At 40.1% G+C, this 72,089-nt stretch overlaps 1 protein-coding gene and 2 long non-coding RNA genes across 3 annotated transcripts in view; 1 reads left to right on the top strand and 2 right to left on the bottom strand.

Annotated features, from left to right (window-relative positions):
• Positions 1 to 517: 517 nt before the first annotated feature.
• Positions 518 to 34,095, bottom strand: LOC140560867 (poliovirus receptor homolog). Its single transcript, XM_072685489.1, has 8 exons — positions 33,990 to 34,095; positions 32,361 to 32,433; positions 30,704 to 30,773; positions 29,773 to 30,093; positions 25,654 to 25,983; positions 19,302 to 19,586; positions 14,175 to 14,276; positions 518 to 3,743 (listed from the first exon to the last, which is right to left on the bottom strand). The coding sequence occupies exons 3-8, from the start codon at positions 30,765 to 30,767 to the stop codon at positions 3,739 to 3,741; spliced, it is 1,107 nt and encodes a 368-aa protein (XP_072541590.1). The 5' UTR covers positions 30,768 to 30,773; positions 32,361 to 32,433; positions 33,990 to 34,095; the 3' UTR covers positions 518 to 3,738.
• Positions 34,096 to 42,323: 8,228 nt separating this feature from the next.
• On the bottom strand, positions 42,324 to 54,571 carry LOC140560535 (uncharacterized). The gene is made up of 5 exons (XR_011979974.1): positions 54,545 to 54,571; positions 46,618 to 46,923; positions 45,238 to 45,282; positions 44,045 to 44,167; positions 42,324 to 42,781 (listed from the first exon to the last, which is right to left on the bottom strand). It is a non-coding gene; the product is annotated as an uncharacterized lncRNA (long non-coding RNA).
• An 8,911-nt stretch (positions 54,572 to 63,482) lies between these two features.
• LOC140560536 (uncharacterized) overlaps positions 63,483 to 72,089 on the top strand; it is a 9,314-nt gene continuing 707 nt past the window's right edge. The window contains exons 1-2 of the long non-coding RNA XR_011979975.1: positions 63,483 to 63,952; positions 71,960 to 72,089. The exon at positions 71,960 to 72,089 is cut by the window's right edge and continues 707 nt beyond it. This is a non-coding gene — a long non-coding RNA (uncharacterized lncRNA). The remainder of the gene's footprint in view (positions 63,953 to 71,959) is intronic.

A 72,089-nucleotide genomic window follows, 5' to 3' on the forward strand; every position in this document is an offset into this window, starting at 1 on the left:
AGGGAGAATGGTGTCTCTGTCATTGCCACTCCAGGCTGCGGTGGAGCTGCAGGACACCTCTTGCCAGAATCACAGAAACGCTGTGTAACCCTCTAATATTACTGTACCACCTCAGTCCACATGCTTCTTTCATTTCTGATACTGGTACAGCTGTCCACAAGGAGGCATTCACAGTGTGATTTGTATTTACGACAGTGGTGGAAAAGTGAATTACACTCCCATCCTGTAGGGGGAGCCCAGGAGCAAACAAATAACCAATTCTCACATAATTCTGCTTCAAGGCAAGTTTTGTTTGACTAAACAATTAACCAACTAGCCAATTAGATTTTTGTAGGCCCATGTAGTGAGTGCTAGGAGTCTCTTATTGGTATGGCATGGTATGGTTGCCTAGCTGTAGAATCAAACCTTAGTGTGCAGTGGAGAAGGTGGCAATAAGCCTGTCACAGTAATAATATGATCAACTTATCATACAACATACGATCACACACTTGTACAGATTGGCACACAATCAATTCAATTCAATTCAATTCAATTTTATTTATATAGCTTTTTACAACAGATGTTGTCACAAAGCAGCTTTACAGAGATCCGGGTCCGAGCCTCTTTTAAGCAAGCTAGTGCCAAGAGTGGCAAGGAAAAACTCCCTCGGGTCGAGAGGAAGAAACCTTAAGAGGAACCAAAGGATTAAAAATGGAAACCCATCCTCCTTTGGTCATGTGAACCATGGATTAACTGCCAAAGTTTAACTGTAATAGTGTGGAATACAGCTTTACTACTGCTGTAGTCTTTCACACTGTTCAAGCCATACATCTTACATTTGTAACTCCTATTCCAACACAAGACAAATAGAGACTGCTTTCACCCTGTGACATGTGTTTGTTACATCCATTGTAAAACCAGCATCACTAAAGGGTTCCAGACCACCATGTGCACTGTGCCTGACCTCATGCGCAGTTGCAGAAACGCTGTGTTGGATTTCACTGTTTCAAAAGAAAACATGCTGTCTGTTTGTCAGTTTTGTACCATACCAGACTCAAACTCAGCCAAAGCTGCTGTAAGATATGTAAAACTAACGAGCCTCTGGCCTTACAATGACCTTGAAATGACAATATCATCATTTATTGAGACATAAAATAGTTCCTGTGAAAGGCCTAGGTGGCACATAAATCTCTCTCTTGCAATAATGACACAAAATGTGTTGTTTTGGCTTCCAGTCAGTACCATTTTCCAGAATACTGCAGAAACTGAGCCGTTCCGAGTGTAAAATGCATGTATATCAAACATTGACACACTGAAATAACTAAAGAAACATGATTTGAGTCACAGTCTGTTGATTTCAGTAGCAGTGCAAAACAACAGTTACAAAAGACCCCTTTAACCAAAGACACACTGAACTGCAGAGCCCAAGTTCAGATTTCCGGTAAAGAACAAAGCTTTATGTTTGCAGATCTACATTTGTTATACATAATTAAGGCACAAACACTGTAAATCAGGTGATAATATGATACTAATCATGATGATAACGATATACTAATATGCCACTGGGTATAACCCTTCGCCCAATGTTTCTGTACCATACAACACTGTTAACAATCCAATGACTTACAGATTAGAATAAAAGATTTCCCAATTTTTCATACTGAACACACACACCCATACACATAGACAGATAGACCCCCCCGCCCCCCCGACCCACCCACTGAGGCTAATGCATTCTGCACTGGAACACTTGGCACCATTACGGTCCTCTCCTGACGCCCACTGCTGCATCAGCTGATGCCATCGCCTGCACGCTGCTGCTCACACAGCAAGAGCACAAAGACCTGACCTGTCTACAAACACTATGCCTCACACACACACTTGACGCAATGACGCAAAAACAGAATCAGTGTTTCAACAGCTTCATAATCTCGCTAAGCTCCTTTCACACTCTTTCACTTTCACACACACTTAAAGGTGCTCTAAAAGGGAGACAAGTGTTTATCTTAGCAGAGCTGAATAATGAGAGTTCATTTACATGGAAGTGACAAACCGTGAACCTCCAACACTGCTGTCTCTTTCAGAAGCAAAACATAAGTAAGTAAAACAGAGCTGTAAAATGACCCAACTCCAAAACCTTCACATCAGTCCGGACTCTTTATATTTACAGCTCCAAAATGAACAAACACAGCCCACTAGAGAAAGCCTCTCGAGGCTAAATGCAAAAGTTACTTTGGGGGAATATGAAGGTGAGGCAAAAAAGGCTACAAATGCTAGCCGAGCAGGTGAAACACTGCTTGGAGAAAGAGCCAAAAACAAGACAAGATCCCAATGAGAGCCTAGGTGCTAGGCTAAAAGCTAGCCCTACCAGACCCTACTATAATCTTTTTAACTGGCTAACCGTACACAGTGCTGAGTGGACACCAAGAGGATCTAGAGAGGACAGCAACACTCTCCAGTAAGACTCTAAATAATTACAAAACAAAAATGGCATTAATTGCAATTCTTAATACAGGTCTAAAATAATGCTAGGTTAGACCAGGCTAGGCATCTACCATGAAATGTCACGGTGGCGTAAACCGGGCAGTAGAAGCAGAGCTTATCACTGTTTCATCAAATCCTCTGTAAAAGGAAAACCAGGATGTTTGTTTCAGCCTGAGGCAAAATAACAGGGTGGTAAATAGTCTTATAAAACTGAATCTGAGGATTTTTACCCAACCAAAGTCACATACTTACTACTTAAGCACCAAACAATGACTTAAACACTCATTAAATGTATTCTATGGCACAGTTAAGTTACATTTCTGATCAGCAAGGTTTAACATATTTGATTCTGAACATGACAACCGCAACAAGCCCTGTTTACGAGAGCCACAGCTCCATTTATTTGTGCATGCATCCTGTTTCATGTTGCAAGTGATGAAGAAAAGTTAGCAATTTACAACCATTTTTTACAGACAGCTGATGTTCCTATTTACAATGTTTGTGATACTACACTATTTATAAATCAGAATATATGGTTACAGGACAGATTTGCCACCAAAACAGCTATTTTATTTAGTCTTATACCAGCAACTTTCTGGAATAGCCCTGGGTCACGTATATAATGAACCCAGTAAAGGGAACTGTTTGGGGGAAAGAACGTGTGTGTTTAAGTGTGTGTGTGTGTGTGTGTGCGTGTTAAGTGCTATCATAAGTCAAATCTAAGTGAACACAAAGCCCTGGGTATACTATACAAAATACTACAAAAAATAGATTGCTTAATATTAAAATATTATATCTATTATATAAAATATGATTATTAGATAGATATCATCACTGTCATACAAGAACATTGTGTCTCCATTTTTGCAGGTTTTCATGTTTTGACAAAAAAGTGAGTCTGGCATTTGTTTGTTACATTGTGTCAAAGTTTCAAGATGAATGGATCAATAGACTTTTGTAATTTTGGAGATGCATGCATTTTTGTGTGACAGTAACAAAAGTATATATTAAACTTACAGATCCTATTAGTTTTTTGAAACTACAATTAAGCTCCACTATATAACAATATAGTGCAGAATGTTGTTTTTTGTCTCCGGACAGTGTGTGGTTTAGAAGACAAGCCAAATGAACTTGGCTGGTCATATTGAGGAGTATCACTGCTGAGTGCATGGCTCTGCAGGATGAGGCAGGGTCTCTGTGCTCTCAACATTCTCTCTGGTTTAGAGCTGAAGCTCATCGTTGTCTTCTTCAGGAACCTCATGTGGTTGGCGTGCTTCAGTCTGTAAATACATACACACAGAGAGGTTTCATCATTATTAAGGTCTTAATAACCTGTGTATCTTATACAAACATGGTCCTTAAAGGAGAACAAAAGGCCAACCATGGAACTAAATTGACTAGACTGAGGCAGGAACCAATAGAACATCTAACAATGAGCATTTATTTATATACATGAGGATGTATATATAACACATAAGACCTGACATTGACCGAATAAATCAAAAGGCTTCTTATACAGAAACAAACAGGCAACACCTGACAGGGATAAAAAGGGTGGCATAGGAAGAGAAAAGGTACACCCGCTCCCATGTCTGTGTTACCTTCTGGCTCTCTCCTTTTCATTAGGCTGTTATAGTCAGACCTGCTGGAGTCGTCAGACACACTCTGATACTGCTCAACATTCTCTGCTCTCTATAAAATCCTCACAGAACTAACTCTATTTACCTTCTCAGAGTAAATGGTCACCCAGCCCGACCTGCTGGAAGATTGCCTGCTGAGGTCCCCGCTACCTGCGTCAGACAATCTGCCTCCTACCAGTCCAACCAGCATGCCCCGTCCCCACCACCACCCATGTCAGACCAGTGGCACACCCTCCTACCACTGCTACCTGCCTAATGACCATGTTAAAACCTAAATGGACTCTATTTAAAAGAAATGGCCACTACTAATATTAGCACTATTAACTATCATTACTCTGGCCATCACTGCCATGACTACGTTTAAGTTCTACTACACCATGATTATTATATTATAATTCTGATCAGAGCAGTTAAACAGTATAGATGGTTTGTTAACCAAAACTCTGAGGGAGTTTTTCTTTGCCACTGTCGCCATTGGCTTGCTCACTGGGGGTCTTGGATCTTTCCTGTCTTATGTTATTTCTTTTTTCTGTATTTTCCTTATTACTCATTATGTTAAGCTGCTTTGTGACAACAACAGTTGTAAAAAGCGCTATACTAGTAAATTTAACTTTGACTTTGACTTTAAAAACTAAGCAAAAGGTGGGACAAAAGCGGAGAGACTAGGACAAATGGGCACATGGCTACGTAAACAAACAGACGAGAGCACACTGGTACCTACTCAACCACTTCCGGCTGTCTCTGGTGTTGACTTGGTGACCACATCTTGTGTTTATGCATGTTGTTGCCAGTACTGGCTGATGAGGACAGCACTAAGTACATGCATACAGGCAAAAACATTCATGAAATCCGATCTGGCCATTTACAATTATGTTGCGTGCGGAAATCTGGTGTGTTTCTCAAATTGCTCTGGATTTGACACGATTGCTGTCTGTCGCATTGCGATGTACAAATCTGTCGCATTGCATCTGTACAAATCTGATTCTAATGAGAATTCAAATCACTTTCAAATGGGGTTTGATTCCACTTTGCAAATATTTGGATTGCATGATTTCTTGGCTGTCTAGATCAAAAACTATCCAAATCAAGCCAAATATCAGATTTGGGCTGGGAGTCTGAATATAGCCAAAGTGACTTAAATCAGATTTGAAAAGCTCAGGTTTAACATGTCCATGCAGCCCTAAAAAAAATCAGATCTGTGTCACATTAAGGTAAAAAATCAGTTTTGAGTCACTTCAGCCTGGTGTAAAAGGTGTAAAGGGGTTCTGCAGTTAAATCGAGCAGAATTGCATCGAATTCCACTACTGTAATCAGTCCTGTTTGTTGGAACAAACACCTGCCATCAGATCAACCCTTTGCAAGTAAGACTGTGGTGGTTGGAAGGAGTCGATGAAAAGGATAAAAATAAAAGTAAATAAAAGCAGCCAGTGAGTGATTTCTTGTTTCACGCATTCACAAACCACACATGATAAGAAACTGGTTTGATCTACTCCGTGGGGGTGCATTTAGTGCAGGAGGTCTTACTATGTATAAACCACAACCTGTCTCTCCTCTCCGTAATTTCCTGTTTCAACAGCCCCCGCTGGACGCCCACCCCAGCACATACAAGAACCACATCCAGTACATTTAAACACAGGCCATGTTATCATCCAGAAACAACCCTTCCAGCTTTATTTGAACAGGAACAGCGAGAAAGTGCTGGAGTTTGTGTAATTAGTCTGTGGGTGTGTCAGAGCAGGCCTAGTACTACAGACTAGAAATACCATTCAGACAGGAAAAACACTTAGTTGGCAGAGACCACCAGGTGGAACAACGATCAGTGTTGGGGGTATTTGGGGCAAAGAGCATGGAGGCAACCACTTCCCTGATAAACCATGCCAAGAGCTTTGTGGTTAGATCAATTCTGCCTTTTCCTGTAAACTCACCACTTTGAAAATACATGTTCATTGGACAGCAACAATATATTAAACAATAGAGCAAGGGAACAGTCGGGTCTTGAAGGTGATGATGTTTTAAAAGCAGGAAAAATGGTCAAGCATAAGAATCTGAGCCACTTTGACAAGAACCAGGCTGTGATGGCTAGACAACTGAGTCAGAACACCTCCAAAACATCAGGCAGGTCTTTCCCAGTACACAATAATCGATACTTACCAAAAGTGGTCCAAGAAAGAACAACCAATGAACTGTCGAAGGAGTCATGGGCACCTTAGGCTCATTGATGTTATCTATGGAGGCCCCATCTCCCAAAATACAGGACTTAAAGCGTCTGCTGCTAACACTTTGGTGCCAGATACCACAGGACATCTTCAGAGGTCTTGTGGAGTCTGTGCTAATGTTATGGATAATGATTCTACTAAATTGGATTAGGACTGTAAGTAGATGTTCTTTTGTCATTTTTGTGTCCAGTGTATTTTTATAGACTGCAGCAAGTCATATTGTGTCCTAAACCACACTGGGAGGTCTGTGTGGCATTACTCAAGAGCTAGATGTGGTTAAGAGGGTAGGGAGAAGTGTGTAGGTAGAAAAGATAGCAAAGATTTTACTGAAGAAGTGTGGGTGGTTTTGAATTTCCAGATATCAAGTGGTGGCAGATTGTTTCCAAAGTAGTAAATGAAAGTACACTCAAGAGGATCATCTAGATGTTTCTTAGCGAATCAGAGACAAGCATTTCTATTTTTCTTGGTTAGCAGTGGTTTCCGCAGCTCTACTCTTCCATGGGTTTCATTTTTGCCCAGTATTTTTGTCATCGGTAAATCATTAGCTGAGACAAGAGAGGCTTGCAGTTCTTTAGATGTTGTTCTTTTGGTATTTGTCACTAAATGACTTGCTCCACAAGAGATTTTGGGAGGATGTCCATTCTTGGGAAGACTGTTGTTCCAAACTTTCTCAGTTTGGACAGTTTTGTAAAACTTTGGATTGTAGTTGTGAAACCCCTAAAGCCTTGGAAATGGCTCTGTAACCTTTTCAGTCTAATAAACATTCCCAGCCTTTCTTTCTGAGGTCTTCAGGAATCTCTGTTCTCTGTAATCATTTCTATTTAAAGTGGCATTTATTCAGTGTGGATTTACATTACTTTGTACATCACCTACTTGCAAAATCAAGGCTCACTAAACAGGTCTTGGTTGAATTAATAAATTTGTTTTCAAATCAGTCAGAACTCCTGAACACAGAACACCATAATACATCTAACCACACGTCCTCTGGTATCTGGCACCTCATGTGCCCATGACCTGGTTGCTGGTTCACAGGCAGTACCTTTCTTGGACTGCTTTTTGTAGTTACCGTCCACTGCATAACAGAAAAACCACACAAAACCCCCTCACTTCACCTGTTAGTGGTGGTGCTAATGTTATGCCTGATCAGTGTAATATATATATATATATATATATATATATATATATATATATATATATATATATATATATATATATATATATATATATAAGAAAGGTTTAGATGTTGCACTTTGAAGTGGGTCCTTCAGCATGCAGGGTAGCTGTGGTGGTGTCTTTGCTGAAGGGCTGTGTGGTCTCTGTGTGAACGTTCCCCTGCCCTATATTACATAGATTTCCCAGAAGCCCCTTTGGGTCAACTGTGACCTCTATGATGGAGGATTACATATACATTTGTGCACTGAAACACACACACACACACACACACACACACACACTTACAATTTTCAGTTTTGTCTCATAAAGCTGCATGAATAACAAAATGCCCATGTCATTAGTCATGTAAAGTGCATTGGGTCCTCACAAAGAGTTAAATACATGTGCACATATGTAACTACAGGAAAGGGAGATGGGGCGACCATAGATTACATTGGCAGGAAATGGCTGGAGAAAGCACTCACTCCCAGCCCTTAAGAGCCAATTGTGGAACTTCTCATCTCTGTGAGCTCTAAAAACACACCAGTTAACATATTAAAAGAAAACATTACCTAAAGTAGAGTCTCGCTGGATCTCTTGTGAAATTAAGAGGTTTGTCAATTTCAAAGGCTCTGAATGTTATCGCTGGCCTCAGAAACACCTTGGAAAGGCCTGTTAGATTAATAATGTTCTTACAATAGGAGAGCAGTGGAGGAATTTCTGCCCACTCTTAATAGACCTGCTTCAGCTCAATGTGCTTCAGTGTGTCTTCCTAGGCCTTTGAGCATTAAGTGTGTTTTTCAGGTCCTGCAATGACATTTAAATATATTTACACACAACTGGGTTTAAGGCCAGGATTTTACCAGGCCAATTAAAAAAATAATTAAATAAAATTTCTTGTTTTTTAACTATTGTGAGGTTGACTTGCTTGTGTGCTTTAGATCATTGTCTTGTTGCATGACCCAACTCCTGAAGAAATCTCTGACTCAGAGCAGAACATCACCATGTTTTACAGTAGGTATGAAATAACAGACATAACGGAGCCTGTGTTAGCCAAAAAGTTTAACTTAAGATTCATCAGTGCTTAATGCAGAGAATTCAGTGTTTCCTAACAAACCTCACTCAAGTATTTATATGCTTCTTGGTTAGCAATGGTTTTCAGTGCACTGCATGGATTCCAGTCTTGCCAAGTGTTTTCCGAAGGTTGAACACTGACCCAAGCAGAGACAAGACAGGCCTGCAGTTTTTGGCTCTTTGATATTGCACCCTGTTCTTCAAGAGATTTTTGGAGGGTGTCCATTCCTGGGAAGACTATATATACTTTACACAAATAATTACTAATCCGCAACTACATGCGAACTGGCAGAGCTGTTCCTAAGTTATGATAGTGGGGGAAGAATGCCAGGAACCTCTGGTGGTTCCGAGTAGTTTAAGGAGGTTAACTAAACATAATGTAAAATGGGCACAAATTGGGTACAAAAAAAAACATCCTACAGGGACATGGCTATTGTAACAGGTATCTTTGTCCTGCCCTTGTGTCCTTTTTCCTTTCTGGTCTTCGTCTCAATTTTGCCCTCTGTTTATATTTGTTTCTTGTCTCCGGCCTATAGCCCCACTTTGTCATTAGTGTTCCCACCTGTGCCTCCTCTGTGGCCCCACCCTCTTGTTGGTCTCAGGTGTTGCTTGTTGGTCTTTGTATAAGTAGTTCATTTGTTCCAGTGTTTGTTTACCTGTTCATGGCAGTTCACAGTTTGTTGGCATGGCCTGTCCGTCTGTCTCTCTGTCTGTCTAGTGGGTTGGTTCCTGTGTTTTTGCCTCTATGATTAGTTTCCCAGTGTTTGTTCAGGTCTCCACTTTCTTTTGTTTCAGTTTTCCTTGTTTTGTTTTGTGTTTATTAAAGTACCTGCATTTACGTCTGCCTCCACCTTCAAGCTCCATATCCATGACAGCTATGTGGTTTTAAGCACTGATTATTAAAAGTAGGGTGTTGACACCTGCTGCTTTGTCACTGAATGGGCGATCAAGATGAAAATAGAGGAGAAAAAAGTGCTGTTTATGAATGAGTAAGAGAATATCTGCAAAACTATAAAACCTGATGGCATTAGCCAGTGAACTGTGAGGAATTGCCACAGGGTTTGTTTGTGCATTATCTAAATTCTTTTCTTGAACTTTCTGGCACATTGTAATATTTTCCTGCATTACAGAAAAAGTGCCTTGGCTTGATCCTGCTCCCTGTCACACAAGCCCAGTCAAAAACACATCTGTGGTGGGAACCACAAACCACAGTGGCTGGCAGTTAGTCTGGCATTTATCAGTAATAGCAGTTTCAGTTTTTGCACGAACTATCTGTGGTATCTGTAGAATTTGCCAGAGCTGTTTTGCCAGGCTTTTACATTTTAAAGCCGCGATTATTCACAGTGAAAAAGTTTTTACACTATCTATCTGTGACCCACCCGTTACATTGTGTGAACACTTCCTGATAAAGGGACCAATAGAGATTATCTAAAGGTGCTTAAAATCAAATCTCACTGCACTGATGTTCATTAAAGACTCCCTTTCTCTATAAAACCAGCATTATGGGATAAGAGGTTTTTCATATCACAAGTTCATATCACACAGCTAAATCAAATAAGGCAACTCAAATTACCCTGGGCAAATGTTTCCCAGAAGCCTCTTATGGGTAAACCCATAAGTGGAAAAAGATGTTTCAGTGTGAAGTAATCATGGCTTTAATATTTTCAGGTCTACATTTGGCTTTATGGGATTTTACATCACTTTATTTACATAGACAATGTGAATAACCCCAGTGCTGGGTTTTACCCTACATAGTACCAGGGTTGAGAAAGCGTCTGTGAAGTCCAGTGTAGTTCCCCAGCTGAGACTGACAACTTCTAATCACTGTCCCACTGAAAGAGTACATGAAACTGCTCAAAACGTCAGAGCGTCTGAAATGAAAATCTGAGCGTCAGTCAAAAATGATGGGAACACTCCGACCATGGCTGGTGTGTTTTGGGAAAATGTGATGTGGCTGAGCTGGTGCTGCTCACCCACCTTCCTGCTTCTTTTACAGCAAAAACAGCAGCCATGTTTCCAACCGGGGGCAGAGCGCCACCCTCGTGCTGAAGCTTAGCCAGAAACTCCAACAGCTCAGCCACCCAGCAGTGACACGTGAGTTCAAACCAAACTGTGAGAACGTAGTTCTTCTGCTTTTCTCAGAAGTCTTAAAGGTGCTCTAGAATGAAAAACTGTATTGTCCTTGTTGGTAGATAGAAGTAACATAACTGTAGACCTTAAAGACTGTTGTTTCTCCTTCAAGAGCAAAAACCATGTCACTAAAACTGAACTATAAAACTGGCCAAAACTGTTGCATAAAATCCGAAAACTGTTGCATAACACTCTTGAATCATTAGGTTTATACCCCAAAAATTAACATATACCCAGCTAAGCCTTTTGAAGCTACATGCAACAGCTACTTCAGAAGAATATGGAGGCGAGGCTTAAAAGGCTAAAAGCTAATGCTAGACGAACTGAAGCAGACACTGATGCTGTTATCCAGCACTAGGGCACCCCTGGAACTGCTTAAAGCTAATATTAGCCGTCCAACGGAGACATCAATGCTGTTATCCAGACCAAGGGCAAGTCTGGAGCTGCTTAAAGCTAATATTAGCCATCTGAAGCAGACATTGATGCTTTTAACCAGGGCAGGGACACCTCTGGAGCCTATAAAGGCCTAAAACCAATACCAGGGCTCCTTTCAGGTAGCTAATAGCACACCATGCCGACTGGACACCAAGAGAACCCAGAAAAAGACAGCAACACTTTTGGGTATGACAGGGAAATCGGAAACAGTTAAAATATATTGATAATATATATATGATATAAAAAATATATTTATTGTATAATATTTAATTTTGTATAAACATATTTTATTTGGTCAAGTATAAGCTAAGCACAGTTAGGCTGTGGTGGTAGGTGTGACGATGGGCCTTCAAAAATAGCAATAAATTCCAGCATCTTTTTTTCAGTTTCTTTTCACATTTGGTCTTTCTGGGATTAAGTGATTAGACTACAATTAAACAACTGCAGCTCTAGTACAGTACTTCACCAGTTGCTGCTATGTTAATGTTTTAAGAATTGTGTCTTTTATTCATTTCAACCGACACACCTGAAGCATGTACATTCTAAAGATCATTATTTTTTTCAGTATAGATACTGGAAATCATATCAATGCCCTCTCTAGTAGTAAGGTTTTGTGAACAACTAACCAGCCATTGTGTTTGCGTTGCTTAGATTGCTTAGATTTTTCTCTCTCACACACACACACAGTTATTTAAGGAATAGCAGTAATGAGATTTGACTCCAGGCACATCTTCATCTTACTTCCCAAATCCACAGTGAAAATTACATTTCACAGAAGCATTACAGCAAACCGATGCCAAGCACACACACACACACACACACACACACACACACACACACACACACACACACACACAGACACACACACACACACACACACACAAGCTCTTACTGACCAGCATGAGGACATGAGGCCAGCTGTGTAGAATCTGTTAAATCTCAGTCTCTGGCCTACAGCATTACACTACATTCATCACACTGCAGTGATGGAGTTATTTACTAGTTTCCCAAAAGCCAATTTTCAGTCATACAGGCTTTAAGCATCCAGTGATGAATTTTTTTACAGTAAAAAATTAATGAACCCAATGGTGTTAACTCCTGCTTGAACAATCTTGGACCACTTGGACTAATGCAGACTTCAGTATATGGGATCTACCACATATATGCACACTGTCAGACTTTCATATATACACACATACATTTGTAATGTGTATTTCAAGAGATCTAAAAAACAGCAGCTGAGTAGCAGAGGTAAGATAAGTAAGAGATACAATGGAATAAAAACAGAAAGGGTTGAGTATAGGAATGTTAATAGGCAGCATCTCTTCATACATACCATCAGTGTTCACCAACCCACCCAACTCGACACGCACACCTCCTTGTTCTGGAGGTTGGCGGGTCTATTAGGGTGGGCAGGTGAACACTGATGGCGTTCTCTGCAGGTCTGATGATGCCTTGCATTTTGTGAATGTTGTGTTTGGTGGAAGAACTGCACCAGACTGTGATGAAGGCGGTGCTGATCAACTCAACAATGGCTGTGTAGATCTGAATCAGCAGTTCGTGAGTCTGTTTGAACTTCTTCAGCTGGGACATGAAGTGTATCCTCTGGTGGGCTTTCTATGTGACGGATTTAATGTTGATTTCCCACTACAGGTGACTGTAGTTGCCAGAAAGCTGAAGGATTTTACACCCTTCACAGTCTTGTCAAGGATGGGAGACATCTTCTAAAGTCTGAAGTCATCTCCAGTCTTTGGAACATGTTCAGCTCCATGTTGTTGTGACTGCTCTAGATGAACAGCTGTTCAGCCAACTGTCTGAAAGCAGACTTGTCAATATCTTGGATAAGGCCAATGACTGGTGTCTGCAAAGTAAGGATTTTGACAGAGGGGTCCATGGAGGTGTAGTTATTGGTGTACAGAGCGAACAGCAGTGGGGAGAGCACACATCCTTGTTGGGTGCCAGTACTGACTGTTCAAGTGCCACAAGCTTCTCTCTGCTTCTGAGGAAACTGGTGATCCACTGTTTTTTGTAGAGTAGTTCTGAAATGATGATGAATCAATAAGCTTAAATCATGGATTTTCAAAGGATTTTGCCATGTATCTTTGGCTAGTCGACTTGGTGAAAGATGGTAGGTGAAGTTCCATGTTCAGCACATCATCCACAGGCCTGCTAACCTGATACGGAAACTGCAAAGTCCAACATGGGCTTTTTGATGTCCTTTGACTGTGTCAGTGCCAGTCTCTCAAAAGAGAGACTGGCACTACAGAGGTCAGAGCGATGGGTCTGTAGTCATTTATTCTGGTGCTGGTTGTTTCTTGGAGATGAGCATTGCTGTTTGATGTCTGAGGAGGAGGGTACTGCACACAACTCCAGTAATCTGTTGAAAATCTATGTGAAGACAGGTGCAAGTTGCAGTGCAGAACTTCTGAAAGGATGGTGAAACACCACCTGGGCCTGGTGCCTTTCTCACTTTTTGTCTCTTGCAAAGTCGATGCATATCCTGTTCACAGATCTTCGCTGCAGGCTGGATGGTTGGCTGGGTCGCAGTCAGAGTTGAGAGGAGAGGTGCTGATGTTTGTGCTGAGGTGTGAATTGGAGTTGATGAAAGCCTTTCAGATTTTTTTTTAGCCATATGATGAGCGCCTATTATCTGTGACAGCCACAGCCACCAATAGGCATGGGTAGCCCAGGGCCTACTTTCATTGCCCTGCCAACGAAATGGGGAATGGGAGCTACCCTTTGTATTATGGCCAATCACAACCAATCCCGAATGTACATGTTCTATTCCAATCACCAATCTCAAGCTCTGTCCCCTAGTTTATTTGTCTACACTATCACTGCTTAGCCCCTGTTTTGGGGACCCTGCTGCTTCTCATGAGCTGGGTTACAAGACCATGCTATAGGTTGGGAGCTATTGGTTCAGGATAGAATGCAGTACTTCTTGTAGTAGCAGAATGAGATATCCTCTGGAAGGAGTGCATCTAATATGACTTCCTTTCTTCACTGTTAAGTGCATACCACAGCCTGGAGTGTGGTTTTGCTCACTAAAATAAAGGGGACTCACCATCTTTACGTAGTACACACTTCCACAGGCAGATACATAGACAGATGACCAGCAGAAAGGCTACTGCAGTCACAGAGATCAAGATGGCCAGAGCTGTTCCAACTGAGAAGGAGAGAGTGAGACAGAGAGAGAAGAAGGAAGTCAGTTTAATAGAAACATATCTATTATTATGCTAATTAACTCAATTTTCACGACACTATATTATAAATATTATAAATATACTATATTCACTGTTTCTTCTGAAATCAAGATGATTAAAACATTGATCCTGCTTTTGTTGGAGTAACTGTCTCTACTGTCCAGAGAAGAAGAAGGCTTTCTACTAGATTTTGGAGGAGCATTGCTGTGAGGATCTGATTGCATTCAGCGACAAGAGCATCAGCAAGGTCAGGATGTTGGATGATCACCACCGCACCTCATTATCCCTAACTCCCCAACTCCTTCCAAAAGACATATAGTGTACATATAGTGTACATATACTGTATCTGTCTACTATTTTAAACCCGTTCAACTGTATTAATACACCAATAACAACCACATTGCATATCCAATATTAGTTCTTTAGAATCACTCATCTTTGAGTCATTCTCTGGCCTGTATTTGTTCTCATGATTCTTCAGACAGATTCATGGATTCCTTAGAACAGTGAACAGTGGCAGAAAAGCCCAGCTGGCCTATGTCCGAAACAAGCAACAGCTAAGAGTAGCAAATGGAAATGTTGTTCCCTTGAATAAATCACATCACAGAACACATGATCTGCAAAATGTGACAAAATTTTGACAGGCAAACTCTAGGTCAGGAGTTCGTCTGGAAGGAATGGACAGGACAGAAGATCTGGTAGTGTGAGAAGGGGAGGCGGTTCAACCTTTGGCCTTTAGCCTTTCAGCTGAGCTCCTGTTTATGACTGGAAATGTGAATGAGTGCAGTACTGCGAGTGGGTCAGTGGCATAACTCAGCAAGTGATTCAGGGAACAACCAATGAGTGAGCTAAGAGAAAGAAAAAGGGCTACACCACATGTACAGCAGACCACAGCCTGAGTGCCACTATACTATTTAGAATGCATGGAGCATGTCATCGCTGTAGTGCAAAAGCCTTGTATCTCCAAAATTGCAACTTTACAGGAGAAGAAAAAAGTCGTATTTACTTTCAATGGAAGTCCATTCAAATCAATGTTATTATTATTAAGTAATTTTGGAGCATTTCTATTGGTCTGCTAATCATAAAATTTGGATTCAATATAAAGAACAACTGCCACATTCACATTATGCCACAAAGTGAAGAACATGTACATACATTTTTACTGGAATCCAGATGGGCTTCCCAAATGGCCCCATTGTTACAGGCCACCTTAATCTCACATGGGTCTCATCTAGGCCCTGTATGCAATGTACAACCCAGATGGGACCCATGTTTAACCCCTCCTGGTCCCATCACAGACCCAGGTGGGCATCTGTATGTGGGGCCAATGTGGAACCCGAGGATAAAGTTTTCCAGTAAAATAATCTGGCCTATTGTTGGATGCACTGTGATTTTTTGAGTGGGGGTTTGAGTGATCTTGCGCACACATTTGGAGAACACACAAATCTCATAGTCATGGTGATGTTGTGCCACTGGAAATAAAAATCTACCGATGGTCAACTTTCTTCTTCTTTAAATATCACATTATTAAACATACAGGTTTGACTAAAAGCCAATTTGCTGCTTTTTTGCATTGTTATAGCACTCACTGCAACAGGAGAAATACTGTAGACTTGGCAGATGATAACTAAAGAAGAACTTTCAATCTATATATATATATATATATATATATATATATATATATATATATATATATATATATATATATATATATACAGTGGGGAGAACAAGTATTTGATACACTGCTGATTTTTCAGGTTTTCCCACTTGCAAAGCATGTAGAAGACTGTAATTTTTATCATAGGTACTCTTCAACTGTGAGTGATGGAATCTAAAACAAAAATCCAGAAAAATACATTGTATGATTTTTAAATAATTAATTTCCATTTTATTGGGGGAAATAAGTATTTGATCATCTATCAACCAGTAAGAATTTTGGCTCTCACAGACATGTTACTTCTTCTTTAAGAAGCCCTCCTGTTCTCCACTCATTACCTGTATTAACTGCACCTGTTTGAACTCGTTACCTGTATAAAAGACACCTGTCCGCACACTCAATCAGTCAGACTCCAGCATCTCCACAATGCCCAAGACCAGAGAGCTTTGTAAGGACATCAGGGATAAAATTGTAGACCTGCACAAGGCTGGGATGGGCTACAGGACAATAGGCAAGCAGCTTGGTGAGAAGGCAACAACTGTTGGTGCAATTATTAGAAAATGGAAGAAATGCAAAATAACGGATAATCTCCCTCGGTCTGGGGCGCCATGCAAGATCTCACCTCGTGGAGCATCAATGATCTTGAGGAAGGTGAGGAATGAGCCCAGAATTACACGGCAGGACCTGGTCAATGACCTGAATAGAGCTGGGACCACAGTCTCAAAGAAAACAATCAGTAACACTCTACGCCGTCAAGGATTAAAATCCTGCAGTGCACGCAAGGTGCCCTCCCTCAAGCAAACGCATGTCAAAGCCCGTCTGAAGTTTGCAAATGACCATCTGAATGATCCAGAGGAGGAATGGGAGAAGGTCATGTGGTCTGATGAGACAAAAATATAACTTTTTGGTTTAAACTCCACTCGTCATGTTTGGAGGAAGAAGAATGATGAGTACAACCCCAAGAACACCATCCCAACCGTGAAGCATGGCGGTGGAAACATCATTCTTTGGGGATGCTTTTCTGCAAAGGGGACAGGACGACTGCACCGTATTGTGGGAAGGATGGATGGGGCCATGTATCGTGAGATTTTGGCCAACAACCTCCTTCCCTCAGTAAGAGCACTGAAGATGGGTCGTGGCTGGGTCTTCCAGCATGATAACGACCCAAAACACACAGCCAGGGCAACTAAAGAGTGGCTCCGTAGGAAACATCTTAAGGTCCTGGAGTGGCCTAGCCAGTCTCCAGACCTGAATCCAATAGAAAATCTTTGGAGGGAGCTTAAAGTCTGTGTGGCCCAGCGACAGCCACAAAACCTGAAGGCTCTGGAGGAGATCTGTATGGAGGAGTGGGCCAAAATCCCTGCTGCAGTGTGTGCAAACCTTGTCAAGAACTACAGGAAACGTCTCATCTCTGTAATTGCAAACAAAGGTTTCTGTACCAAATATGAAGTTTCTTTTTCTGGTGTATCAAATACTTATTTCCCCCAATAAAATGAAAATTAATTATTTAAAAATCATACAATGTATTTTTCTAGATTTTTGTTTTAGATTCCATCACTCACAGTTGAAGAGTACCTATGATAAAAATTACAGTCTTCTACATGCTTTGCAAGTGGGAAAAACTGAAAAATCAGCAGTGTATCAAATACTTGTTCTCCCCACTGTATATATATATATGTCTCTATTTCTCTGTACCCTCCACTCATCCCCTGTCCATGAGAAGCTTTTAGACCTGGCTTTAAAGAATCAGATGGTATTAATTTCTTTGTTTCTGGGTTAAGAGCTGCATGATGTTTCTGGCCAAAGCAGGCTTGTTTGAGAGTTTCAGCCAGGAAAAGCACAAGAGAAAGATGAACTGTTAACCACAGAGACACCAGAGCTGAGACACTGTATTCTACACACTCTGTGCTTGAACACACACAGGCCACATGCCACTGACAAGGCACACACATAGGAAGTGAGAAGCCACATACTGGACCAAGACATGATTTCAGAAAGACAAAGATATACATGTAAGTCTGACAGAGTGACTCATTTAATATAGATTAATTTATTAATTATATTATAAAGTACTGCAACTGATGGTACAGAGGCTATGCATGCAAGTAACCTTCTAAAGAATTCTGCATGGAGGAGTGGGAAAACCTGGTCATACCACCTGGCTTTGCGTTCTTACTGGGGCCCAGTTGGGCTTCCCAAATGGGCTCCATCTTTACAGCCTGCTTTAATCTCACATGGATCCCATCTAGTCCCTGTATGCAGTGTTCGACCCAGATGGGGCCCATGTTTAACCCCTCCTGGTCCCATCATTGACCCTGGTGGGCATCCATATGTGGAACCTGAGGACAAAACTTTCTGGTGTCCAGTTGGTCAACCCTACCAGGCCCCACATGGGCCAGCATAAAATGTTTTGTAAATAAATTAAACACTACCGGTGAAAAGTTTAAGAACACTCTTAATTTTCCATTGTTTTTATTAACATTTAAGCACATTTAATAATTTGCAATGGTACAAAGTCCTGTGACCTTAAATAGTCCAAAGTTAGGCAGGGCCTGCCAGGGCTTATGAGTAAAATTAACTGAAAAATGATGCAGATTGTGGGGGGAAAAGGGGCCATTTTAGGAAATTATTTTAGGGATGTCATTGGTTAACAGCTTACTGCAAGTCTACATAAACTCAGTGTGGGAATCGTGTTATGAGACTCTACACCGCAGTGTTTTGCGCAGTGTAATTGCGCATTAATTCCTATTATAATGTCTTAAAGAAGAAACTTAATAAAGAAAGACATATTGACAAATTACAAATTAAGCTAAAATGTTGTGAAGACAGTTTTCTGCTCCAAACAGCTCTTTAAAACTAGAGAAAACTAAAGAGTTTTTTTATAGCAATTACTTGCACTTTGTGTTAACTCATTTAGAAAAGAACTGTATTATGACATGTAAGACACTTCTATATGTGGAGTTGAGTCCAAAGCTTTGAAGGAAATTTTCAATTCCCAAATGTCTGGAATCGGATATCAGCTCTTTTGGTATCAATTCCCATGTCTACGACTCCCAAATGGCATCTTTCTGAAGTCGATCCTTTTCTCTGGGATTTTCATGGATAAGAGTGTGTCAGAAATCCCATAAACACGTCTATTAAAGATTTTGTAACAACTTGCTGTGGTTTGTGGCATGTGTGTAAAGATTTAGACATGCGGTTTGCACAATGCTAACTGATACAAGCCTGCATTGCTTGTATCAGTTCTGATGGACCAGGAAGAGTCTTACACCTTTTTCCCCAAACTATTACTGTTGGCCTTCTAGAACCAGGCCCAGATCCCCACACTCACTCTTGGTGTTCATAGACACGGCGATGGCAGACTCCAGCCCTTTGTGGTGGACAAGGCATTTGACAGACACGTCCTTCAGGAGTCCGGCCTGTACAGTCAGGGTGCTGATGACCAGCGTGGTGCCATCATCCTGGGGTGTGGCCGTGGACACGGGTGGCCCCATGGTTCTATTGTCCCCCTCCACGTTCCAGACAATTTCAGCCTTTGGACGAGCCACGGCTGTGCAGTTTGCCTCAATCACTCCTGGAGATGTAGTTTTGTAGCTCACTTGAGGTTTAGGAAGCACTAGGGAGGAGAGATAAATATGACACATCAATGACATGAGCAGAGCAGGGAAGTGAGTTTATGGAGAGGTTATATCTTTCTCCCCTAACTCCAAATGTATTAGAAGCTCTTCTGGAGCTAATAGGCTAATGAAGATACCAAGTAATTAAAGCTTATAACCAGACACCTGCTTAACTGTACCATTAAATTATCACACCAGGACTTCCTCTTAGGCTCACATAGGCTGCTGGCTACAAATTAAGTAGTAACCACAAGTATGCAGCACTTGCTAGGTATCAAGGGGGGAAAAACTGAGATATATAAAAATTATTTACAAATGACCCAGCATCTAGCTCTAGATTTTTAGCATCTAGCATCTCTAATATTGTGGTGGTCAGCCATAACTAGCCAATACATTTATGTACAGTGGCATATGTCATAGAGTGGCTATATTAGGCAGAAAGTGAACAGTCAGTTCTTGAAGGTGATGAAGGTGTTAAAAGCAGGAGAAATGGACAAACATAAGAATCTGAGCCACTTTGACAAGAGCCAAATAATGATGGCTAGACGACTGGGTCAGAACCAGTCTTTTTTGGTATTCAGTGGTCAGTATCTACAGTATCCCAGAATAGGCAACCAGTGAAAGGGTCAGGTGCACCTAAGGCTCGTTGATGTGACCCATGAAGGCCTCATCTCACAGCTTATAGAACTTAAAGGATCTGCTGCTAACGTCTTGGTGCCAGATACCACAGGATGCCTTCAGAGGCGCATTCACTGCCATGGATAGGTTGAATTATATTCTGTCATACTGGCTAGCTACTCTCTAAGTGTCAGCAAATAATTTTTTTATTTACTTGATTTATTTAAACTGGTCAAAGTAAAAAATGCAAATATATATGTTACCTAATCTGTGATGGTACATCTGAGTTATTCTGGATTAGCCAAAGTCAAACATGGTGGGACTAGGCCTGCAGAGGCCAATCACTGCATGACCTTCCTGAAATGTTTATGTTGAATGAATGATTTGTATGACTTACTAATATCCATATCAATGGCCAGTGGTGCAGTGGTGGCTCAGTGGTTAGAGCTCTGGGCTGTTGATGACAGGGTTGTGGGTTTGATACCCTTAAGCAACATGCGTGTGTGTGTTCACTACCACAGATGGGTCAAATGTGGAGGACACATTTTGCTGTACATAGTACAGTGACAGATACTTGCACCTTTACAAATGTAGGATGAATCAGGATTTTTCATAGGTCTAACTATTGTTTCTCACTATGCCCTAAACTGATGTGTGTCTGAAACAATGTAAACAAGTGTAATTAAATAATTCAGCATGGTTTTGGAGCAGATATTAGATTATGGATAATTCGTTTAACCTTTTTAAAGAAGCAAACGTCAGGCACAAGCACATCCTGGCTTACTGACTACATTTGGTTTGATTTATTGCTTGAACCATCACTTTAGGCAGATATATTTATGGAAAGAATAGCTCTGCATCTCTGAGACTGAGAGAGGGTGTATGCCTGGGAAGAATGCCTGGTATGCATTCTCAAGCAAAGCTCTTGCATTTGTTCTGGCAATACACACTCCCTCGAGACGTCATACGGCCTGTTCTATATTAGCTGAACCTGAGGAGAAAGGCTTTTGTACATAAATGATGACCATTCATGTTGGCCCAGCAGTAAGGGCTGGGTTGGAAAACCTACACCACTTGTTCTTTATTTTATGAGGAGTGATTGGATTTGGGCTGGTGAGCAGAATATCATAAGCACAAGGAATGTTTTTCTGAACTTTGATCTTAATAGTACTGTAGTTTTAATCAGGGATTTTTACATTTACATTTTTAATACTGATACTGCTGAAGTAGCAGAAATTAATAAACAGGGCCCTAGAAGGTTCATTACATAGAAGTTATAAACTGTGAACCTCAAACATTGCTGTTCCTCCTTCAAAAGGAAATCCAGCAGAACCAAAACAGAGCAGCAAAACAGCAAAACAGCAAAACCCCAAAACTGTTACATCACAGTCTTGACTTATTTTATTTAAAAGACCCCAACGTTGACATAATCCCTGTCCACTAAAAAGGTAAAGGTGCACGTATTTGTCACTGTACAGCGAAATGTGTCCTCCGCATTTAACCCATCTGGTAGTGAACACACACTCACACACACACACACACACACACGTGTTAGGGGCAGTGAGTACACACACACACCCAGAGCGGTGGGCAGCCAACGCCAGCGCCCGGGGAGCAGAGAGGGTAAAGGGCCTTGCTCAAGGGCCCAACAGTGGCAGCTTGCCGAGCCCGGGAATCGAACCCACAACCCTCTTATCGACAGCCTGGAGCTCTAACCGCTGAGCCACCACTGCCCACCAACTAGTGAAAGCCCTAGTCAAAGCTGGTGAAACAGTAAATGTAACTGTGAGAATATGGTGATGCTGATACTGGAGGGCAGCTCATCACCTCCAGACTCTAGTTAGACTGCTAGTTATGTGAATACGGGTTGCCACGTGACCCTGAGCTTGAGACTGCAGCTTGTCCTGTGCCAGTGCCTGCAGAGGGGGAGCTTACACTCAGCATGTGAGGAAGTAAAAGTGAGGGACTAAACGGGGGGTTTCCACTCGAGGCTAGAAGCTAACACTAGCATTTATCACTTCTTCTCTCTAAACAAACCGGACTACCTCAAGACTACCACGGCTTATTGTTGTACCGGTAAAATCGGTGAAAGACCCGAGAAGCGAGTTGCTAACCTGTTAAACCTCTTCAGCTTGCTAACAGTACATTGTACTAATAGGACACAACAAGAAGACAGCAGCACTATCCAGTAAGACTCAGGAACTGTGGTAGAAAATGCAGCAAACCAGCCAATAAAAGCAGAGCTTATCATTTATTATTCCACAAGGCCTCTGTAAAAGAAAAACCAGCATGTTTCTTTCTGAGGTAAAATAACAGGGTTGTAAACAGGCTTGTTGATCATAATCACAATAATAATATATACTAGTTATATATATATATATATATATATATATATATATATATATATATATATATATATATATCAGCAGTTATATATAGCTCAGCATGATGATGATTTTTTTATTCACCGTTTGAACTGGGTTTTGACGGGTTACAGTAAATAATGAAAAATGGAAAATCTTTTTTTCTGTGATGGTACATCTGAGTTATGTTGGATTAGCCAAAGGCAAAAGTGGTGGGACTAGGCCTGCAGAGGCCAATCACAACATGACCCTGAAATAGACATGTTTATGTTGAATCTGACAGATGACTTCCTGAAATTTATATTAATGGACAAACATAGGGTAAATCAGTATTTACCACAGTTGCAATTACTATGTCTGTGGAGATTTTTTAGTTGTCTCCATCATTTGAATCATGTAGCTGCTAGGTACACTATGTAGATAATTCTGAATGAATGGATCAATGAAAATGCTCTAGATTACATTGACTTCCATTCAAAATAAAGAGCAATTTTGCCTTCTCCTGTAAAGTCACTGTTTAGGAGATGCATGCTTTTCATTGGACAGTGATGATATGCAGTCTTTGGCACTTTTAAATGAAAGAAATTGGTACATTTGGCTGGTGGTCTGGAATGGCATTTAAGAGAGGAAGCGTAAGAGAGACAGAGAGATGCAGAGTCTAAGGAATGGCAGAGATTTAGGTGAAAAAGCTTGCATACTTGGTCTGGGGGGTGAAAACAAAGGAAAAGAAAGAAAGGAAGAAAGCTGGTAAGAAAGAGGCAGTGGGAGAGCACAGAGAGCCAGTATCTGACACAATCACGCATTTCACCCACAGCCTCAATCACATCTCACACAGTGGGAGCCTCCTACAATCAGCTACTTTCACAATCCCACCCCCTCCACATCCCCCACCCTTCTATCACTGTCTCTCTCTCTCTCTCTGCATTGTTCAGTCTTCACTCTCCCTCTCTCACCAGTATCCACCAGCACACACTGGGGTGGATTTGTATTTCTGCCCACTGCAATAATGTAAACGTCAAAACCAACTAAATCTGAATGGTCAAACGGCAAGGTCAGCGCAAAAGGTCACTGCTCGAGATTTATTCAAAACAGCAGGGCTGCCTAATAGACTGGACAATGCACATTTTGTGGAATATGATCATTCCTGATGCTGTGATGAAACACCTCCAGACTGCTCGCCGTTCCAGTGTTAAAGGATATGGACAGAGTATCATAGTATGATTCCATTAGTACCTATTATAATTACTTTTCAATTACAATCTGTTATCTTCTGATGAATCCTAATGATTGGCTGACCTTATGTCCATGTAGAAAATATTATGCCTAATGGTTAGGGAAGACTGCATGGGACCGGACCAGAAGGTTGGTGATTTGATCCCCAGGACCGGCAGCAGCAGTTAAGGTGCACTTAAGCAAGGCACCTAACCCCCAGTAGCTCTCCAGGTGCTGAGGTGGCTACCCACTATTCTGAGTGTGGGTCACTGCCTTAATCACTAGTCCAAATGCACTGTTAAACATTGAGGTGCTGTAAATGGTTCTGAGTTAGGAGATATTAAATGGTTAATATCTAATCATTCCTGTACTGACCACAGTTTATGCATGTCCATTGGGTCACATTAACAGCTTTGTTTGTCAAAACAGCCACAGATCACTCGTCAGAAACATCTGCCGAAGGAATACTCAAATTACACTGCCGCTTAGGGCCCCAACACCACCAGGGGGCCCCCAAGAGCATAACACTGATAAATAAAATGGTATCACACAGGTAAAAGACATTTTTATATTTATTAATTTTCATTGTTGGCAGATCAATACTAGGTTAATAAATTGACTGTTGGCTGCTGCCACTGTTGGACAAATGCAGATAACACTAATGATAGTGGGTACGTTACACACACTGTGTAGCCTATGAAATGATGAAGCATCTGGTGCTGAGGTGGTGGTACTCGGGGGCCCAAAGTGAAAATCTGCTTTAGGTCCCATAAAGGGTTGGGCCGGCCCTGATGGTCATGACAACATAGAACATTTTATGATTGGTTAGAAGGTTCATTTATTTTGCATTATACAGACTTCTGGAATTTCAATATTTTAAAAATGACTACCAATAAATGTTGGACATTGGCTTCCAGAGTGTTCCAGAAGGGCCGTAACGTGACTAGTATATGCAAACCATTGTATATCACAAACTACCAGCTACATGACCCAGCCCTACACACCATCTAAAACAATCTCCTTATGAACAATATTGCAATAAAATGAATAGTTTGGGATTAGTCCATATATCACTGGTGTTGAGGAATTTAAAGTGTTGTGCAAGACCGGAGTGAATACAAAGAAAAAAGATGACGTATGCAAACTAGCATTCTGTATGCTGTTCTATATATTGTGTAAAATAATTATTTGTATCATTTTATCATTGTAAGTATGTACACTAAATGCACAAAAGTATTGGGACACCTGCTCAATCATTAATTTTTCTGAAATCTATTAAAAAAGATTTTATCATGCTTTTGTTGGAGTAACTGTCACTACTGTCAATGAAGAAGGCTTTCTACTAGATTTTGGAGCATTGTTGTAAGGATTTGATTGCATCACCACCCACCTCATCCTAAAAGTATTGGATGGCACACCATCCATTATTCAAGAGAAGTTCCACACACAGTTCCACTGCTCCACAGCTCAATACTGGGGGCCTAATACCCCTCTAGCCCACACCTGGCATTAGGCAGCATAGTGTCAATAAGTTCATGTATATCAGCTCCAGAAAGTCCTATTCTATTGGCAGTACTTTTCTACAGCGACTGGACAAGCTGTGTGTGTGTGCATTTGTACATCTGTATCAGCAATATGTGCAACTAAAAATAAAATGCATTCATTAGAAGGGGTGTCATGATTTTATGACGAATGGACCAATAGAAATGCTCCAGATCTATTCACATTGACTTCCGTTGAAAGTTAAGAAGCTGTAAAGTTGCCATTGTGGAGGTTAGTAGGTTTGAGACAGTGAAAATGGTTCTGTACAGTATCAATTCTCAATTCATAATTTACTATGTAGAACCCTTGTTGCTAAGAGTGTAGAACATACCAAAAACTGTAAGGCAGGTTGTGGCGCTCTTTGTGCCCTCGGGGGAGGTGTGAAACTCGCAGGTGTAGCAGCCCTCGTCCGCTGTCCTCACTGGCCGCAAGGTGAGCCGTGAGTCCGATAGGGAGTAGCTCAGGCCTACGCGGTCAGCATAATCCTCATTTATGTTAGGGTCACTGCGCTTGGCATATGATGCCACCTCCTGACTTTCACCACGTTCTGCCATCTTCTTCCACAGCACCTGCTGCACCTTCTCAGGCAGACCGTACCGACAGGACAGAGCCGCCTGCTTACCACTGACCGCTGTCTTATTGCCATCGTGAGTCACTGATGCTGAAAAAGTGGAAAATAGACAGAATTTATAAAACGCCACCAGGCCCGCAAGAGCATAACACTGAATAATAAAACAAAATGGTATCACACAGGTAAAAGCCATTTTTATATTTATTAATTTTTCATTGGTGGGAGACTACAATACTAGGTTAATAAATTGGCTGTTGGCTGCTGCCACTGTTGGACAAATGCAGATAATGCTAATCATAGTGGGTACGTTACACACACTGTGTAGCCCATGGAATGATGAAGCATTTGGTGATGAGGTGGTGGTATTGGGTGGCCCAAAATAAAAATCTGCTTAGAGCCTCATGAAGGCTTGGGCTAGCCCTGATGGTCATGACAACATATAACATTTTATGATTGGTTAGAAGGTTCATATTGCATTATACAGCCTTCTGGAATATCAGAATTGGAAATTTCAATATTTAAAAATAAAACAAAAAGGATGTTTAACCACACAAGACTAGTATTTGAAAGTAGTTTGACCTCTACCTGACCTAGCAGCTGGTTCGAATCTGTAAAATTCACATTTTCCTCCAGTTCCACCACAGGGACCAACCATTACTAAAGACTGGGACAGGCATGTTGCTACAGTTGCTACAATTGCTACACTTCCATTCCCCCAAGAGCAGAAGCAATCAGAACAAACAGAGATGGCCAGACAAAACACATATTTTACATTTAGACAGTCACTACAAGGCCTAGTCTAGATCCCCTGAGACAGAAGTACCTAGACCAGTAGAGTTTTAGATAAGGATGAGAATGTTTTAAATACAATGCAGTTTTCTCCCAGTGAATCAAACAACCACAGCAATGTGAGGAGGCCTGAGAGAGTGTTTACTGTGTTCTTACAGCAAACACACCGGGTTCAACACTCAGCCTGAATCGCTTCAATTCCACAGTGGAAGCCATAACAAATAGGTTCTAATCTGCACTCCCGAAATGAGATTTGCCAAGGCTGTACAACTCCTGATACAGACAACTCAATAACCTGTTGATCACAAGTTCATGAATCATGTGTCCAGTGTCCAGAAGAATCGGAAAAGGCTAAATAGCCAGAAAATCATCTCCAAGTCTGACCATAATGTTTTATTCATTCACAGTCTGCAATGTAGGCTATGCACCTGGTTTAAATGTTAGACACTATGGGCCGGATTCCCAGACAGGGATTAAGCCTAGTCTTGGACTACAGAGCATACTGAATGGGGATTTTCCATTAAAAGTAAAGTTCAGTCTAGAACTAGGCTTAATACTTTTCTTTGAAACCAAACATACATTTCTAAAAGTTAGTAAATAAAAAATTGTTGCTGAATTTACCTACAACAAGGTGCACCCACTGCTCAAGTGTTTAATACTGCACACAGAGTTTCTCCCTTGAAAATTAATTGCTAATCGAATAGGATGCTCGGGTGAAGCCACACAGTAGCCCTGCCCCCAGCATTGGACTCTGGATCTCTGGAGTGTTCCCTGGAGTAATGGAGCTCCATCCTGCACCTTTGGGATGAGTTGAAGTGTCAGAACTGATCATCCACCATCAGTTCCTAATCTAATTAATGCACCAGTGGCTGAATGCAATTAAATTCTCCCAGCAATGTTTCAACATCTAGTGTAAAACGCTTCCAGAAGAGTAGAGGCTGTTAGTATAGCAAAGAGAAGAAATACTGGTACACAATCAATACAAAGTGCTGCACTTAACCTCATCAGGTCACACTGGTTCAGAACTCAGGCTTCTTTCACATCTAATATAAAGTACTGAGCTCTCCACAGATGTGATGCTGGCCAGTGCAACTTCAGCTTATGAAAAATGGTGGAAAAAATGCAAATAGAGTAAAACCAGATTATTGGCAATAAGCTTCTGAAATTCTTATAAAACTTCAGAGAGAGTTTTTTCTCTGAAAGCTTTTTCCCCTGGTGTACCGTGCTATTAGGATGCTGGAAAAAAGGCAAAAAGCAAAGTGTTCCAGGCTTTGTTCAGGAGATTTCTCTGACATCAAGAAACACACTTTTTATGAGAACACTGAATCCTGTCTGTGCCCTTAAAGCCAGGCAAACAAAGACATAAATATTCACAGGCAGGCAAAGGAAACACACCCAGGTTCAACTGAGTCCACTAACTGACATCTTCTCAGAGCTGACCAGAAACCCCCTGAACCACAACAGACACTGGGAATTCACTGATGCATTCTCTGCACTTCTCTGAAGAACTCTTATTACAAACACTGATTTAAAAAGTAGTACAACTCCCCAACTCATCCCAAAAGTACTGGATGGAGCACCATCTATCTTTCCAGAGAACACAGTAGCTCCACTGCTTCACAGCTCAATGCTGGGGGACTTTATACCCCTCTACTAGCCCACATTACATTTACATTTACATTTATGGCATTTAGCAGACGCTCTTATCCAGGGCGACTTACAAGGTTCTTGTATTACAGAGGAGGGCCAATGTAGTGTTAGGAGTCTTGCCCAAGGACGCACAGCACAGTCACCCAGACTGAGAACCCCAGTCTCCCACGTGGTGTGGTAGCTCACTGGCAGGTAGTGGTGTTATCTGTTGCGCCACACCAACCACATCTGGCATTAGGCAGCATGGTGCCAATGGGTTCATGTTTATCTGCTTCAGAGCGTCCTATTCTATTGGCAGTACTTCTCTACAGGGACTAGACAAGCTGTGTGTGTGTCAGCAATGGGTGCACCTTAAGTAGATGAATGCATTCATTAGAAAGGGTGTCCACAAACAATTGGACACACAGTCAGAAAGCTGTAATTTTTGAAATAAACAAGAGAACAGTGGATTAAGGGTGACTGCTACAGATGGAGCCTGTTCATACTTGGCATTAACAGCATTTTTGGGGATCAGATCGCGATTGGATTTACTTGTCTGCATGAAAAGCGAGGTGTAAACACACCCAAGACGCATTATGATCGGATTACAGTCGGATTGTAGTGTGTTAATGTGAGCATTTTCAGTGATCGGATTCCATCAGGCAAGGAAAAATATTAATATCAGTAATAATTACTGTGGATCTGGGCTTCTCTTGCTCTCTCTCGCTCTCTCTCACTCTGTGTGCACGGGTGGGTGCGCTGGCGTGTATATGCCCACAGTACAAGAGAGTTTGTTTCCTTTTTAAATGGTTTAAATTGTCCCTAGTTTAAAAAGTCCGGATACATAGCACGCGTTAATGCCAGGGCGTAAAGAGGCCCATGGAGAAATGACAGTGATTAATCCACTCCTAAACTCATTTTAATTCAGTAGAGTAACACAATTAAAGCTGAATTTAATTACAATTTGTAATTTCATTGCAAAGCAGGGCTAGAAATGAAAGGTGTAGCTAAATTTTGCACTCTCAAAATACAGAGTGACCCTAAAATGCAGAGTTCTTGCTTCCAGGGGCATTTTTCCCCACCTTAAACAAGTTCAAGTGACTGACAAAGCTCTCCTTGGTCCTTGGCACATCACCAGCAGTCACATACCACTGCTGATTTGGACCAATTCTTCAAAGAGAAAAGCAGCCATGCTTTTTCCACAGAGTTTTGAAAGGAACTACATTAGGGAGGCCTAAATCTTCTCAGTTTACTTCATGGAGGCCTAATTGTTCATGTGGTCGCAGACAAGGGTTTGATTCCCTGGTCAGACACACTACACACACTACACCTTTGGGCAAATTTCCTAACTCCTACATTCTCCTACCTGTGTTACATGGTTCACATATAACATGAGCATCAGCCGAATGCCATCAATGTAAATGTACTGTGATCATGGCTGTGTGCACAATCAAGACTCACCAGTGACCATCAGGCACGTTTGTCCTTCTTTGGAGCCAGAGGGAGTCACATCAAATATGCAGGTGTAGCAGCCCTCGTCCCTGTGGCTGACACGCTTGATGATCACATTGCTGCTCTCTCGGGATCCGCTCCCCAGCTCTACGTGCTGCTGTCCACTCACAGTGCCCGGCTGACCAGGCACATAGGAGATAAGCGTCTGATTCTGCATGTCCAACCAGCGCACATGTTTGATCGATTCCCCTTTTGCCTTCACCAGTGTGCAGATCAGGGTGAAGGGTCGCTCCACCACAGCCTCCTGACGTGCTGGGACCACAACCCTGCCTAAGACACACACAAACTGTGTGAGCTGGCTCCTACACAAAGCATTATGGGATTGGAACTAGAGATGGAATGGATTGGATCTGCTGATTTCACATTGATTTGTTATCTCGTTCTGAGTCAGGATTTATACAGCTTTAAACTAAATCTGGCCTTCTGGCCACTATTGGTCTACATGTACCTGCATTAACATGCAGCCATTGGTCAAACTGCTTAAGTCCCGCCTTCTTACTGCCACTATTGGTCTACATGTACCTGCATTTACATCCAGCCATTGGTCAAACAATTTTTATGGAAATATTTGTAAATATATTTACTTAATTTTACATTGGCACTACAATAACGTAATATAACAGGGTGGTAAAAGTAAAGCTTTAAAGGTTTTTGTTGCTTTACTTGTAAGACATTCAAGTTGAAATGAAAGGTGATGATTTGGCCAATACACACACTGCCACTGTTCTACAACTTGGGCCTACTTAAAGCCCCCAGCTACAACATCCTGACCAACAATGGATGTCTAAGTGTCCTCTGTATACTATTTTTTTTTTTTTTTGTACTGAAAAATATGGTCACCCTATAAGATACCAAACGTCTTGTCTATATCTTAACATACCATGTATTTTGGACGCAACGACCAGGGACACAAACAGCCGCAAACACAGGGTGGCCTCCAACATCTTAACCTGAGAATGAGGAATTAATATAACAACATGGGTCACAGAGCAACAATAACTGATTACAATATTTGAAGCTACTTTCATTAAATAAAATGTTCAAATATTGTTTAACAGCTTGGTTTTACTGTATGAGACAAATCTAACTTCTATGTGAGAATTCTGTACTACACTCTTAATCTCAAATCCAGATCCTGTGCAAATGTTTCAGTCACCAACCTTTCAGTCAATTAAATTAGACTAAAAAAGCTGCTTATCTGAGCAGTGTGTGTTTATCTCCTCAGTAAAACACTGATATTAGAATAAACACTAATAATAACACTCCTACAGAAAGTGGTGGTGGTTCTCCATCACTGTGTTGATCATTAGAACATCTCCAAAGTTCTCATGGAGTCTAGTATTATTTAGAGTTCTCCTCAGATCAACACCTGGTTTGGTGGTAAATCAGGGCTTAATGATGGAGAATCAGGTGAGCTGCTGCTGCTGCTGCTGCTGCTGATGGAGTTGAACACATCCTCCACGCTGTGCTGGCTGGACTGGGGGGCGTCCAGGAGAAATCTGGAGGAACCGAGCTCTGTTCTTCAGACTAGCTCACCGACAAGATCTCACTACTTTATTCAGAATGCGAAGATCTTGCTCCTTTTTACTGGATTTATGTTTAACTGCATCTGTCATAATAGGATCTGAAATTTGGGATCTGCAGTAAATTAAATGATCTGTCTGATAGACATGGAAAGACATGGAGAAGTAGAAATCCGCCCCAGGAAAGCTGCCCAGGCAGTTGGAACAAAATCCTGAGGTGGATTTCTGCTTCTGGACCTGACTTTTCCATCTCTAACTGCTGGAATAGATGGTTTTATATAATGTACCTAAAACCTCTGCATAGGACTGTATGTTCTCTGAAAAATGCAATGCAGTACCACATCAGGCTCTACAATGATAATTCAGCTTTGACGTCTGATTCATACAATAGCATGAGCTTCACAACATTGCTCAGCCCTTGTATGTGGAAATACACACAAACAATTCAAATGGCTGTAGCTAAATACCATCAGACCTAGTTAAAGACACACATTTTTTTAATCTTTCCTCAGATGTAGTTGATCAGCCAACACATGTTTGTGTACAGAGCTACTTTTCTAACCTTGCTAAAAGTAATGGAAATCTCTGGGACATTACTAAAGAAGCTAAATTTGGTCTGGACTGATCAAATACATTTCGGGGGAAAAGAGAAATTGTGCCAATTAGATTTAAGATCTTTTGCCATGACCTCACACTACCTAGGTTTAAAACCTTTGTTTATTTAATTGCTAAACCTAAGCAGTGCGAAAAGCCAGTGTAAACTCATAACTTACTGCCATACAAGAACCTTACAGCTCCATTTTTTTTGTTGTTAACTTTTTTACATAATGTGAATTTGGCAGTTGTTTGTGGCGTTATGTCAGAAATTCTTGATGAATAGCCCAATAGAAATGCTCCTAAAGGATCCTGTAACGTTGCCGTTTTGGAGAAACAAGGTTTATGCATTACAGTGATGATGTGATGCTGTTTCTGATATGACTTGTCCAGCTACAGAGAAGGTTCATTAGCACTTACATTCCAGCCTGATGACCTCCAATGAGAACAAGCTGTGAACTCTGTTTACTTCATTGTGCTAAGAGTCTTTCATCTGTGGAGACACGTGCAATGTTATCAGGGAAAAGATGACCAGATATAAGGACATAACTTGGCTAAATAATATTTTTAGTTTTTCTTGAGTTGTCAAGCATGCCAGATTGCAAAACAATTGCAAAATATTACTCTGTCAATACTTTTAGTAAAATCAACTGCAGTACTTTAAAAAAGCCTATGAATACTTTAAAGGTTCTGTGCCTGGATACATGGTTCTCCTCTAAAGGCCCATTCAGATGTTATTACATGGGGAAGATGAGTAATGTAACTTTTCTATAACACATTTGTAAAGTTTATGACCGATTCGCTCAGGATAAGAAACCTGGAATGGCTACTTGACTTACGCACTGCCATCACCTCCAAAATATTTATTGATAACCAATCACAGAACCCACTAATAGTAACAGTTAAATTCTGTAAATTAGCAGCTATGTGTTCATTACATGTATGTAGGCTATAGGCTATTTAAAAGATAAAATATTTTCTGGAATCTTTTGGCTCGTCTTCTGGATTTGACTGAGGTTTGGCACATACTTCAACAACCAGTGGTATTTTTGTCAGACAGAAAAGCCATGAAAAAGTTATTTTCCACTGGATATGATTAAATATTTACCCACATGTCAATTTACACAGAGTTAATATAACCTAAGGTTATTCTTATGGGCAAACATTGGACAGGGGTATCCTCACAACTCTGTCTAACAATTCTGCCAAAACACCCAATTAATACATTTTTAGGGCCCCTGTCAGTCAATCATCTTAACTTTTCCCAACATACGGCACCCCACTGATGCAGGAGCATGCAGTCCATAAAAATGACTGACATGGCACATTTATACGGGCCTAAAATCACTGAGAAACTCTAGTAAAAATTACATTACCCCACCTCCCCCTGTATTAAACTATCCCTGTCCGACTAGGGCTTAAGAACCTGTTGTGTGGTTCTTTAAAGAGCTAAAATAGCAGCAAAGAGGCTTCCACCATAGTTACGAATCACAGAACCTTTTCTGATGAGTGTAGAAAAGTGTTTTACTGAAATTCCTAAAGGAAAGTTCTGCAACAAGCTCCATGAAGCTGTAATAAATCTGTGTTAAGTCTCACGACCACTGAGAACAGCCACTGAGAACTGGCAGAGTGTTTGAACGTGTCGGTCAGTTTCAGATGAGTAAAATGTGACACTTCAACCAAGCTTTTGCTTTCACAGTTCAAACCACTGCGTAATAGACTTCCTCAGTCGCTAAACCTGCAAAAAGTGATGTTCACATGGTCATCTGCATGTGCGCATGATTTCTCTAATACATTCAGAGCGATCAGAATCTATAATGAACAGAACCTTGTTGTAAACTTAGCAAATCAACACATAAAGTAGATAATAACCAACACATTAAATGCATTGTGGGTAAAACGGCCCAATCATTTAATAATCAAGCATTAAATGACCACCTAAACAGATCTCAGACAGGAGATAAAACATGCAGTGTGACAGAAGCTAAAGCTGAACAGAAGTCAATCAAAGCCATTCAGGTGTTCAATAGTTACATGACCAGTTCCTACCTTCACCTTTGAGTGTCTGCAGAGAGCTGAAGAGAAGGTCTGCTCTCTGTACTCCGCCTGATCCTTCACTACACTGCTCTCCTCTGCACTGCCCTGCTGTACTCCACCCCACTCTGGCTTTCCCTCTCTCTCTCTTTCTCTCTCTCTCTCTCTCTCTCTCTCTCTCTCTCTCTCTTTCTGCCTCTCTCTCTCTGCTGGACTATCTGAGAGCTGAAGCAGTACTGTCAGCATGTGAAGAGTAAGAAGCTGAGGTGGGTAGTAACTAGCGCCATCCACTCAGTTACATGTACTCAAGTGTAATTGTGATGAACTTGTAATCTCCTGGGTATTTTGAATCATAATCCTGTGGTTAGATCATTTGATTGTAGGTCCTAAGGTTGTGGGTTCAATACCCAGGTTTGCTAAGCTGCCACTCTTGGGCCCTTAAGCATGGACCTGGATGCTCTCTGCTTCCCAGGCTTCCTGCAGCGAAACCATTTGCCCTCACTGTCCCACTGTTTTCACTGCTTGGCTGGGTTAAAGGCACAGGCTTAATTCCATCTGTGTCCGACACAAATGGTGATTGTCTTTGTCTTCATTGTCTCTAATTCTTAGCGGATGTCATTATAAAGGGAGGTCTTAGTAAAGGCAATGGTTCTAAATAGTGCTACGACAACTCATAGAACCAGTTGAATGCCTATAAAGCATGGACAACCTCTTGTAGAGGGTTCTTTAAAAAGCCTTACACTACTGATATGAGTCAAAGAACCCCTTTCAGTTCTCAAAGGAACCCTTTTTGCTAAGAGTAATGTGGGGAAATCTAAATTTACATTGACATTAAAGCCATTTAGCAGATACTCTCTCAGATACTTCTCCAGAGCGACTTTAAAAAGTGCTACAAACTACCAAAAATGAATGGAGACCACAATGCTCAACATCAGAGGTGTCAATTAACGAAGTATATGTACTTTGTTACCTTACTTAAGTAGGAATGTTGGTTATCTATACTTTACTGGTGTAAGTATTTTTCACATGACTTTTTACTTCTACTCCTTACACACAATTATCTGAACTTTCTACTCCTTGCATTTTAAAAATAGCCTCGTTACTCCTATTTCATTTCCGTTAGTTTTCATTCTGGCTTGTCATCGCTCAAAAAAAACAACCTATCCAGATAAATTGCGCCATCAGGAAACCCACTATTCATACCATTCTATCACCCTATTGGTTTGTAAGTGATCCATCACACCTGCACATGTCACATTACACTCCAGCAAGGACACAGCATGCAAGACGTATGTAGCCTAGTATGAAGGTTTTTCATGCTAGGTTAGGGGAGGTGGGGTAATGCACTATAGGACACTGTGGCGTGGCCTGAGCTTTTGGCTTTTGTTTTCCTTACATTACTTTTACTTTTCTACTTGAAGTAGTTTTGAAACCAGTACTTTTACACTTGAACTGGAGTAAAAAAGCTTAAGTTGATACTTCAAATTCCATAGAAGTCTTTTTAAACCCTAGTATCTCCACTTCTACCTGAGTAATGAATGTGAATACGTTTGAGACCTTTTCTCAACATACTCTACATTTGGCATAAGTACTCTCGGAATAGGAGGGTCTTCAGTCTGGGTTTGAAGACAGTGATCGACTGTTCAGACACCCAGGGGAAGCTCGTTCCAACACTTCGGTGCAGGACAGAAAAAAGCCTGGACGCTTGTGTTCCGTGGATCTTAAGGGATGGCAGGTCGAGCCGAGCCGTACTTGAAGCTCGAAGGGCTCTTGGAACTGAGGGCTTTTGACCATTGCTATCAAGTACGGAGGGGCTGGTCCATTCTTGGCTTTGCAGGCCAGCGTCAGGCCAGCTACAGGAAGCCAGAGAAGAGAACGCAGCAGAGGAGATACACGGCTGAACTTGAAGCATTTCAGACAACCCGTGAAGCTGCGTTCTGGATTAATTGCAGGGGCCTGATGGTCCCTACAAATCCAACAGTTCCAGCATGTGTACTGTGCTGCAAAGTAATTTGTGCATTTAAGAGCAAGAGTCCTGTTCTGAGAGATACTGGACTTATTAAAGCACATTTTGATCATCATCATCATCATCATCATCATTATTATCATCATCAGCAGCAGAAGCACTCTATAAAATAAAATTGAGAAGAAAAAGAGAAAAGAATTAAATAGATACATGTAGGTACATAAATTATATGAATAGAGTAAATAATAATAATAATAGTAGTAATAATAATAATAATAATAATAATAATAATGTCATTTCCTATTTAACATTTTGAAATGGAATCAGTGAGTAAATAAATCCACTACCCCACTTATAACAACCCATCTCTACATTTCTTGGATCAGCAAGGTTTGTTATGTGATGTAAAAAAAAATGCATTCATTTTTATTTAGAGTTCCTGTTTGTTTTCTTGTGCTCATAATTTACCAAATGTAAACAGCTGTTGAGCAACGTCGCCCTCTAGTGGTCAAAGACTGGCCATATTTTTTGTTTGAGTTGTTCTGCTCAAAGTACTTCACTGTCTTCTCTGTGACCCCACCTCTGTTTCAGCCTTTAGATAAGTAGCCACTCTTTTAAGATTACTTAAATCATATTTGATCTTGCACTTAGTGAAGCTTACTATTCCACCATGTCTTACCTGATTTTTTTAATTTTTTTTATTTGGACCTCTGTCTTCAGTAGTATCTAAGCTAAGAGGGATCTTTTGGATCCTAGCCGATACAAACTAGCTAAGGGTATTTTCTGAGTAAACAGTGAAGCACTATTGTAAGTCGCTCTGGAGAAGAGAGTCTGAGCTAAGAGCTTTTTCTCCCTCTAAACACTTGTCCTGAAGCAGCTAGTGGTTCCTCTACCTCCTTGCCACATTTACATTTAGGGCATTTAGCAGACGCTCTTATCAAGAGCGACTTACAAAAGTGCTTTGCTATTTTCCCAAGAAAGAAACCTCAGCTAGTTAGAATAGACTAATAATTCAAAGATACAGTGGGGAAAAACAAGTATTTAGTCAGTCACCAATTGTGCAAGTTCTCCCACTTAAAAGAATGAGAGAGGCCTGTAATTGACATCATAGGTAGACCTCAACAGACAAAAGAAATTCTGAAAATCACATTGTCTGATTTTTAAAGAATTTATTTGCAAATAATGGTGGAAAATAAGTATTTGGTTAATAACAAAAGTTCATCTCAATACTTTGTTATATATCCTTTGTTGGCAATGACAGAGGTCAAACGTTTTCTGTAAGTCTTCACAAGGTTGGCACACACCGTTGCTGGTATGTTGGCCCATTCCTCCATGCAGATCTCCTCTAGAGCAGTGATGTTTTGGGGCTGTCGACGGGCAACACAGACTTTCAACTCCCTCCAAAGGTTTTCTATGGGGTTAAGATCTGGAGACTGGCTAGGCCACTCCAGGACCTTGAAATGCTTCTTACGAAGCCACTCCTTTGTTGCACTGGCAGTGTGCTTTGGATCATTGTCATGCTGAAAGACCCAGCCACGTTTCATCTTCAATGCCCTTGCTGATGGAAGGAAGTTTTGCACTCAAAATCTCACAATACATGGCCCCATTCATTCTTTCATGTACACGGACCAGTCGTCCTAGTCCCTTTGCAGAGAAACAGCCCCAAAGCATGATGTTGCCACCCCCATGCTTTACAGTTGGTATGGTGTTCTTTGGATGCAACTCAGCATTCACTCTCCTCCAAACACAGCAAGTTGTGTTTGTACCAAACAGTTCTACTTTGGTTTCATCTGACCATAAAACATTCTCCCAATACTCTTCCAGAACATCCAAATGCTCTCTAGTAAACTTCAGACGCGCCCGGATATGTACTGGCTTAAGCAGGGGAACACGTCTGGCACTGCCCAGTCCCTGGCGGCGTAGTGTGTTACTGACGGTAGCCATGGTAACGTTGGTCCCAGCTTTCTGCAGGTCATTCACTAGGTCTCCCCGTGTGGTTCTGGGATTTTTACTCACCGTTCTTGTGATCATTTTGACCCCACGGGCTGAGATCTTGCGTGGAGCCCCTGATGGAGGGAGATTAGCAGTGGTCTTGTAGGTCTTCCATTTTCTGATTCTTGCTCCCACAGTAGATTTCTTCACACCAAGCTGCTGCCTATTGCAGATTCAGTCTTCCCAGCCTGGTGCAGGTCTACAATTTTGTGTCTGGTGTCCTTCGACAGCTCTTTGGTCTTCACCATAGTGGAGTTTGGAGTGTGACTGTTTGAGGTTGTGGGCAGGTGTCTTTTATACTGTTAACCAGTTCAAACAGGTGCCATTAATACAGGTAATGAGTGGAGGACAGAGAAGCCTCTTAAAGAAGAAGTTACAGGTCTGTGACAGACAGACATCTTGCTTGTTTGTAGGTGACCAAATGCTTATTTTCCACCATTATTTGCAAATAAATTCTTTAAAAATCAGACAATGTGATTTTCAGAATTTATTTTTTGTCTCTCATAGTTGAGGTCTACCTATGATGTCAATTACAGGCCTCTCTCATCTTTTTAAGTGGGAGAACTTGCACAATTGGTGACTGACTAAATACTTTTTTCCCCACTGTAGCTCTAAGTTTAGACTCTACTAAAAAGAAGTCAGTAAGGTGACCACTCTACTATTCACCCAAGAACTCTCGGAAGAGGAGGGTCTTCAGTCTGTGTTTGAAGACAGTGAGTGTTGGACTCTGTTGTTCGGACACAAAGGGGAAGTTCAGTCCCCCACTTCGGTGCAGGACAGAAAAATGTCTGGACGCTCGTTTTCCATGGATTTTGAGGGATGGCAGGTCGAGCTGAGCCGTACTCGAAGCTGGAAGGGCTCTCGGTGCAGATCGGCTTTTGACCATTGCCATCAAGTACAGAGGGGCTGGTCCATTCCTGGTTTCATAGGCCAGAGTCAGGGTTCTGAATCTGATGCGGGCAGCAGCTACAGGAAGCCAGTGAAGAGAGAACGCAGCAGTGGAGAGACAAGGCACTTCAGTTTATTATACAAATAAACAGCAGCTGATGTGGGCAGTGGTGGCTCAGCAGTCAGAGCACCGGGCTGTTGATGACAGGGCTCTTCACCCTCTCTGCTCCCGGGGCGCCGCAGCAATGGCTGCCCACCGCCCCAGGCACGTGTGCTCACTGTCACTGTGTGTGTTTGATCACTAGTGTGTGTGTGTGTGTTCACTGCACAGATGTGTTAAGGGCGGAGGCCAAATTTCATCTGTGTCCAACACTAATGGTTGTCCTGTCTTGTCAAAGTAGACATACATATCAGGGTAGAGAGATAAATAAACAAATAAATAAATGTAGTTAAGATCTTGTGAACTAAAGAACAAAGCTTGGTTCTCTGCACCCAGCCAGTGTGGATGGATTCCTTTAGCAGCAGCTCACCTGATTTACCATCATTAAGCAGTAATTTACCAAACAGGGTGTTGGAGGAGAACTCTAAATAATAATAATAATACAAGACACCATGAGGAGGAAAATTAAATGAATTATTTTTACAGGTATGTATATATATATATATATATATATATATGTGTGTGTGTGTGTGTGTGTGTGTGTGTATGTGTGTGTGTGTATTACTGCCCCTGCAGTAAAAAGAGCTTTCTTCAGTTGGGTAAGTAACAGTAATACCGCTGATGACGTATTTCTGCAGCTATTCACTTCTGTTTACTTGTCACGTCTTTTTATCATAACTGCACTGTCTAGCACTGCCTAGAAAAGGACAGTTTCCTCTTCTGAGTACTGGTTCCCCTTCAGGAACACTGTACAGAAAATAATGTACAAATACATCCTGGATTAAAGTGGGAAGTGTGTGAAACATGGAGAGTCCCTCATGTAAAAATGTTAACTAATGCACTCTAAATATAACCTGGGGCTTTCCACACATTAGTTCACCTCATCCAGTTAAGTTTGCACACTGTGTGTACAGAGGGGGTGTTAGGTGTGTAGGGGTTGAAGTGTTAAGTTCTCAGTACAGTGCGTTACACTGCATTCATATCATTGCAATCAGCAATAACTGCAATCATAGTTAAGCCTTAAATCATAAATCTTTTTTTTCTCTTTTAATAATATAATTTTTTTGTTCTGTTGTTGCTTTTATTTCCATATAGAAAGAACATGATATAGTGAGGCTAAACATTCATAAATATTTGTTATTATTTTGTTACAAGCTCATTATTTTGAACAAGAAAACATAAAAAAGTGTCATTGTACACTTCAGTCAATGTGTAAGCACTTTCTGTCAGAGAGGATCACAGAGCATCCAATAATAAAGGCAGCACAATCCTTTTTTTATTCAAAAGTAGAGCCATTTTTAATGAATTGTGGCCAAAGTTTAATGAAATTCCTGGAGTTCGGTACATGGAGGTGACAAACCATGAAAAAACATCAGAACCAAAACAGATGTAAACAGAAATAAGTCTTAAAGGTGCCCTAGAATAGAAAACTGTATTTATCCTGATGTTGTTGAACAATAAGAGGTCAGCAATGGTGTAGATTAAATGTTTTTATTTTTTGGGGACAATAAAGCTCTGGCTTTTTGCTTGACTGACAGACTTCTGACCACAATTTAATGTTCATTTATAAATATGGTGACAAACACACTCATCCCCTTTTTTCTATCACCTAATAAAATAATACCAATACATGCCATATGAACAGTGAGGATATTGGTAGGGACATGCCCCTATTGTCCCTATCCAATTTCACATCCTTGGACTTCTGTACAGGGAAGTGACAGACCGTGAACCTCAAACACTGTTGTTTCTTCATTAAAAAGAACATCCAGCAGAACCAAAACAGAGCTGTGAAACAAGCCAATTTCAAAACCCTTAAAACTGTTACATCACAGTCTTGACTCATTTTATAGCCACCCATTACATACACCCAACATACATACATGCAACCAAAGTCCTTATACTCTGTGGCCACCAGACAGAAATTTCCAGTCCACTCTCTGAATGAGGTTTCAAAATCGTGCTCATAAAACCTCATAAATATTTTGGAGTTTGGCACAAAACCTAATAGTCTAAATGCTAGCGTTAGGCTGACCAGAGGAAGTCAGGGGACAGAGGACACAGAAAGGACATCGAAGGACAGTAATTCTATCTGGTAACAAAATGAAACTTTTTATTTTTTTGCTATTTGTTACAAAATTTACGCTGTTACGCTGCAAAGCTGGGCTAAGCTAGGCTAAGCTATGCTATGCGGCTCCTGTAATTAGTAAACCACCTAATCAGAGCCAGCCCTCTGCGAAATTGCATAGTAGTGCATGCTACAATCAAGGGCAAAATAACAGGGTGGAAACAATTTTACCCCAACAACAGTCACATACTTACTACTATACCTCCAGTATTCCAGTATTCAAGTCTACAAGCCAACTTCTGAGAATAGGTTAGCGAGAAAGTGTTCAGAGGAAATGGTCAGCCAGTCAGACTCGATGCCAATGTTGAGCTCAAAACCTACTGACTTAGAACACGCTTGTTATCTCGGTGCCTATCTAGAGTTGTGGACACATATCCGGTAGTGTGAGCTGTAGTTTATGAGTGACAGGCTGTTTGTATTTGTATTAAAACAGAATGTGGCATTACACTGCAGATGCTTAGATTATCCACAAAATAGCTGATTATCTTTATCCTTTAAAGGGCTCATATCCTACATGTTATTGTATTGTATTATTTTACAATGTTTAAATGGCTCGTTCCAAAACCATCATTCATTTCCATACAACCGTTTTCTTATTCAACCTCTTTATTTTTTAGAATTAAACAGACAGTTTAGTTCATTTCAGACTGATATTACATAAAAGAAGCACCCAGCGCTGAAAGACTGCTGAGAACTGCGGCATCAGTGGGCGGGGCTAAACTGTAGTAGGCTGAATAGGCTTGAGATATGTTCAAAAGTGGGTTCTTGTGACATCAAAGAAACAATGATTTCAAAGCATTGCCATATATGGACTGTATGGAGTGAACGGCATGATTTCAAACTTGACCAGTATTTACAAATTATGTTGAACATATTTTTAATAATGCTTGGGAAATTCATTTTTCCATGATAGAGGCTGTGATATAGCGTGGGTTTAAGTTCCTATATTTATACTTTTACATCAAATAAACATTAAAACCAAAAAAACAGTCACATGGAAATATTTACAAAAATCAAAAGAAAAGTGGATGCTCTGCTTAAGCAGTTGCCATCGGTTGCCAGTTGCCAGTGCTTTTCAATGTGTTTGTTATGGTATTCCATGTGGTTGCTATGGTGTTGCTATGTTTTCCATGATTGGAGACCTTTAAGGTTTGAGTTAAGTTTGGAGTTAGGATTAGCACAGACGTTAAAGGTGAGTGCACTATATCAGTCAGTGCAGCACAGTGCGGAAATACTAAAACAACGTGATCTGCGAAAGCCCACCACACATGCATAAACAACCATTTCCTGGCAACTGCACAACAAAGAGCAGGCCCTAAAAAAGGACTATACAACCACAGTGTCTGGTTTCAGTGCATGGTTATGGCATGCTGCAAAACGGGCATTTACAAATGGAAATGGAAAAAGTGGCACATCAACATGAGTAGGTTCGTAAAAGATTGCATCCATAGATTACATTTTATTTATATGAAGCCACTTATAAATCATGTCAATTCAAATGAGCATTTTTTGGTCAGTGCAGTGCATAGATGTAAGAGATATATATAGTCAATGTTCATATTTGAGTTCAGGACAGGTGGACTATTTCATCTGCTTCAGCTCTTTCGATTGTGTCCTTGATGTCTTTGGTCTTTGTTTTCTCAGGTACTCTATGTTGTTGTAAATAGATTCTTCTGGAAAAAGAAATAACTGTCAATCTGATATATTTTAAAGCATTTCTAATTACAGTGAAATGAAAAATTAGAACGTCCCATTAATAACTTTGTCTTTTTGTTAAATAATGAAACATCTGGACATTTGATCTTCGTTTACATCAATACAGAGAGATGGAGGAAATATAAGTAAACACATACAGTGGGGAAAAAAAGTATTTAGTCAGACACCAATTGTGCAAGTTCTCCCACCTAAAAAATGAGAGAGGCCTGTAATTGAACTCGGGCTATAGGTGAGGTCTACCTATGATGTCAATTACAGGCCTCTCTCATCTTTTTAAGTGGGAGAACTTGCACAATTGGTGACTGACTAAATTTACTTTTTTTAACGTATGTAAAATCTTTTATTCAATGTAATAAATAATTATTGTGCATATATATTACAAATGATACATGATTATTATAAATAATGAACATAAGCTGGCACACTGTACCTGATACCTAATTTTAGGTAATAGCAGGATTTCTTGGGCCATCAGCAACTGGAGCTTGAGAGAGCACAATTGGCCTTGTGATGCGATTAGTACTAACAAGTGGGTTGGGTAATTGCCTGAGCCCCGAGCCTGAGCCCAAGCCCAACCCCTCGATGAACTCGGGCCGGGTCAGAAAATGATCTGTGACATTTAAATGCTATTTTTGTTTTTATATATAAAGCTATGGCATGATAATCACAATATAGCAAAAAATTAAAAAAATAAAAAAAAATAAAAAAAGTAAAAAATCACACTGTGATTGTAAAAAAAAGTTTAAAGCACATGTTTTGAAACTTGACCTGGAGTGCTCTGTCCATTGATATCATTCTGAACAGATTTCAGTCATTTAAAAACTCAGAATTGTAGTTTAAAACATCACTTTTAACTATTTACTAAAAAAAATGTCTGGTTTAAATTAGGCTTGGGCTCATTGTGACAGTTTATGGGGCGGATCGGGGTGGACTCAAACAGGGTTGGGCTGGATGTTTTAATCCAAACTGGATCTAAGCTCTAATAGATTACATTTATTTTCAGGAAGCTCAAATGTCCAGATGTTTAAACATGTAAAAAACAACAGTCAAGCGTTGTCACTTTTACAGTTTGTTCCACATGGCTGTATACTGTATGTGGGGAACAGTATAAACCATAGTACTATGAAGCATTACCAAAACGTCACTGAGTAATGACTGTATGCTCAGCCGTGCAATGACTCATAGTTCAGTGTGTGCACAAGAACTAGAATTCGACTAACCTGAGGTTCTGCATTTCTTTCTGCACTTGAGAATGAGTGTTATTACTCCACCAAGCAGAACCAAAGCAAGGAGCCCCAGCCCTACTGGCAGTGCAATATGGGCAATGATGTCAGGTTGAGAAACTGGAGGGAACAGAACAGAGAGATAACCTGCAACCGCTGTATGAAACCTAGGTACAAGAGAGTCATTTAATTCCTAATCTAGATTTTATAATCAGTAAATGATAGATACACTGACTGGCCACTTTATTAGAAACCTCTTATAGCACCACCCTGCTGATCTAAAGGTAGAGGCTGCATCCTAATTTAAATTACATTTAACATTTAAGGTATTTAGCAGAAGCTCTTTTATTAAGAATGACTTACATACTAATACTATAAGGTATAGTATACTATAAGGTACAGTACTACATCCTAATGCTATAAGGTATAGTATACTATAAGGTACAGTACTACATTCTAATACTATATGATATAGTATACTATAAGGTACAGTACTACATCCTAATACTATAAGGTATAGTATACTATAAGGTACAGTACTACATTCTAATACTATATGATATAGTATACTATAAGGTACAGTACTACATTCTAATACTATAAGGTATAGTATACTATAAGATACAGTACTATATTCTAATATTATAAGGTATAGTATACTATAAGATACAGTACTATATTCTAATATTATAAGGTATAGTATACTATAAGATACAGTACTATATTCTAATATGATAAGGTATAGTATAGTGGAAGGTACAGTACTACACGCTAATACTATAAGGTATAGTATACTATAAGACGTGAGTAGCTCCTCCCTATAAAAGTATATATCTTGGATATTTGAGTATACCCAACTTTGACACTTTTATCTATACTAAATTCTCCATACTCCCCAGAGTTGTGGTTTGAGAATAGAAGGATGTAGGGTTAAAAGTCTACCTCACAGCCAGCCAGTTTCTGACCACAGAACCAGTCTTGGCTGGATGTTTTTTACCGGTGGACCACCCCTAACTCTTAGCATCTTTGCCCTGCATGATTCACTCAAACCAACACCACACACAGCCACGAAAACAGCCTCTACCTAGTATACATATATGGTGGACCTCTAAGGTAGGTAGAGGTCATGAAGTTGTCCGAGAGTAAAAGACAGAGGTAGGAGAAGTGGAAAGTATATGAGGAAAAGTTACCTGGTGCATTTGTGGAGATAGGACTCCAGGGCTGCTCTTTTTCTTCTGTAAGAAAGGAATCTCGTTAATGAGAGCATGGTGTCTGGTATGATACAAGCTTACTTTAACCAGTTTCAGACTGTGTAGCTTTCACTTGCTAGCTACATGCTGAGCAACATATATCAAGGAAAGATGTCCAACAAACAGCCTAAAGGAAAAGATCTGACAAACAAAATCCAAGAAGAACTGATTAATTAGTTAGTGCTTAGATCAGGTGAAGGTAAAAACACCGGTAAACACAACATGAGGATGTTGCTCTGTTCCTGCTGGATAGGTGGGTAACATTCACTTAATTTACTCTGTGATGTTTTATCTCGTTTGCAAATGTTTGTGATAGACAATCACAACAGGTTTGCTCAGCAGCCGAATTGTACCACCAGTTTCATAGCTAAATCTAAAGCGGATGACTTGCCACGATGTTGCTTTCTCTTACGTTAAATCATGGTATTTGATCGTACGACATGTGGGAAGGGTATTATGGCCATTAGGATTTGTACATCTGTGTCAGCAATGGATACAACTTAAAATAGCGAAATATATTCATTTATAGCTCCAAATATTTGGACATACAGTATTTGTAGAGATTTTAGGCTATTCATTGTGAAATTCTGTGACAATGTAAACAACTGTCCAAAAGCACATAGTCACAAGAAAACAGCAAAACTGGAAATACAAGGGGCAATGATCTGATATTTGTCTCAAACTCTTAAAAATAAAGGTGCTTTAAATGGTTCTGATGCCCCCAGTTGTGAGTCTTGGTTCCTCCCAAGGTTTCTTCCTCTGGCTCTGAGGGAGTTTGACCTTGCCACTGTTGCCTTTGGCTTGCTCACCGGGGGTTTTACGTTTTTATGTCTTGTTTATTTTTTGTCCTCTTACTGATTATAAAATGAAATTTGATTTGATTAGATTTTTTGAGCAATGTTATACAACAACCACTTTGGGTTTCCATAAAGAACAAGGTGTGTAAGTATGAAGAACCATAACTCGATTTGAAAGTGCTTAATCAATTTTAAGGTTCTTTAAAATTACATATTTCTGTTACAAAGCTGGTTCTCAATGGAACCAACAATTCTTCTTCTATGGCATCACTCAAAGAACCGTTTGAAGCACCTTTCTTTTTAAGAGTGCAGGGAAATAAAAATCCTCCAGGCTTGAGGATGGGCTGTTCCCCGTGCTGGTGCCAAACACCACCACTAGTCATGACCTCGTCAGCCTGGCCCACATGGTCAACCGTAAAGAAACTGTAACATGCGACAGAGAAGAGTCCAGGCATCCTGTGTTTTAGGAGATCAGTTCTGATTTCATCTAAACGTCAACAAATGGTGAGACAGAACAACTTGCCTGAGGGTGGAGTCAAAGAGATAATGTGTGTTTTTATTGTACCATCTTGGAAAATGATCTTCAAACTGTAATTCCCAAAGTCTTCAGGCTGGAAATCCTTGATGCAGATTGAGCCGTTGTTTATGAATTCAGTTCTATTCCTCTGGGAAAATATTTCAGTTTTATGATTAAGTTCAATAATAGCCAGCAGTTTGTTTTCCTGCTTCCATTCAACTGAGGTGACGTTGGATCCATGTAGCACATCTGGCAGATGAAACACAAAGGTTTTTCCCGGCACCACAGAAATGGAAGTGTGAACTGTTGCACCTTTAAGGAGAAATTCAAAGGTAAAACAATGAGTTTCACAAAGAACAGCAGACACAATAGACCACTGGACATTAATACGGCTATATTTTGGTGTTTGCTTGTTTTTTCAAACTAAAAAGAAGCTCAGACTACCCATAAACCCAACCCATATCATTTTCAGGACCTGTACTCATTGGTTTAAACATCTGGAGGCTCATCAGTTTGAACGTGTAGAGACATTTACATTACATTTGTAGCATTTAGCTGACGCTCTTATCCAGAGCGACTTATAAAGTTACTTGTATTGCAGAGATGGGCCAATGCAGACTATACCTGTCTCATAAAAGTACATATCAAAGAATTTCTACAGATCCCTCCTGTCTTTATATATTCTATATTTTGTGTATATTTTGTTTGTTTTTATATAACTTTATTTTAATATGTTTAGTATGTATATAGTTTTGTCCTCCTGTAGAGTATCAACCTGAGCCTCACCACAAAGTATTTCAATGCATAAATGTCCTGACATGTTGTGCAAACGACAAATAATCCTGAAACTTAAAACTTGATGGAGTGTTAGGAGTCTTGCCCAAAGATTTGTATTGTACAAGTATTGGTGGAGCTCACCAAGAGTGGGAATTGAACCCTGATCTCTCACATGGTGTAATAGTTCATGGCAGCTAGTGGTTTTATCTGTTGCATCACACCAACCACCACTAGAGAGTAGTTGAAGAAAAGATTTTTAGAAGAGGAAGGTTTCTTGAAGGTTCTGTATGGCACATTGAGAGGTTTTTTCACAGTTTCAAACTGAAAAAAACTAAAGTTCCTCAAAGATCTTGCTACTTTAACAATGTGGATAACCTAGAATGTTCACACTTTTTCTTGTCTGACGCTGAGGCCTGGTTTGAGAACCACCGTGCTTTAACATTTCTACTTTAGTTGGTCCACCATCCAAACAATATCTGGTCAGAAGGTCCTGTGTTCAGAAACTGAACCAATTAAGCATGAACATGACAAAAGATGGACTACAGACTACGCTGAAATTTATGTGCACTTTATGTGAAATTTATGTGATTATATTAGTTATATTATAATTATGTTGCACACCTGAGCAGAAGAACAGTCGTATGTGATGGTTTGGTAACTTCAATAATTTATAAATAGTTCTGACCAGAAGTGGATGGGTCCCCCTTGTGAGTCTTGGTTTCTTCTAAGGTTTCTTCCTCCAGCTCTGAGAACTGTTGCCTTTGACTTGCTACTACCCACCCGTTTGTAACTCCCTCTAGAATTAGTATAGCTAGTATAGACACTAGGATGGCAAGGACTTCTCCAAAACATGCAAAGCCAACCACTGCATCTTTTTGAACTGCTGTGGCTGCGGCACTGCCAGGCAGCCAACACGCTCAGAGGAAAACACTGGGTCCCCAGCTCCCCTACACCAGCTAACAAGTAATGCTAATTGTGCTCTCTTGGACTCCGGCCGCTGATGGCAGTGCCGCATAGCTTGGGTCAGTATGTTTATTTCTTGCTGATCGTCTGTGGTATTACTAAATTCTTGTAAAGTTACTACCCACCCATTTGTAACTCCTAGAACTAGCACTGCTCCTGACACTAGAAGGGTAGGTACTCCTAAATACATGCAAAGCCAGCCACTGCATCTTTTTGAACTTCTGTGGCTGCAGAACTGCCTTGCATTAAAACTCACAACCCTACAGTGGAAGCGCATTACACTGCTGAGCCACTCTGAGGCCCTGCTGAACGACTTGAAGGCCTTGCTGAACCACTCAGAGCTCCAAATAAATTTGATTAGATCATTTGAGATAGCTATGTGTGTACTTAACACTCTGTCATCTCTGCCCCCTCAATCATATTTATAAACATCCTTTGGCCTTAACCACATCCTCCTAAGGACCTCCAATCAGACTTCACAGAGTGAGTGTGATTCTTCCTATTGACTCATGCATTATCTACATTTTCTACTTCTGTTCTTCATGCGCTGAAACAAAAACAGTTGTTCCACTCAGTATTATGAATTCGTTTAAGAATCAGACTATTTTCTTTATTCAGTCTAATTACCTACATCTGGGAAAAGTTAATTGTTGTCATATTTCCAGCTCCAGACATTAAGGTTTTTATTTGGTCTGATCCTAATGTAATAGGTACCATCTACAAGAGGTTAATCTTGAGTAATGAAAGTGGCCACTATAATATCCAGTAGAACAAACTACAAAAGATGAAAACTAAAAAGGGAGGTAACCTACAAGGAAAAACAAGATACTGATAGTAATTAACCCCTTGAACCCTTGGTTTATTATGCAGTTATTAATTCTAATTGACGTGAATTACTTCTTAACTGTTAGATTTGGCATAACTTGTGGTATAACTTGAGTCCCACAGGGTTCTATTTTAGGGCCCATGAAACTGATGTTAATTATGACAGTAGATTTGATCTACGCTCAAATCTACATTGTTTTAGATGTACAGTGGGGAAAAAAGTATTTAGTCAGTCACCAATTGTGCAAGCACTTAAAAAGATGAGAGAGGCCTGTAATTGACATCATAAGTAGACCTCAACTATGAGAGACAAAATGAGAAAATACATTCTGAAAATCACATTGTCTGATTTTTAAAGAATTTATTTGCAAATAATGGTGGAAAATAAGTATTTGGTCACCTACAAACAAGCAAGATGTCTGGCTGTCACAGACCTGTAACTTCTTCTTTAAGAGGCTTCTCTGTCCTCCACTCATTACCTGTATTAATGGAACCTGTTTGAACTTAACAGTATAAAAGACACCTGCCCACAACCTCAAACAGTCACACTCCAAGCTCCACTATGGTGAAGACCAAAGAGCTGTCGAAGGACACCAGAAACAAAACTGTAGACCTGCACCAGGCTGGGAAGACTGAATCTGCAATAGGCAAGCAGCTTGGTGTGAAGAAATCTACTGTGGGAGCAATAATCAGAAAATGGGAGACCTACAAGACCACTGCTAATCTCCCTCCATCAGGGGCTCCACGCAAGATCTCAGCCCGTGGGGTCAAAATGATCACAAGAACGGTGAGCAAAAATCCCAGAACCACACGAGGGGACCTAGTGAATGACCTGCAGAAAGCTGGGACCAACGTTACAAAGGCTACCGTCAGTAACACACTACGCCGCCAGGGACTGGGCAGTGCCAGACGTGTTCCCCTGCTTAAGCCAGTACATATCCGGCCGCGTCTGAAGTTTACTAGAGAGCATTTGGATGTTCTGGAAGAGTATTGGGAGAGTGTCTTATGGTCAAATTAAACCAAAGTAGAACTGTTTGGTACAAAAACAACTCGTTGTGTTTGGAGGAGAGTGAATGCTGAGTTGCATCCAAAGAACACCATACCAACTGTAAAGCATGGGGGTGGCAACATCATGCTTTGGGGCTGTTTCTCTGCAAAGGGACTAGGACGACTGGTCCGTGTACATGAAAGAATGAATGGGGCCATGTATTGTGAGATTTTGAGTGCAAACCTCCTTCCATCAGCAAGGGCACTGAAGATGAAACGTGGCTGGGTCTTTCAGCATGACGATGATCCCAAGCACACTGCCAGGGCAACAAAGGAGTGGTTTCGTAAGAAGCATTTCAAGGTCCTGGAGTGGCCTAGCCAGTCTCCAGATCTCAACCCCATAGAAAACCTTTGGAGGGAGTTGAAAGTCCGTGTTGCCCGTCGACAGCCCCAAAACATCACTGCTCTAGAGGAGATCTGCATGGAGGAATGGGCCAACATACCAGCAATGATGTGTGCCAACCTTGTGAAGACTTACAGAAAACGTTTGACCTCTGTCATTGCCAACAAAGGATATATAACAAAGTATTGAGATGAACTTTTGTTATTGACCAAATACTTATTTTTCACCATTATTTGCAAATAAATTCTTTAAAAATTAGACAATGTGATTTTTAGAAATTTTTTTCTCATTTTGTCTCTCATAGTTGAGCTCTACCTATGATGTCAATTACAGCCTCTCTCATCTTTTTAAGTGGGAGAACTTGCACAATTGGTGACTGACTAAATACTTTTTTTCCCACTGTAGATTTGAGGGTGAAAATGTGTAGGTTCTATCCTATTTTATTTTCTACTTAGGTATATTTTGAATTAATAATTTTTCTTTTGTAGAAACCATCCTTCCTTCAGCGTCAGCTTTTTAACCCGTTAATACCACAAGGCTTTTTACACACTAAGGTGTATTACTAAGTAACTACATATGTACATATGTATACATATATATATATATATATATATACACAAACACACACACACAGACACGCACTATTTCATCTGTGTATATATATTTGTATATTTGTATTTTTTTTTTGCTTATATTTCTATATTTTCATATTTTTATATTTTATTCTTTAACTTAAATGTAACTTATTCTATTTGTTTTTTTCATTTTATTTTTCTTTTGCATTTTTGCACTTTACTTCATTAAGTTAAGGTTTAGTTAAGTTTAAATGTAGATTTTTATTGTATAGCTTGATGTGGGCAGACTGTCATAAAAGCATTTCACTGCAAGTTATACTGTGTATGACTATGTATGTGACAAATAAAATTTGATTTGATTTGATTTTAACTACAGGGACTACAAGGACTACTATTCTTTGGTAAGAGAAGTTTGTAATAACACTTGTGGCCTGCTGGCAGACCATAGGCTTTTAGGAGGTTAACAGATGGTTTGATATTTGCATTTGGATTTGATTTGATTGGATTTGATGGTATTTTATGAAATGTATTCTTCTTCTTTAGACATATGGAATATAACCAATGCCACTGGCAGCAACACAACCCAAAATCATGTTTCACAGTTGGTAAGGTGTTTTTTTTTCTTCTTTTTACTCCAAGCATAACTTTGTGAAAAGTAGCCAAGGATGCCTATTCTGACTTTATCAGCCCACAGCACTTTTCAAAACTGGTTTCTGGTTTCTTTAGATGGTTAGTAGCTGATGTTGAGTTTTCTGACAGGGTTGCAATGAAGGTTAAGGCTTTTTTTCCCTATATCTTCCAAAGAAACAAAAGAGAAACGGTGCACCACCCGCTTGGACTTGGAAATCTAAACTTCCATGCAGGTTTTTGGCAGTCATTTGGGGATTTTGGATTTGTCAATTTTCCAAGGTATTACCAGGTGGTCAATAATCTGCCAAGTTCACTCATCTATACATCAATCTGAGTGGGGTAGGATATGACATGCCACTCTCAGTAGAAATAAAAGCATCGCACCATGTTTTTATGTCGTGTTTGGACTTGTGGTGAATCCTTTTGCATACTTGCATGACATGGTGGTAGAAATGTAAACATCTGGGTCCAGTATACACTGAACAGCCATAACATTAGTAGGTAAACTGAAAAACATTGATTATATTCATCTACAGTGGCATCTGTCAAGGGGTGGATATATTAGGCAGCAAGTGAACAGTCAGTTCTTGAAGATGATGTTGATGTTAGACTGGGCAAGCAAAATAATCTGAGCCACTTTGACAAGAACTGTGATGGATTGGTCAGACTACTGGGTCAGAACATGTCCAAAACATCCAGCAAGTATTGTGGGGTGTATATGCAGTGGTCAGCACCTACCAAAAGTACTCCAAGAAAGGACAACCAGATGAAATGAATAAACACTGAGCACACATTTAACCTTTGCCAAGCCCTCATAAGCTGTTGTTGGGCCAGGCTGTAAGGATACACCCTAGTGTATACCCTAGTGATATGTCTGTACATTAGCAGGAAGATCAGTGAGACTCCTTGCACCAGCATGCAAGCAGTTTTAATCTCATCTTAATCTTATCTTGATCTCTACAAACAACATACATTCCACATATTAAAATTCCTCTCCAACCGCAAGATTTAAAAAATTGGCTCATCTTCTTATAACCTTCCTCTGCCATGTGGGCATTAGTTACTTTCACTATCAGTTGTTTAGAGGAGCCCATGGTTTCCAAGTGTAAGTACAAGGTTTGACGAGTCAGAGAACTTATTAAGCTTGGACATTTGCTTCACCTGGATGTTTCTACCTACACATGGTGACATACCTAATGTCTGGTTTGCCCATCAAGGTACGAGACTTGTCAAGACAATGTGAGCCTTGGCAAAGCTTAGAGTGTCCATACTTTTGCATAGGCTACAATGATGAAACTATTTATTCTCTGTTGTAAAACACAGGGTTTAGGGTGAAGAGTTGCTGAAATTATTGTGTTTCAGATTCCTTATTCACAAATACCAGGTATGGAAAGAATGTTCATCCAATAATAGAATTAAATCCAATAACATAGACTAAAACAGACTGTACACAAACAAACTGTAAGTAAAAGGATGTGCACTGGAGATTGTGTCACTACAGTTAAGTCTAATAGAACTAAGAAACATATATAAAGTGTGTGGGCAAAATATTGGGACACCTGCTCATTCATTGTTTCCTCTTAAATCAAAAGTATTTAAAAAGAGTATCCTGCTTTTGTTGGAGTAACTGTCTCTACTGTCCAGGGAAGAAGGCTTCCTACTAGACATTGGAGGAACATTGCTGTGAGAATGTGATTGCAATGACAATAGAGTTAGTAAGGTCAAGATGTTGGATGATCACCACCCCAACTCATCCCCAATTCCCCAACTCATCCCAAAAGTACTGGATGGAGCACCACCATCATTCCAGAGAACACAGTTCTTCCACTGCTCCACTGCTCAATGCTGGGGGGCTTTATACCCATCTAGCCCACACCTGGCATTAGGCAGCATGGTGCCAATAGGTTCATGTTTATCTGCTCCACAGAGTCCTAGTCTATTGGCAGTACTTCTCTACAGGGACTAGAAAAGCTGTGTGTGTGTATGTGTTCATTAGAAGGGGTGTCCACAAACATTTGGACATACAGCATACATGTATATACAGTATAAACCTTTATGAGTTTGAGTAGCCACTAAAGCTAATTATTAATTACAGTAAAAAGGCATTGGCCCAAGTCTTAGCATTAGACTGTAGGTTTTTTGAGGTCTTAAATTCTGAGCACATGAGGCAGCTCATTTATTTTTAGGCACAGAATAAATGTCTCTGAATGTTGTAATGCAGCCACAGTCACGAACACGACACACTGATGCACTGTCATCTAAAAATACTGTAAAAAAAACCCTAGTATCTCCAAAACGGCAACTTTACAGGAGAAGAAAAAACCTTCTTAGCTTTCAGCTGAAGTTGATGTGAATGATTTTATTCCAGGTCTATTAGTCCATTCATCATGAAATTTTGACACAATGTTAAGAACAACTGCCAGATTCACATTATGTCAAAAAGTAAAAACGAGAAAAATGGAGATACATGTTTTTTTTTTATATGTCACAGCGACAATAGCTTGAGTCAACAGCACAAAATATGGTCACCAAATACATTGACATAATTAAATAAGTAAATCTGTGTGTGTGTGTGTGTGTGTGTGTGTGTGTTTTGTCTGTAGCTGCTCTGCTCTGTTTAATTTGTAAATAATTCTTCTAGATAATCAGACCAATAGAACTGCTCTAAATGACTTGTAATAAACTTTTATTTTCCATTGACTTCCATTCAAAGTTAAAAACGTGCTCCTGTAAAGTCACCATACATATGTTGTATAAAAAAAAACTGGCTCACCTGTAATTGGGAGAAAAAGAGTGAAGATGATAACCATGTGTTCATTAATCTTCATCTTTGAGGCTCAGCATTCTAAAGTTCTGGCTTCTGATGGCACATCCTCTTCTAGCACAAGTTTCCTCCACTGTGTGAAACAGAGGAAAACCTCCACTTGCTGTGAGAATGTGGGGCACTCAGTTCCGCTTCTGTGGTATTCTTTGTGCTGGTTATCATTCATGTGTATTATCTTATGGCGCTTATCTCTCTCTCTCTCTCTCTCTCTCTCTCTCTCTCTCTGTGTGTGTGTGTGTGTGTGTGTGTGTGTGTGAGAGAGAGAGAAAGAAAAGGTTAAGGAGATAAACATCAGTTTCTTACTGCCACCAGCAGGAGAAACAGAGATGAAACACAACAACAGTCCAGTTAATGCTGCATGCACAAACACACACACACACACACTTACACATGTTTATTTTTTACAGTTGCAGGTTGTGTGTCCCGTACAAGCATATAGAGCACTCGTGTTTAACACAAAAGAGCAAATGATAAACAACGATTTAAAACAAAAAAACAATTGGAGGAAAAAATAGAAAAACCTAAAGCTTGCTGGGACACTGGTATTGGCACCCTTACCATTAAATTACTATGGAAACACATTTTGACTCGCGTGTGGTAAATCAAAAATAATTGAATAAAATAAAATGATTCGGTGCCCATGTGACATGAATTAGCCAATGAATGATGACTTCAGTGTTTTAAAAAGCCACACGTTAGACCCTGTTCCTGTGTCACAATGGTGAAGACAAAGGAGCTGTCTGGGGGCATCAGAAGTGCTATTATTAGCAAACACAAGACTTCCAAAGGGTATAAGGCCATCTCCAAAAACCATGGTATCCCAGTTTCAGTGGTGTGCAATGTTATTAAGAGGTTTGCCAAGCATTGAACCGTCAAGAACCTCCCTGGACGTGGAGGAAAGAGGAAATTGAAGTTTTCGAAGGTTGGTGCGAATGGTGGAAAAAACACCACGCCATACATCCAATGGCCCGAAGGCCAACCTGGAACAGTCTAGGGTCATGGTTTCAACCAAGTACAAATCAAGTACCATACACAGCACACTAAACCAAGCATAGCTTTATGGCCGAAGGCCAAGGAAGAAACCATTGCTGAAAAAAATACATAAAGAGGAACGAGTGACCTTTGCCAAAGAGTCCCTTGACAAACCACAATCCTCCTAGGAAAATGTTCTGTGGACAGATGAAACAAAAATAGAGCTTTTTGGAAATGCAAAGCAACATTCTTTTGTACAGAAGGCTTTACAATGACACTTATAAGAACACCTACCAACAGTTAAGCATGGTGGAGGATCTATAATGCTGTGGGGTTGTTTTTCCTGTATCACAGGAATCATGAAATCAGAGCATTATCAAGAGATTTTAGAGCGAAATGTTCTACCTAGTGTAAGAAAACTTGGTTTGAGTTAAAGATCATGGGTCCTTCAGCAAAACAATGACCCAAAGCACACATCCAAAAGCACACAGGAATGCTTAAAGAGGAAATACTGGACTATTTTAAAATGGCCAGCAATAAGCTCTTACCTCAATCCCATCGAAAATCAGGGGTGAGCTGAAATCTGCCATTGGGAAAAAGAACCCTGCAAACATTCAAGAGATTGAACAAATGGCAAAGGAAGAGTGTGAGAAAATACCAGCTGAGAAGTGCAAGAAGCTTATAGATGGCTACAGGAAACAATAGGAGGCTGTCATCACTGCCAAAGGGTATGTAACCAAATATTAATAAGGGGTGTCTTTATTGCTGCACATGCTGTTTATTCTGTTTCTTCTTTAAAATTACAACATGTAAGCTGAAAAACAATGTTTTTTGTTGTATTACTTTGGATCCCCAATGAAAAAAGTCTGAAGATATAACTTTGGTACATTTCCATTTATTTGTGAAGATATTCTACAGGTTATGCAAAAAATGAAGGGGTGCCAGTAATGGTGAGTGGGACTGTAATATTCACACATGAAATTTAGGGCTTTACACTGTCTTATAATGAACAAACAGTTACTGTAAATAGATACAATTATTACATAAAATCTGTTGTAATAATAAACAAAGAGTGCAGCATAGATTCCATAGTAAACACACACACAAATCTAGTTTCAAACATCAAGATGGAAAAAAAACATGTGGTCCTTAGAAGGTCCATAAATTAGGTAAATACAACGTCAAATGAACAACACAAAACGCTGTGATGAACACCAAACACACAGCCATGTGTAAAAAACTAAGTACACCCATGAATACATCCATAGCTTGTAGAACTACCTTTAGCAGCAATAACTTAAAGTAATGCTTTTCTGTAAGGCTTTAACAGTCTCTCACATTGTTGACCCTCTCTGCTTCACAGTTCATTGAGGTTCTTTGTGGGAATTTATTTATGCACAGCTCTCTTATGGTTCCACCACAGCATTTCATGTGGGTTGAGGCCTTGTGAGGCACGGCCCACTACAACACCTTCATTCTTTTCTTTTTAAGCCATTTTTTGTACATGTGCTGCTCTGCTTGAGATCATTGTCATGTTGCATGACCCAATTTCTTAAAGCTTAAGTTGTTGGATAGATGGCCTTAAAGACTGCCAGGTGCCCAGCCTGTGGTTGCAAAACAAGCCCAAATCATCATCAACTCCTGCCTACCACTTTGCTACCTCAGATGCATCTTTTCAAACTTAAACCGTGCACCTATTTCCTTTTTAGAAAGAAGAGGCTTTGTCCTGGCCACCCTTCCAAACATACACGCCATACTTGAACTTAAACAGTTAATATGCTAACTGGGGTCTGTTGGTGGAGCTGGACTATTTTCAGTCCAGTAGTGACGCTCAGTTAAAAAACTCCAGCAGGACCACCACCACCATGTCAGTGTAGCTGCAGTGCTGAGAATGACCCACCGCCCAAATACTACCTGCTCTGTAGTGTGTGGTTCTATGGGCTTCTGACCATTGAAATACAGAGTGAAAGAAGGCTAACAAAGTATGCAGAGAAACAGAGGGACTACAGGTGGACTATTAAAACAGACTGTAGCATTAGGTGTGTGGCTTTTACTGCTGGTGTCACAATGGCTCCATCTTCTGGCCTAGTCCGGGTACTGCACTAGGCCTTATGTTTGGCCACACTTGTCTCAGCTGAAGGTCATTTTGTTCCACATAGGGCTCCTTTTACGTCATGTGTTTTCAGAGTCTCTTTGTGAAGTATTTGTGACCCTACATGAGTTCAGAGCCTTAGTATTATGTTGTGTTGACCCTTGTTTTGGAGTATGGAGCTGAACCTTGTCTATTTGCCTACCTGTGTTTTGACCCATACCTTCCCTGACTGTGAGATTTCCATTACAGGTCACATTGCTTTTTGAAAATCCATACAGTTCCCAGGCTCTCTGTTGTACTGTGTGTCAAAGTTTGCACTAAAGTTGTGTTCTCCATGGCCACAACCTTTATTTTTCAGAATTTAGTCTGGCAGGCTGTCAGCCCCATCTCACTGTTCCCTTCACTGCCTTCCCCAGCCAGCTGCCGTGCTCTTGTCTGGCTAGACCCGTCCAGCAGGTGGCAGATGCAATGCTTCATATCTCCTACTTCCAGTCTTTGCTGTCTTCACTGTCTTCTTCATCATCATCCTTTCAGTTAATTGATGTGATGCTAGTCTTCCTCTAGCTTGGTGGCTGCCTCCCACTTCTGACACCAATGTAGCTTTAGTGTAGAAGAATCAAGATGATGCATTCATGAACCTGTGATTCACTGAACATAGCTGAACACACACACACTTTGCAAAGTCAGTAACCACAAAAGATGACCAAAAGGTCATATATATATATATATATATATATATATATATATATATATATATATATATATACATAGATAGATATAGATAGATATATGTAGAGATAGATAGATAGATATAGATAGATATATATAGATATAGATAGATATGTAACAAAAGGAAACCACTGTGTCTTAGTAACACCCCTTTGGCAGATATCACAGCTTGGAAACACATTTCGTAGCAAGCATGTTTAAGATGCCCACAGACTTTACTCATCTACTAGTATTTGAAGTGGATCAGTGGACAGTTTTCAGCTTCAGGTTCTTAGCTGGCTGCATCACAGTTTTTTGCTTATATTTAAGCAATCAATTCTGTCATCTTTAAGATCTATGTATACTGTGTGATTGTATTGTAACATAAGGCCTATAATGGCCTAAGTAGACCTGAGTTGTAGGACTGTGGCAGTGGGTATATGTTAGGGTGGAAATACCTCTCAACTCATGCAGCTACAGTATGTTAATGGATATTAATACATACATGTTAACTCATTTAGCAAGATCAACAAATATAGCCTTAAGAGCCTTTATGACCCAATCATCTCCTTTCAGTTTAACATACAACTTAGGCGTACTTAACCCCCCCCAGCAACAACTGTGGATACATGGTGGACAAATATGGTCACCCTAGCATTTGGACCTATAGCATTTGGATATAGATCCAAATGCTAGGGTGACCATATTTGTACCCTGACATTGGACATTGGAGAATTCTCTTTGCCGAGTATTTTCAGCTCTTCTTTGGTTCGGGGCCTTGTTGAATTTGAATGCGTGACTGACTGCCATTCAAGGAATATCTATTTTTTCCCTTAGCCGTGTATTTTGGGATCATTATTTTACTGTAGGATGAAGCGCCACCCATTGAGGCACTTACTGAAACTTGAGCAGACAAGATGTTCCTCTACACCTCACTGCCCTACTGCTTTCAGCAGTTACACCATCAACAAAGAGAAGTGTGATAGTGCTTAGGACGGTCAAACTTTTCAAGGCCAAGACACCCCCACCACCAGGTTTCACAGATGAGGTGGTATGCTTTGAAATGCGGGCGGTTCCCTTTGGTCTCGACACTTTGCTTCACTTTGCCTTCACTCTGATACAGGTTAATCTGGGCCTCACTTGTTCAATCTGTTTTTTGTGGCCATCGAGTGGTTTGCAGCTTGCAGTGTAGCTTCTGTATTTCTCTTCAGGAAGCCCTCTGCGGATTCTAGTCACCAACGAATGACAAATATACAGCCACCTCCTAAAGGCTGATCTGATTGGTCGGACAGACAGGTGAGGATTCTTCTGCCATCAGCAGTGGAGGTCTTTCTTGGTCTCTTTGCGATTAGTGAGCTCATCAATACATACATTTGTTTCAAGAATTTGCTGATATTTAATGTAATCCTTTCTGTCATCTTCAAGATCTATGTATACTTTCTTCTTAATGATATTCCACACATATTTGACTGTCACTGGCACAGCTCTTGTCCTTATGTTGAATAGTGGCAACTACAGACTCCAGAGATATTTGGAAGCTAAGAAGCAAGTGTCTGTTCTTATCCTTGCACTGAGTAATCAAATAAACCTGTAAAGCAAAATGCCCCAAACATCATGGTGTCCGGAAATGAGGGGAAGTGTGTAAAAAGTGTTGGTGAAACCCAAATGGATGCAAATGCCCTCAAGCTGAAGTTGGGAACATACATTTTCAATCAAGTCTGATTGGCTGTCAAATAGAGCCGCATATCAAGAAAAACTCTTTGGACGCTTTGGCTGGCACTGTATTTACTGCATCACAGCTGTTTACAGACTTGTTAGAGTGATGAACATACTGCTTCCTGGTTTAGTTATCTGTCTGCAGTTTCTTTTAACCCTCACACCTCAGAGGAGTCCTCAGAGGAAACGACCAGCTTCCTGTTTCAGCAATAACTGCTGAGACCTAACGCTACTGTTTATCAGAGCAGATGTTCTTTACAGAGATGCAGCTACACTATTAATCTTTCTATCGAATATACAGTATATACATGAGTTTTAACTGAGTTACAATATATACACACAAACATGTATTTCTGTCACTTCTTTTAAGTCAGAATTCTTTATTTAAAAACTAAACAGCAAAAAGATGCTTACATTAATATTTAACCCATTCAAACTAGTACAGTTTTTAAAATTTTACCTCAATTCTAGTCCTATCTGACCACAAAACGTCCCACGTTTTATCTGGATCACTCAGATGCTTTCTGGCAAATTTCACATGTGGTTTGGTGTGTCTTTTCTTCAATGGTGGCTCATTTTCTACTCAGCCTCCCATAGAGAACAGCTGTTTCCAGAGGTCTTGATATAATCTGGAAATGGTCAATCATCACTGTTTCCACTATGTGGGCAGATCGCCCTGTGCCAACCCTAAGCTAGATTCATCCAACTCAATGATTTGACAAGCTTACTTAGCTAGTTTGCTTTGGCTCAGAGGGCCTACAGCCTTCTGATGTGCAAGCAAGTGAGAGCTGCAGTAGTGGCCACAACCAATCACCAACAGTTTTATGAGATCTTTTTGCCAATTAGCCAATAATTATAATGATAAACTCGATACAATGACACTCGTTTTCATTTCTTAGCCATTATGACACCCAAGTTACTCATTTTGACTAGTTTGACGTGCCTTTAAATCTAAATCTAGATATTCCTTCCTCCATGTGTTTGTGTGAGCATGCTTGTTAAAGGTGAGAACAGAGCTGTACAGTTAGCCTAGCAGCTTTAGGGCTTAGCCCACTCGGTGGTATCTGAGGACTGTTAGTTATGAATATGTGGTTGAATATTGCTTGCCAATCCTCAGCCCTTTAACAGTTCTTTCAAATAATAGTTCAGGTGAAGAGGTCTAGAGGTTGAGAGAAAATCTTAGGTGTGAGTGAATCAGGTTTGTCCAGCTTTAGACTAATTAGCCTATGACTGGTTGTGGCCACCATTGACACTCTTACCTGCTCACAGCTCAGAAGACTGTAGGTTCTCTAACCCAGATCAAACTGGCAAAGCAAGCTAGTCGATACAGTGAGCTGCTGAGATGTAGCTACAGGCGGGTTGAAGGTGGGCAGGGGGTCTTATGTCTAGTGCAGCACCACCAAGGTTCCTAGTGCAGTAGCATCTACTTCCTGCTCAAAGTGGCGCCATTCTCCCTATTCCAGTCAGCGGAGCATCATCATGCTTTGGGCCTTCAATCCAGTTTCCCGTCCTGGAAAACCTGAGCAGACGGTTTCAAGCTGAACAACCTCAAAAAGCTCCTCAAGGATCTTATACTTTTAACAGTGCATCGTAAAAAATGTGATGGAACACACCTGAGTAGTCAGAAACACCTGTGAAACGTAATGTCCCAAACATTGTGGTGTCCTGATATGAGTGGGGCTGTGTAATTTCATGGGGAAACTGACATGCATGCAAGTAGAGGGCCATATCAAGGAGAAATGGAGGGCAGTGTACATTTGAACCACCGTCATGTTGATAATAATAATCATAATAATAATAATAATAATGATAATAATAATGATAACAAGATTAATATATGAAGCAATTGCAACCTTTCATTACATGCATGTGTTTTAGTAAGACAGACATCGCATGCTGTGAGATGAGTTTGAAAGCACATGCCAAACCACAGAGCACAGGAAGTAGATTGAAACAAACTGTTGCTTGACCTCTTTCTCTCTCTCTCTCTCTCTCTCTCTCTCTCTCTCTCTCTCTCACTCACTCACTCACTCACTCACTCACTCTCTCTCCCGCTCTCTCTGATATCTGGTTGTGAAAGGTAAAAGGATGTGAGTTGACTGTTCCGCTGGCTTGTCTTCCACCGCAGCCCGGCTCTGCTCTTCTCCCTCTCATATTACGCCTCAAATTCACACTCTAAAGGACTTATATTATGGGAAATCTCTCATTCTGTGCGAGAAGGTAGGTGACTTCACAGCTTTGCCGCTTTAACCAAAGCCTTAACCAATAATTAAAAGCTTTACCAATGCAGGCTAGAGGCTGGTAGCCCAGTCAGTACTGTGAGGGACTGGTGAACTGTGCATCTGTAAATTGCAGCCTGTTGGTTCAGGACACTGAGCATTTCTTAGTTCTTTCTTTCTGCGTCTCCGCTGTGCTGCACTGCAGTAATCCTTAATTTCTCTGTGTGTGTCTCATTTCTTTAGAAAAGAAAAATCTAAAGAAGGAGGTAAGACTCTCTTGTATTTCTTCACTTTCTCCATTACTGTGAAATGGTTTTGGGGGCCCTTGACATGGACTAAGGCCTACATACAGCACATCCAGGGGCGACTTCAGCTTGTTTAAATGCCCCAGTGACCGCAGCTTATACTAAGGCCTGAATTTGAAAGTGAAACTCTCTCCAGTTTTTCTGCACATCATCACCAGATTGCTGGACATACCTGACATAGGTTCTCTCAGAATGGTCTGTCCTCAGTCTTGTGACTCTATTAAATATTAAACTTCTTTTAAATACTGAGGCTCCCCTGAAGAACACAAAGCAGCTTTATATGTGGAGCATCTTATTGTCAGTCTGACCGGGGGCGCCCCTGGTCAAATTGCTTGTGCAGCCTTTAAACTAAAAGGGCTACAAATGGGTCTTTGAGTATTACCATAGAAGAACCACTTTTGGGTCCAAAAAGAACCATTTTTATAACAGAGATGAGGGAGTAAATTGGGACGGTTCCTTAAGCTTTACACACATTCTTAAAAGATTCACACTCACAAGCGAGTGCTTCTTTATGGAACTAAAAGCTATTCTTTTGTGACAGTCTTAGAAACACTCACACTTTTAAAATTGTATTGCTGATTTTCTAAGTGTAAATAAGTTCACATCCTCACAAGTATGCACACTTTTTTTTTATTATACTTGTATTATTTTTACACTTTTATATATTTGTATTATCATTTATATTATATATATATCATTTTTATTATAATCTTAGCTGTACTTTTTATTATTTTATAGATTATAGATATTTTTTATTATTATTTTCATTATACTTTTTGTTATCATTTTTAATAAAATGTTTAATGTACTTTTAATTATTGTATACATAATTATTATTATACTTTTTGTAAAAATATTTATTATAATAAGGTAACTATACTGTTTATTATTTTATTCTTTTTATTATATATTTTTATATTATTACATAGCTCAAACTAAAAGAAATATGTTAAATAAATAGAAGGTGTGCTCTCTGAACTGTGCAGAAAAGTTTCCTGTAGAAAATGACTTACTTTCACTTATTTTCGCTTCAAATCAGCAAATGTGTCATTTGTCCACGGCGCCAAAAAAATTGCAAAACTGCAGATCGCTGTTGAAGTAAGAGATCTAATGCAGGCTTTATATGAATGAAGTGACATATATAGACTCTACTGACAACACTGGCATCAGTCTGAGGTCATTTGATATTTGGCACAGTATTACTGTATTATTATTGAATCTCTTGATTATGAAATTCAAACTGTGGCACCCATAATTAATATCCCTCTCTCTCTCTCTCTCTCTCTCTCTCTCTCTCTCTCTCTCTCTCTCAATTTTGTGGATATTTCTACCAGAAACAGATCAGGTGAGTCCAATCAGAACAACACCCTTACACTACACATAAAGCATAAAACAAATGAGTGTAAATGAACAATATTGGGACACAATTTTGACTGACAGTTAAATTTTATGTGTCTAAATGGTCAAAAACGATGTCTTACACATGTTTTGAACATGTTTTGTGTGGAACATGGCACAAAATGTGTTTATGCTCACTGGACACACCAGTGTTTCACCAAAAAAATCTAATTTACAGATCTCAGATTTCCCCCCTCACCCCATAGTCGATCAGCTCAAGACGCAAACGTTGCGTCAGAATTAGTAGATTTTGCTCTGGATCTGCGAGGCTAATTTATCTGCCTTGTATTACAGCAGTTATAACCAGTGCAAACTAAAGAGCTAAAGTCCAGTCACCATTCAACCAGCTGACTACAGGCTAAGGTTGTCAACATTAGACTTTTTGGTGAACCGTTGCTTTCAGGAGACAATGTGTTAGCTTAGCTATTTCTGTCTTTCTGAAGTGACTGTTTAAGACAATGCTAAACAAATAAACAACATAAAATACAACCAAATCAGTGTGGTTTTAAAATGAACAGCAACCACGCTTAAAACTTGGTGGCACGATGAAGAAAGCCAAAGAAAAAATATCCAGATATTCAGATAGTTTCAGTGCTTGACACACGCTGCTTGATTGTGCTGAAGATGACTTTTTTTCTCTCTGTACTCTGTACGTGTGTTTCATTGGTGTAATTTAAAGACATTTAAAATATTTGATATTGACTTTATTGACTATATTAATGTGCTCTGAAATCCTTCTTAATGATAAGGTGGTCTTAAGTGCAGTAGTTGTGCTGTTTGCATTGATGCTCAACTCAAACACATCAAAATTAGTCTTTCAGATTGATCAGTTATTGGGTGAACATCCACTCTTAAAAATACAGGTGCTCTAAATGGTTCTTTAAGTGATGCCATGAAAGAACCACCTTTGGTTCCAAGAGAAAGCCTGATTGGAATAAAGATGTGTGAGTGTGAAACACCTTCAAATTAGTAAATAACCTTTACCATAAGGTTCTTTAGACCTTTAAAAGGTTCTTCACCCTCATACATCTCTATTACAAACACGGCTCTTTATGGAACCAAAAGTGATTCCTCTATGGCATCTTCTTGGCGTTTCAAAGAACCGCTTTTAATAGCATGCAACATCCCAGCCAGCAGAGAACGTCTTAACAATGTTCAGCAATGGTTGGAGGAAGGTTAAGCTGTAATGTTATGGGAATAATGTTCCAGGAATGTGTGGCATGTTAGACCAAACTAACATTATGGAAACATCTGAAGTAACGTTTCCAGTATTAAAAACACTATAAATCAAATACAACACAATGAAAACATTATTCAAACTGAGGCATAATCACACTGAGGCGTAATATTTATTAAATGTCATAAAACAGGTTCTGAATTTAAGTAAAAATAAAAAAAGGTTGAATGATGAACTTGCATAATGTTTGAAATATGTGAAATGCCCATAATCAGCTGTGAGAATAAACAAATTAACAACGTCCAGAAAACTTGACAAATCCAACGTTCCAAGATTCAAAAGTTGTAACGTTCACATCGTTCACATTACTTTCTACTTACCAACAACACTTTTTTTAGCTGGGTTGTTTAAAAATAAAACTGCACTAGATCCATTTCAGCTTCTTACCAGGAAATTCACCCTCAGGCTCTTCCATGTGACGGGGTGGTTTATGAAGCTCTAATGCCACATGCAAATAAGGGAAAAGTGGTAGTGCCAGGTACCATGCAAACAGTGTAGTAATCCTTGTCAATCAATAAACATTTACATTACACAGATACCATTTCCTCTTAAAGTCACGGCATATCTGGCAGTGCATTTTAGTAATCTGTCCCAAAGAGGGTTTTAAGAGCAGTGAATCTCAATAGTGCTTAATTCTGACCTATTCTGAACCCAGTGGCTCTTAATGCATCTTAATGCATCAAAATGTAACTGAAATGAAGTCACATGATGGAAATTTATTGTGCAATGTGTTTCTTGGAATTTGGTAACACCTTCAAAACTCATTCCCTTTAATAGTCAGATATTATACTGTGTGTAGGTGGTAGCCTAATTAAAACTAGCTCAGTTTTGTGGTATCTGGTGTGTTTAGAGAAGGATATGAGTAAAGGACGGAAAGACCCTCAGATAAGATTACTGAGCATGGCGTGCTGAACTGCTGTCCTGTTTACAGCTACCTGGTTCATAGTTTTACATACTGAGGCTGTTTTCTTGTTGCCTTAGTAGGGGTTGGTTACAACAGGGATGTCTAGAGAGCTTAAGCCCATTCAAATTAGCTCCACAGGCCACACAGCCTCACTACTGTTTCTCTCACTTCAGGAACAATGATTCTTGATGACATATTTAGATTCTGTAACTGTCATCAGATGTGAGGGGGAAGTTTTGGGAGTATAAAAAGGCAGTATTTATGTTAGGCAGCTCTCATATCAAGGACAAAATAATGTGGAAAAATGGGTAACATGGAAATCTACATGGCAGACATACACTGGCAACTGAGATATTTGATGATGAGAAACATTAGAGAAGTGTGAGGAATCATTAAATATGTAGAGTAAACTGTCAAAAGGTTGCCAAACAAAAACCATGAAAGTAAAGTCAAATATTCTAATTCGAATTCAGTGGAAAAACAGTACATTTACAGAAAAATAGAGTTTATAGTTTTTCCCAGAATTATTAAGATCAAACACCTTCAACACGTTGACGAAACTAAAGATTCGACATAGAAACACAATTATTTTACAGATTATCCCAGAATGATTATGATCAAACACCTTCAGTAAACTGACAACACTTCAGCAGCAAAGTTAACAATCTGCCAAACACTGAGAGAAGAATTCTGTGGTATTGGTATTTATGGTTGGCTGCCTGGCCTCAGTGTTGTAGGCTGTAAGAGCAAGTTACCAGTATCAGTGAGTTAGAGTGTAACTATATGTTGACTGCTTTTTATTTTATTGAAGGTGATTTTTTGTAATAATTCAGGGAAAATCTGTAAATGAATGTGGAGTGTTTTCCTGTAGAACCTTAAATAAACAGAAAAATCTGGATATTAGGATATTAGACTGTGTTTTTGTTCCGCTGCCTTCGCTGTCAGTCGCTTGGCTGTTGTCTAAATGATTCCTGCCACTACACTTCACTTCCCATGTTATTTTGTCTTTGATTTGAGAGCTACATAACATTAACACAGCCTGTGCCTCTTTATAGTCCCACAATTTAAGAGAATTGAAATATACCATCAAGATTTAATCACCTTACATAAACAATTCTGTAAATTATTGTTTATTTACTGAATTTGAATTAGGAAATTAGCAAATTAGCATTTGCTGGCAGTTGCTTGCCCATTTTTTTTATTTTATTTTTTTGACAATTGTTTTTTACTGTGAAATTACAAAGAAAACAATAAATCAGAATGGACATAATCCATAATTATCTGCATGTTTAATAACAGATTGTTATTCTACTTTTACACAAATTCAGAAAAGTACTGTATCAAAATATATGTATTTAAAAAAGAAATAAATATAATTTGAAGTAATACATTATCTGCATTTAGCAGACACTCTTATCCAGAGTGACTTCCAAGGGTACTCATATTACACAGGTGGGCCAATGTAGTGTTAGGAGTCTTGCCCAGGGACTCTTATTGGTGTAGCACAGCACCCAGACCAGGAATCGAACCCCAGTCTCCCACATGGTGTGGTAGCTCACTGGCAGGTAGTGGTGTTATCTGTTGCGCCACACCAACCATGAACAGCCTTTTTATACCCCACAGTAAGCACCCAGATTTAAACTGGGGACCTCTTAAACTGCAGTCAAATGCTCTACCACTGAGCTATAATTTCAATTATTGCCGTTATACCTAAAACAGTTCATTTGCCTGTAGTGTTACAAAAAAGAAATACTTTTCCAAAATAGAAGTTATAAAAAATTAAATAAACCTTATTTCAGTAGACTGTTTGAAAAACTGACAGACCAGGGCATAAAGTCACTTAACTGAGGGATTCCTTATGAGTTGGAAGAAGATCCTGTTCAAACTCAACTCAAGGCCCCAGAGCCACAAATTAGTCACTCCAGTGACCAGCCTGGGAGGGCTCCAAGCCACAATGTATAGACACCACCACCACAGGAAATGTCCCATCCACTAGGTAGAGTACCTCCAGCAGTAGGGCAGTGGAACATAAGGACCTCGATATGGTCACTCTGGTGGTGAGAAACGAAAACATCCAAGCTGCAATGTACAGACACTCCAGCAGCAGGCCTGGGAAGCCACGAAAGCCACGCTGCCGAGTTACTCAGGCAGCCGGACCAGGAAGCCTCACAGCTGCACTGTAGAAACACTCAGACAGGAAATTTCATAACCGTGCAGAACAGAAACGTCACTTTTGGCCAAGAGAGGAGCAGCAAAATAAACACGCAACAGCCTTCAGGTTGAGGAAACAGCTTTAAAAAAGGTTGATTCCTCATGCAAGGTTTGGAAGGTATAGACGTTTAGGAGGGTTGTGATTTTTGTAGTGTGTAGTTGTTGTAGGCCTTCCTGTACTGCTCAGACTGCGAGGACTGGTGTGAAAGTTTTGAATTGTGACTTCTTTTCTTTGTGACTTCGTTTCGAATACAGTGTTGAGTGCTTGCTACTTGAAAGAAGGCCATACCTTTTCCGTTGCATTGTGGTATCCTAGGCTGGCTCGTAGAGCAGTGAGCTCACCGCAGGCATTTAGTTCAAGGTTTCTAGTGTTTACAGGCAGGGTTTGGTTTGGCAGATCCACCCAGGTATTTATCTTCTGTGTTAAAGAGCAAACCAGGTTTTCTTACTCACCTTCTAAGGATGCTTTTTTTCTGATTGATGAGTCATGAACAATAGTCTTCCCAGCTAACAGAGAACATTACAGGAATGTTTTAAACATTTCCCCGGGAGGTTATCCTGTAACGTAACAGGTAAAATGTTCCGGGAACGTTCTGAAAACATTGGACAGAGCAACGTTCTTCTAACCAAAAAATTTATTCATTTTTTTTTCAATTTAAATTGATCAATTCAAATTCAAATTTTATTTTGTGTTTTTGGAATCATCAAATATCACATATACACTATATGGACAAAAGTATTGGGACACCTCTTTCATTCATTGTTTCTTCTCAAATCAAGGTTATTACAAAATAAATGATCCTGCTTTTGTTGGAGTAATTGTCTCTACTGTCCAGGGAAGAAGGGTTTTTTGGAGCATTGTTGTGAGGATTTGATGGCGTTCAATGACAAGAGCATTAGTGAGGTCATCCCCAACTGCCCAACTCATCCTAAAAGTATTGGATGGAGCACCATACATCCATCATTCCAGAGAACACAGTTCTTCCACTTCTTCCCTCTTGCAATAAGTTCATGTTGATCTTTCTGCCAACAGAATAGGACTACTCGGAAGAGTACTTCTGTACAGGGACTAGACAATCTGTGTGTATGTGCATTTGCACAACTGTGTCAGCATCATTGACTGAAGTAAAAGTGCTGTTGATTGTGTAAAATAAAGTCATTGGTGGAAATGATCTGAAATGCATCTCAGTGAAAGTAGAGTAGATTCTGTTCCTTAGTGAGTCAGGGTAGAAGCATTAACTAACGCAAAGTTATTTGAGGACACAGGAGTACATGTAACTATTTACTGCACACTTCTGTCAACACAGATAAAGGGTGCGTATTAGTGCTGGCTGCATGCCACTTGCACACAGTAACCACCTCGTACAGCCGGCTGCAAACTACAGATATCATCAGCTGTCAGACTTGGCCTTTCTGTTTTTGTCAGTGAGTCAAACACAACCCACCATAACTGCCAGCAAACAAGTGCTCTCTCTGCACAAAACTGGCCATGAATACCTGTTATCAGAGGTGTGTACAGTACCCCAACCCTTCCTGTTCCTTAGTTGGAATAATGACTTAAAATGAAAAAGTAAAGTACAGTACAAAATGTTATGTTGTATGTCCAAATGTTTGTGGACACCCCTTCTAACGAATGCATTCACCTACTTTAAGTTGCACCAATTGCCAAAACATTTGAAATGGTGAAATTAGTATGGAGTAAGATGTTTTGTCATTGGCTCCGCCCCCTCAACTTATTTACTGTTTATTCTTATCTGCAGGTTAAAACTCCTCTTAACACATGGGGGGAGTGCATTCTTGTTCTCAGACACCTGACAATAGAAGGCTGTGGTGTTGATGAGATTCAAACTTGTCATCTTGTGTGTATTGACAAGCAGGCAGTTAGAAAGTTGCACCACTCTAGAGCCCATGTAAAACCATGAGCATTTCTGTGTCCAATAAAAAGGAAAACAGGAATTCACTCTGAACTGAGTGCTTTCACAGCTTGCAACCGGCCCTACAGTCTAACTGCTGCTGACCTGCATGGGAATAAATAGTAAATACTCAAATAGATTAAGTCTATCATACATATAACTGGATATATCCCACAAATTATTCAGCTAGTTTGAGTTAGGTGAATATTTGTGATCATTTTTCAGATCTTTAATTGAATCGACTTATAATAATTGAGTTAAGTTGGTTGCCATTGGCAAATGGATAGTGATTGGCCCAGGCAAGGTTAGAACATATATTTGGCAACATATATTTGCATACTGGTTGTGTCTCCCCCCCCATTCACTGTCAGTGTGTAGCCATCCCCCTATGCTACCCCTCCTTAGGTATGCAGTAATATTTTATATGATGGTTGGTTGTCCATCCTCAGTGTTCAAGGCTATGAGAGCAAACACCATTTTTATGTACTGCTGAGATTGGCTCGGCTCTGAGCTGGCTCAGTACTGCTGTGTTCACTTTTGCATTACCATAAGATCATGCCCACAGTGATTCTTGCAAATTATTAATCGACAATTAAGGAATGAAAGAAATGCAAGACTATTCACCTTCAGTTCAGATATGTAGATGAAGAATGTAGCTATTTACCGAACAACTCTCTCTATTATTAGCATGGATCAATTTAACGGAAGATGACTGGTCTACAGGGGCAATAAAAGCATGACAGGAAGACATGCAAGATCTTTTTTAGCTCAGACACACAGACCACAGCACTTTATTTAGTCTTATTGGTGATGTATGTAGACAAGGCTATGACAAAGTAACTAGCTCTTAATGTATTAAGAGTATATTAAGATCTGCTGAGCTGGGAGGCAGGCTGTCACTTGAAGCAGGATTTTCGTGTTACATTACTTGAATCTGTGTGTTTGTTTTTCATTATTCTTGGTCGTTGTTATAAAAAAAAAGCCTTGTGTAAAACAGCGTGACACATTATTGTGGACTGATTGGGGGATTTCCAGATTTCCTGTGGTAGTGCAGGCATCTGCGACAGGTTATTTAAGTGTTCTTTGCGCAAAACCATAGAAGAACCACTCCTTTTAATCTCTAAGGAACATTCATTGGTTCAGAATGATCCAGTGGACCAAGGCGCTGCTTGCCATCAATAGCCGGGGCCAGAGAGAGCACAATTGGCTTTGGGTTGATGCCACTTCACTCCCAGTGTGATGTTGGTCAGCACAGGCATCTGACAGCTGTTGTATTGAAGCTGGGTAGCATCATGGATTCCCCAGAGCATGCTGGCTGTCTAGCAATGCTGCATCAGTGGCAGTTGCTAGGAATAAGGGGAGTTTACATGAATGCGGATTGGGTAACTGGCCTTCCAAATTGGGCAAAGGGATTAGAAATAAATAAAAATAAAATTAGAAATAAATTACAAATATAAAAAAAAAAATCCATAGAATAAAAAGCTAAAAAGAACCCTTTAATTGGCACGGACCCTTTACATGAACCCTTTTAAAATCACAAGTGGTTCTTTATGGCATCAATCAAAGAACCCTTTGAGGCTTTCTTATTTTACTATTAACACACACTAACCAAGGGTCCCCACAGGGGTCTCTTTGTGGATGTACCTGAGCCTGACTTCCTCTAACCTGTTTTTTTATTCTCTTGTACAGGCGTCACCTAAAGAAGATGTTCTCTACGCCACCATTGACCACGGTGAAAAAATGGCATCAAGGCAGCTGAGAGACTCTGGCAGTGACTGTGATTACGCCATAGTAAAGCTCCCCTGTGAAATAGCCAACA

The sequence above is a fragment of the Salminus brasiliensis genome, chromosome 8 (assembly GCF_030463535.1).
Source record: "Salminus brasiliensis chromosome 8, fSalBra1.hap2, whole genome shotgun sequence".
Lineage (NCBI taxonomy): Eukaryota > Metazoa > Chordata > Actinopteri > Characiformes > Bryconidae > Salminus > Salminus brasiliensis.

Coding starts and splice junctions, on each gene's coding strand:
- LOC140560867 (XM_072685489.1), bottom strand. CDS start 30,767: ATGTTGGAGGCCACCCTGTGTTTGCGGCTGTTTGTGTCCCTGGTCGTT. Junction 19,587..25,653: donor AACCTGCCTTACAGTTTTTG/GTATGTTCTACA, acceptor TCTCCTCCCTAG/TGCTTCCTAAACCTCAAGTG. Junction 14,277..19,301: donor CGTGTCTATGAACACCAAGA/GTGAGTGTGGGG, acceptor TCTCCTTCTCAG/TTGGAACAGCTCTGGCCATC.